A 71,850-nucleotide genomic window follows, 5' to 3' on the forward strand; every position below is an offset into this window, starting at 1 on the left:
TGGAAAAGTGTCTGTTCATATCTTCTGCCCATTTTATGATTTGTTTATTTGTTTCTCGTGTATTGAGTTTGAGAAGTTCTTTGTAGATCTTGGATACCAGTCCTTTATCTGTGGTGTCCTTTGCAAATATATTCTCCCATTCCGTGGGCTGTCTCTTAGTTTTTTTGACTGTTTCCTTGGCTGTGCAGAAGCTCTTTATCCTGATAAAGTCCCATAAGTTCATTTTATCTTTTATTTCTCTTGCCTTTGGAGATGTGTCGTGAAAAAGGTTGCTCTGGCCGATGTCATAGAAGTTGTTGCCTATGTTCTCCTCTAGAATTTTGATGGATTCCTGTCTCACATTGAGGTCTTTCATCCATTTGGAGTTTATTTTTGTGTATGGTGTGAGAGAGTGGTCAAGTTTCATTCTTTTGCATGTAGCTGTCCAATTTTCCCAGCACCATTTATTGAAGAGACTGTCTTTTTTCCACCGGATGTTTTTTCCTGCTTTATCAAAGATTAGTTGCCCAAAGAGCCGAGGGTCCATTTCTGGGTTCTCTATTCTGTTCCATTGGTCGATGTGTCTGTTTTTGTGCCAGTACCATGCTGTCTTTGTGATCACAGCTTTGTAGTACAGCTCGAAATCCGGCATTGTGATGCCCCCAGCTTTGTTTTTCCTTTTCAACAGTTCCTTGGAGATTCGGGGCCTTTTCTGGTTCCATACAAATTTAAGGACTATTTGTTCCAGTTCTTTGAAAAATGTCCTCGGTATTTTGATCGGGATAGCATTGAAAGTGTAGATTGCTCTGGGTAGTATGGACATTTTAACTATGTTAATTCTTCCAATCCATGAGCATGGAATATTTTTCCATCTTTTTATGTCTTCCTCAATATCTTTCAAAAGTGATCTATAGTTTCTAGGATATAGGTCCTTTACGTCTCTGGTTAAGTTAATTCCAAGGTAACGCATGGTTTTTGGTGTTATTGTAAATGGGATGGATTCCCTAATTTCTCTTTCTTCAGTCTCGTTATTCGTGTATAGAAATGCAACTGATTTCTGGGCATTGATTTTGTATCCTGCCACCTCTGAATTGTTCTATAACTTCTAATAGTTTGGGAGTGGATTCCTTTGGGTTTTCCATATAGAGTATCATGTCATCTGTCTCTCTTTACATTGTTAGTTTTAGAGTGCGCTGACACGGAGACGTTAGGATAAGGCACAGGGAGGCTGTTAGGACCTGGGCCGAGTGACTTCAAGGAGTGTCTTGCGAGGCAAGGAATGGGATCAGATTGGGCAGTTCTTAGACATCATAGCTTTGCATTTAGGCGGCAGGGGTCTTGAAGTCAATCTTGAGGAGTAAGCTGTTAGTTTGATAAGCAAGTTACTTTAATCGGGTCACAGTTTTATCTCCAGGAGCGAGCACTGCATTGAGCAAGTAGAAAGATCTTTTACTTGCTGCCGGCAAGTGAAACCCAGGGGCAGTTCTCACTATCAGTCCCCACATCGCCAGCTTCTTTTCCACGGGTTAATACACATCCCAAAGCCAGGAGAAGATGGGGCAGCCCCTCAGGGGGTTCCTGTTGTCTTATGGGGAGGAGCCTCTGCAGAATTTGCCACACAGTGAAAGGACTGGACCTCACTAGGGAAGGGTGGGCCACCTCTTGGGCTCCAGAAGGTCCAGAGGCCAACGTCGAATCCACATCTTCCGGCCATCATTCTAGATGTCTCTGTCCCACATTTCAAGAGGCCAGGTTTTCCCCACCAGGGCCGTGGCTTTTGCCTAATAGACCTGCATTGGCTGAGCACGGCAACCTCCCCGGAGCTCCAGGACGCTCACAGAGAGCTCTTCAGCCTGCGTGTCGGCCGTGTCTGTTATTCCTCCGCAGGAGATAAAGCCCCTTTGTAAGCTCTCACACAGACCCTATGTTAGCAGGCCTCAGTCACTCATTCTTCCTCCGGCTACCAAAACAGCCTAGTGGCATCCGGCCCCTGGTGCTGTTTCTGCAGACATATGCCACCTGTATTTTTAAATGCCTGCATCGAGGCACCTGTCACAGCATTCTCCTCCACCAGAATATTCATTCTCCAGGTCACCACTGCTGAAATCTTGAGCAACTGAGCCAATACCTCACACCGGGGGCTCTCAATGCCCCATCTGCCGACCAGAAGGGCAAGCTCTTCACCTGCTGGGAGGTGGGAGCCCAGTTCCGCATCCCATCGAACTGGCCGTTTTCTCAGACCATTCCTGCCCCCACTTGTGTTATTCCGAGTCCTCCAAGCAGCAGATGCCATGACAGGATTAATTGTGCAAGAAACTGGTTAGGGGGAAGGCCTGCGAGAGAAAATGGGGAGGGGGTGGGGGGAGAATGGAGGAACGGCCAGACATCGGGGCAAGGCTAGGCACAGTGAAGGAAGAGGGAAGGGAAGGAAATCTAGATGGAAGCTTCCAGACTGCTTTGAAGTTCTCAGGGAGGTTCCCATCAGACTCCCTGGAAGGGCCTGCCTTACTATCCTGCCGCCCTGGGTCATGCGCAGGCAGGCGATCTTCGTGCAAGATCAGTAATGCATTTCAGAGCTGGGCACCTGGGTCCCTCGTCACCCTTTAGGCAGAGGAGAGACACCTTCACAGCTGCCACACGTACACAGACGCACAATGGATAGACGTGTAAGAAAGAGCTCCTTTCGCTTTCTTGCCATCATTCAAATATCAATTTTAACTGAGTAAAAAGCAGAAGGTTTAAGTTTTGATGATAATGTACTCTACAAGTGTGAGATTGGAAGTGAAATCTGACTCAATCTCTTAGTTTTAAATTCAATTTGGAAAAAAAATAAATGTGCAGGTGATTCATTTAAAATGCGAACATTTCCTTAGCTTAACATTCAAAGGGCCCTGTGACCTAGTCCCAAACTCTTTGACACAAGTCTGGACTCAGGCCACATGCTCTTACTTGGCGTCACTGCCCACGTCATTTGCTTTTATGAGTGTTACCTTTGCTTTGCTCTCCCGTCTTATCCAGTGCACATATTCCTCTCATTCTCCACAAAGCAACATCTTGCTAATTATTCAGGATCCGGATGAAATACTATTCCCTTGCTTTCCTGATCCCTGAGTTGGAATGAGTCACCTCTTAAGGGCTGTAAGATTCCCCTGCAAGGACAGCAGGGGAAGTGTCCACTCATGCCTGGGATTATGCTGGCCGCTCTCATATAACTTGTGTTATCTTCCATCAACTCAGTAAAGCAAATGCTATTATCCTTATGTCTACACTTTGTATTAGTTCTTTATGCTGTGTAACAAATTGGCATAAATTTAGCAGCTTAAGACAACATCCTTTTATCCTCTCAGTGTCTGTGGGTCAGGAGTCCCTGCACAACTTCGTGGGGTCCCCACCCAAACCCTAGTCGGGGTCTTGACCAGGGCTGGGTTCCTATGTGGAGGCTCGAATGGAGAAGGGTCAGCTTCCAAGCTCACACAGGAAGGATCCTTTCCTGGTGGACATAGACCTATGGTAGCTTGCTTCTTCAAACCTTTCCGGGGGAGCAAGCCTCGAGAGCAAATCTAACAAGATGGAGTCTCACATAACAGAACAGTCGTGGGAGGGGCGGCCCACCACCTTTGTAGTATTCTGTGGGTTAGGAGTAATGCGCTGGGGTCATGGTGGCCGCCTTAAGGTCTTTCTGCGCGCCTTAAGGTCTTTCTGCACACACACACACACACACACACACACACACACACACACACACACGTAGAAACTCAAACTCAGCCAGATCAGGTAATGTTCTAACTAACAAGAGGCAGATGCCAGAATTCTAAGCTTGTTCTTTCTAATTGAACCTACAAACCACTTTGGTGACACTAGATCACATTCATTTACTTCATTATAATTGGATGATATGAAGGGATGTATTTATTTACTCTGATGCTAAGGCGGCTGCAACTTTGGTTTTCCTCGTTTGCATAGCCTCTTCTATGGCTTTGGGAGGGGCCCGGGGCGGGGGTCAAAGTGTTGTGAGCTCTGAAACTTACACAGAGTTGCAAACGAACAAACAGAATTGTTATGGCCCTTCCCAGGGCCTTGGGGGAGCCCTGCCCTGAAGCCCAAGTTTCATGGCTTTGTGCTAACCTGCCCCCCTCTGCCATTGACATGTCTTCACCATTAGACTTTCACTGGGATTGTTTAACTTTTAGTCAAATACAGGACCTGGGAAATGGTAGTTATTCAAAAACATTGCACATCACCAAATCAGCAGGACCACCCTCTTCTCCAGCAGTTTCCTTTCTCACTTCCCCCACCATGAAGGGGGCATCAGCTCCCCTGGGAGCTTCCTCGAGGTGGTGGTGGGGCGCTCTCTGCTTCTCCCAGCCAGACGCTCTCCTCACTTTACTTGCCCTCTGATCAGCTTGGCTTTCTCAGAACAAACTCCCCAGCTCTTTTTACTTTTTGTGGAACCCATCTGGCAAAAGCCCTAATCCTAGATAAGACAAAAACTATGTATACGCTTTCTCTCTGCTCTGCGGAGTTACGCACGGAGCCCTTGGTTCCCCCACCCACACCCCCACCATGCACTGGGAACACCATGTGCTACCCTGCTGCCTCGTGCTCCTTTCAGTCCCCCTGGCTGCTCACTCTCTCTTTCCAGATGATCGATTCAAGTATCACCTCTCCTCAGTCCTGGACACCCACGCCTCCTCCTCCCCTTAGCAGATGACTGAGCTTCCCACCGCACAGAGAAAATAGAAGCCACCAGATGGAGATGTCCTGTCCTTCTGTGATCATCTCTGCAAACCTCCTTCCACCTTTGCCATTCCAATCTTTCTCCAGAGAGAAACCAGCCTTCCTCTGAGCCAAGGTGCCGACCTGCCTGAGCTCCGGATGCTGCCTGCCCCCGACGTCTCCTGCCTTCTCAGAAAGCTCACACTCTGGGCCATTCTCCTTTTTTCTTTGCATTATCCCTCTTATCTTTTATCTTCAACTCCTCCCTTCCATAGGGCTCTTCATCATCAGTTTTTAAATCTGCAAACCAAGCCAATCCAAGTCAGAAGAAAAGAAAGGAAACCCTCCCTTTCCCCCTGCCCTGCTGCTGCCCTCTCTTCCCACCTCGTTCGTTGCGGCTCAGTCTCTCCGAATTCTGGACTACACTTGCTGGCTGCAATGCCTTCCTTTACATTCCCTCTTCCACGGCTCCACTTCTGTGAATGCACTGGCTCCGTCTTACTTAGCTAACCCACGGTCACTGTGTTGACGGAATGTATTTCCCTCGTCACTGCACTTGCCCTGTGCGTGCGGTGACAGCACTGACCTGCCACCTCCCTCCTGAAATCCTGGCCTGCTTGCCTTCTGTGGAAGGTACAGAAGGTTGGCTCATTCAGGGTTCATTCCACTCCTCTCTTGGCATACCTTCTTGGCGAAGGGTAGAACGTTAACAACAGCCTTCCTATGTGTTCCCTGCCACTGTTTCCAGATGAGAGTCAGGTTCCACCAACCAGACACCCTCTCAGAGGACTGCCATCTGAAACTGCGACAGATGTAGGGAGGCGGGGCTTGAGGGGTCTGCTGTGCAGGTGTGCCTTGGACAGGTGCACGTAGGGGCAGGATGGCTCTGCGGCCGGCAGCCGGGAGGAAGCTTCCAGACCAGCAGCTACCTGATGACGCAGACAGTAGCTCCTTTGGGTGACTGTCTCTGCAGTGTGGTTTGCTGAGTTATTCCTGGAAGCTCAGCCCAGAGTCTGTTTTCTTGCCTTTCCCAACAATTCTATAAGTTTCCTATGACTTTTAATACATCTCTTTTATTTAAATGAGCTACCATGGATTCTGTTGTCTGAGACTAAGAACATTGACCAAAACAGCGACTTTTTTTTTTTTTAACTGGTGAATCATTTATTTGGACAAAACAAAAATGTGTCCATATTGTGTCTTTTTATACAGAAACTGGGACACTTCAAATATATTAGTTTTTTTTCTCTTTTTCAACAGAATTCATTTCCATCTGGTCCCAGGAACTGCTTCTCATTTTAGGATTCATATTTTAGTAACACACATGCAGCAGTTACATCCACAAGAGCATACTTGAAACTGGGATAGTCATTCATTTATTATCGTGACCATCCCAAAATACGGTAAAAAATCCTCTGGCTCACCGTGTCCTGCTTTTTGAGTCAGTTCTGGCCTTTGTACAAGCTTCTATATTGCCAACTGTGTTATCTCCTTTAGACAGAATTTTTATGTTTATTTTCTTTATGAATTCTGATTGCTCTATGAGCTACTGGAATGTCTTGTCCTTGAACTTTAATTAATTTAATTAATTAATAATTGATTTGAGAGAGAGGGAGAGAGAGATCACAGGCGGTGGGGGGGCCAGAAGGAGACGGAGAAGCAGATTCCTCACTGAGCAGGGAGCCCACGGTGGGGCTGGATCCCAGGACCCTGAGATCATGACTAGAGCCGAAGGCAGACGCTTAACCAACTGAGCCACCCAGGCACCGCTCGTTCTTGAACTTTAAAAACAACTGTTTCACCAGCACTAACAGAGTTCTCTTGGAAATTTGGTTGGAACAGAGGGTGTACCCTGAGAAAGGCTGGCTGCGTACTGCCACGGGGTATCCCCTGCCAGGGAAGATGGCCAATCACTCTCCTCATCTTCCCTGTGTCTTGAGGCTCCTCCTCCTGTTTCTATCAGGCCCCCACAGGGTTGGGTTCTAGGTCCTACATCTTCTTGTTCCTTCTGCCTCCCTGGGCGCTCTGCTCCATGTTCGCAGCTATAGTCAGCCCCGACTTAAAATGATGCATGGGGGTATGTACAGACAAACCCTTTTCTGTATATAACCCATGTGCTGGTTTTTTTTTTTTTAATTGATGTGTGGTTGGCATGTTATATAGTAGTTTCAGGTGTACAACATAGTGATTCAACATTTACATACATTATGAGGTGATCACTGAGAGAAATCTAGCTACCATCTGTTTCCATACAAAGTTGTTACGTATTGTTAGTTTTTTTATTGCTACCATGACAAATTACCATCAACCTAGTGGCTTAAGACAATATCCACTTACTATCTCACAGTTCCGTGGCTTAAAAGTGCTGGTGCAGTGGGGCGCGGGGGAACTTCTGCTTAGGGTCCCACAAGGCCAGAATCACGGTGGCAGCGGGGTAGCCTCCCCTTTGGAAGATCTAGGGATGAACCCACTTCCAATCCCATTCAGGTTGTTGCAGGATTCAGCTCCTTGTGCCGCGTGGGCTGAGGCGCCTGTTTCCTTGCTGGCTGTCAGCTGGGAGCCTCTCTCGAGTGCAAGGCCACCTGCATTCATCACGCTGCCCCTCCTTCTTCAAACCAGCAAGGACACATTGAATCCTCATGCCTTGAATCCCCCTGGCTTCTCCTTCAGCCTCAGTTTTTCCTGGTTGCTCTTGGAGAAAATTCTTGGCTTTTAAAATTTTATTTTTTTTAAATAATTTTTTTTATTGAGATAAAATTTGTATAATATGAAAGTTACCAGTTTAAAGTATGTAATTCAGTGGTTTTTAGTATATTCCCTATCTTACGTAACCATCATCACTACCTAATTCCAGAATATTTCTATCACCCTAAAAGGGAAACAGGTGCCTGTTAGCAGTCAGCCCTCTTTCTTGCTCCCTGTTCTCTGACACCCAGTAGTATCTTCTGTCTCTAAGGATTTGCCTATTTTGGGCATTTCATACAAACAGAATCATATAATATGTGAGTTTTTTGTGTCTGGCTTCATTCACTCTGTATGTTTTCAAAATTCACCCAAATTTGTACCACATATCAACACTTTATTCCTTTTTTATGGAGAAATAATATCCCATTGCATGGGTGTACCACATTTTGTTTATCTGTTGAGCAACTGCTAGATTTTTCAGTTGTTTATACCCTTCGCTGTTGTGAATAACGCTGCTGTGAACTTTCATGTACAAGTTTTTGTATAAACATAGGTTTTCAGTTCTGTTGGGTATGTGCCAAAGAGTGGAATGCTGGGTCAGATGGTAACTCCATGTTTAGCCTTTTGAGGAACAGCCAAAATGTTTTCCACGGAAGTTGCACCATCTTTGCTCCTAGCAGCAAGGCGCCGAGATTTCAGCTTCTCCACATCCTTGCCAACATCTGCTGTTTTCCTTTTCTTCCCACCTTATTATAGTCCTCCTAGTGATATCTTATTGTACATTTAATTTGCATTTCCCTAAAGACTAATAATATTGAACATGTTTTCAGGAGCTTATTGAATTATTACGTATCTTCTTTGGAGAAATATCTATTCAAGTCCTTTGCCCCATTTTTAACTGGGATTTTGGCATTTTATTGTTGAGTTCTTTATATATTCAGGATACTAGACCCTTGTCAGACATATGATGTGCAAATGTTTTCTCCCACTCTTTTCACTTTCTTGATAGAAACTATGATACACAGAGGTTTTTGACATGGATTAAATCCATTGAATCTATTTTTTTCTTTGATTGCTTATACTTTGGGTGCCATATCCAAGAAAATTTCTTTGCTTTTGAGGGCTCATGTGATTATATTGGAATCATATAGATAATCCAAGAATATCCTTTAAGGCTCCTAAGCTTAATCACATCTACAAAGTGATCCTGGTGAAAAATATATCATCCATCCATTTCAAAAGCCAGAGTTCAAAGTCATTCTTGAAATTTTCCCCTTTCTGACTTTGTATGCCCTACTCTCTGGCATATGTCTTATGCCAAATTCTCTGATTTGTACGTTTATGCCTGTGATGCATATAACAAATTTCTGTCCTGTAAGGTATGAATCAAGGGCTAAGATTCCTTTACAATATTGTTAAGGAGATTGACGAGAGATGATAAAATAAGTTTTGCGTTGAGGGTGATAATATGGCACTTAGTCCTACTGTTATAAAACTTTGCACATCTTCCCTTGACAAGTGAGTTAGCTTCCATCCGCCCCCCCCCCCCCCCCCCCCCCGTGTGGCGGGAGAGTGCAGACTTATTCATTTAAGCGCAGTTTTCCTTAAGCATTTAAGACTTGAGCTGACTGACACACGGGGCAGGGTTGGGCATATACACCTCTGAGGAAGGTAATTGTGTCAGGCATGGGAATAGAGAACTATAATTTGTGGACCTAGGAAAGGATCATTTTTAGCTTCAGGGAATTTCTCAAGGAAGCTCTTGTCTGGAATTAGGCCGACTGAAAGATGAGTTTATCAAAAATCTCAGTCCCTGTGATTATCATCAGAACACAAGTGGCTTCTCAGCAGCCCTGTGGAGCAGGGCCCTGTGGGAACCGTGTTGCTGGAAGCACCTGCATCTGTGGTGTTGAGCTCACTGAGCAGCAGAAAGGCTGCTGCAAAGAGGCCCACCAGGACCCACGGAACTCTCTCTTAAAGAGCCTGCCAGAGACGGGGTCAGGCCACTGCTGTCTTTTTAGCCTGGTGTGGCTTGTACTCAGGCCAAATGGAGATAAAACACCTCCAAAACTTGAAATACCTTCATTTAAAAAAAATAAGTATCCTTTAAAATTTTATTTTAAATTATAATTTAATTTACTATCTACAAATGATAATATAAATAAATACATAATTATAAAGGTATAATTTAAAATTTAAAAAATAAATATTTTAAATAAAATTACTATCAAATAAGCTACTCCTATATTTAAAGGAATTGTGTTATTTAAAAGGAGTTTTCCAGTGCAAAGAAAGAACTTAATATTGCAGGAGGGTTAATCTGTGGCCATTTTGCAGGGTAACAAAGAGAACAAAGGATAAAAAGAACCAAATGCTACTTTGCATGATAATGGCTTCACAGACTCCTAGACAGGTGGGGGCCTGTTTTTAAAAACCATTTATTTTGGAAAATTTTCAAAAGAGTACATTCTTTGGAATATTTATGGAAAATCTCAGAAATCGTGTTTTCTCACTTGTAAATAATTCATCGTGCATTTTTAGCAGATGAAAACTTTGAAAACAAAAATGTACCATGAGTACGCTAAAAAAAATCAACAATTCCTTAATATCATCTAAACCTCAGTCTATGTTTAAACCTTCAATTGTCTTAAAACTGTCATTATTAGGGGTGGGTTGTTTAAATCATGAACTCGACAGGATCTAAGTATTGCCTTTACTTGAGAAGTCAGCAGCCCCTTTCGAAAGAAGGAACACATTTTCTAGTTAGCAGACACCAGGGAAGGAACCCCAAATTCCTATGAGTTAGGTGGGTCACTATAAATGAGTGAAATGGGTTTAAAATTTTTTTCTTTCATTACAGACACACTTTGCATATTAAACACCTAGGAATGTACTTCACTTCCCAAAGAAATATGAACCCTCTCCTTCTTCCTCCCCACCCTGCTTGGTTCAGGAGTTCTACTCCCAAATATGGCACCCTGGCATAGTGAATGTTAGAAGCTGAAGGAGTTTGAGTAAACAGCAGAAGCAAAGTCATTCTGACCTTCCCTTCGCCCTTCTCCCCTGAAATAGGCCAACCCTCACGTGAGAGTTGCCCTACCCATACCCAGAGGAAAGGAGCATCTTATCTCTGAAGACAGAGGGACTCAAAAAGAATCCTAAAAACAGGCCTTGCTAAGTTTCCAGCAGTTCCCTACACTCTCATCATCTATAACCCATCCTATTTCTGCACGACTGCCTGCTCTTAATCAAACCTGGTAGAAAAGTACACATGTCTAACTGTTTCTTCTGGTCCTCCTTTTTCTTTTTTTTTTAATTTTTATTATGTATTTATTTATTTTCTCATTCTTTTTATTTTTTTAGGATTTTATTTTTAAGTAATCCCTACACCCAGTGTGGGGCTCAAACTCACATCCCTGAGATCGAGAGTTGCATACTCTACGGAATGAACCAGCCAGAGGCCCTTGGTCCTCATATCCTTATGAAGTTCTCTAGTCATGTAAAACTTCTATTAAAGATACTTGTATGCTTTTTCCTCTTAATCTATCTTTGTCAGTTTGATTTTCAGACCCAGCCCAGGGACCCTAAGACGGTTGAGGAAACTTTTCTTTTTCCTCTCCTACATTGGTCTATTTTTGCTTTTGATAGAGATGTGGGTACAAGAATTAGCTCATTTTCCTGGTAGCTTTATAAATAATTAAAAATCCACTATGACCGTAAGATAATTGATAATTGGTTTTTGCCTGTCTGGGGAGACCACAGCTGTTTGGACCATCTGTGAGAAAGGGGAGAGCAACTAAGGGGGCAGCTGTATTCACGGCCATGGCCACGGCCATCAGTTATGTTGGCTCTGAGGGGCCCGGTCTTCCTGGTCTTCTAGAGAAGCTAGAAGTCCAGATATTTAGGGGAGAGCCTCTGAGTTAAAATGCTGGCAGCTGATGAAAATGGAAAACAATATAGACATGTCCACTCGTCATCTTTCGGCAGTGTTTCTGGTCAGAGTTTCCCAGTGCCTGCTCCAGGAAAGTGAGTTTTTCGAGAGTAAATCCCCAAATGGATTACTGGATTGTCTTTGAGTCACTGCCATCAGCCTAATCAGGCTAAATGATCAGGCTCAGTAGAAAATGGTGTTTTCCTGTTGAAATTCAATGTGTTTCCAGTCTTTCTCAGCCCTTGCTAGAACAGTCAGTTGCCTAACGTTGTTACATCGTGACCAGTGTATAACCAATTACTTACTGCAGCTGAAAGAATCCAGCTACTTGTACCCTTCATGAGTGTAGGCAAACAAAAATGTCTTTTTGCATATTTAAACCCAGCAAGTTATTAACTGAAATCATATAAACTCAGTTTTTTGGTACCCTCATATTCACACTGTGAACAGACATATTTCACTAATTTAGATTTAGTTCCCTTGCTGGAAATGCTCGGGTTGCAAAAGGCTGTGGCCAATCCAACATATATAGAAATGTGGTGAAAACCCTTAATTCGTATTTCTCTAGTTTGATGTCTGTGGGGATCCAGGGGGAATGAGGTAAAGTTTGTATTTGAGTTCCCTGTGAGGGAAGGGGATGATTGTGGAACAAGATGTCTCTGTAAGATAAGCTATTTTCATGCATCGCAGAAACCCTCTCTTACCCACGGGTGTGCTAACTATAGATCACTTCGTGTAGACACTTAAGCAGCATTCGGTCAGCCAAGTGCAAGTTACAGTTTGTACTTGAAAATGATAAACCTGCATTTCTTTCAAGAGAGAAAGAAAGAAAAGAGTATAGAGCAAACACAGACTGCACACTACTTCTCCAAAATAAAATACACTGTAAGCAGCATGGATTGTGTTAGAAGATAAATGGAGGCATACTAAACATTTTTAGAATTTATTTGAACAGAAATGTATTGGCGTGGGGCAGAGCCAACCCGGAAGTGGTTAGCTATCCCCGGAAAGACTTATTTATATAAAAAGAAAGCGCGCAAGCAAAGTAAGGAAATTAGCGACTGGCTAAAAGCTTAAAGCCTCGCTGGCTGTTTGTGTTTGGTTGCCTTTAGCGGTTTGACTTTGTAACCCTGAGGCATTGACAGGCTTCGATTTTGGTTTGCTTCCCATAAGGCCACCACCACGTTCCAGCCACCTCAGTCTCATGACCTCCTTGTTTAATTAATTTGTCTCCTTTGTAGCTTGGGATTTGATTTCCGGTGTATCTGATAGAGAAGACAATCCCAGCCACCCGCTCGGAGCGCTCCTCAGCCAGCCTCCGGCGTCCAGCAGGGACAGGAGCTGCAATCACAGTTGGAGGTAGCCTCTCCCCTGCGCCCCAAACTTCTGGGAGGAGGAAAGTTGCACGGAGAAAGGTTGATGCAGAATCAGCCGGCCCCTGTTTCTCCAGACGAGTACTCGCTCGTTAGTCGAGTCTCGGGCTCACCTACCGGGCTGCAAACAATGCTTCCCAATGGCTCAGAGTGAAATTCCTGCCACGGGTCTGAGCATTCCCCGCTCGCTTTCTGTGTATGCTGTTCCCCAGACAAGGTGCACACACTTGCTTCTTAAAACATCAGGTAGTTCTCCCGAAGCCATGCGTGCGCCAGGTACCTCCCTTCCCCTGATCTGATCTCCCACCCTCCTTCCTTTGCTCTGCAGAGGAGCAAGACTTCCCAGGCTGGGCGCTCCCTCTCACTCCTTTCCTTTACCAGTACTCCCACCCCTTCCCTGCGTGTGTGAGTCTTCCCACCACTCCTCAAAGTGTGTCCATAAAGGAGCGGTACTGGCTGAGCTCAGAGCTTGTTGGAAACACCCAGTATCAAACTCCACCCCAGACCTACCTAATCAGAACTGGCGTTTTCACAAGATCTCCGGTGATTCCTATATACACTGAAGTTGGAGGAACTCCACTCTAAATAACCAGAGAAGGGCGTGTGCTGATGTCAGAACTCCCAGGCCTGCAGCCTTTAAAGAAACTGCCCTTCCCCCCGTCGCTGAATTGGACCAGCCCTTCAGCAAGTGAAATCTCAGGGCAGACTTCAGAGTCTTAGGAATCCAGGTCCAGTTTTGGGGCGTGGGTTTGTTAGATGGACGAGAACACACTTCAGGGCTCTCCTGCTGAACCTTTCTTTTGGATTAGTTCATAATCCCCAAATGACTCTCAAACTGACCTTGACCTAGCAAACATTTAATTCTGACAAGCACCCGTGTTTGGCCCTCACTTTGTCTATTGCACACCCTTCAAGTGATCCTGGTTCCCAGAGAGCTATTCTGTGCAATGAAGGTGACTGATAGGGACCCAAACTGTGTCCTGTCTGGAAGAGGTTCAATGTACCCCCCACCCGCACTGTGGGAAAACCAGTTGCCTCAATTTGCATATATATTTTTAAAGATTTTATTTACTTATTTGTCAGAGAGAGAAAGAGAGTGCGCACAAGCAGGGGGAGTGGCAGGCAGAAGGAAAAGCAGGCTAAGCAAGGAGACTGTCGCGAGACTTGATCCCTGGACCCTGGGATCATGACCTGAGCTGAAAGCAGCCGCCTGAGTGACTGAACCACCCGGGCATCCTTCAATTTGCATATAATATCAATATACCTGATCTATACATTTGTTCTTCAGATTCTCTTTTGAACCAGCTATCAGATTTGCCTCCCTCATGAGTTCAATAAAATCTTTTTTTTTAAATCTGAATGAGAATCACGATTTTTTCCTTTTTGAAAATGATCTTTTAACAGCAACTACCTTTCTTCTCTTTTTCTAGTTTATGGTCGGGTTTCTCAGCCTCGGCACTGTTGACATTTTGAGCTGGATCATTCCCCGCTGAGGGGGCTGTCCTGCGCCCATCCTAGGATGGTTAGCGGCCCCCTTGGCCTGTACCCCCCAGACGTTCATGGCCCCCCCCCCCCCAGTCAGGGCAGCTAAAACATTGTTAAATGTTCCCTAGGGGGCAAAACCACCTCCCAACGCCCCCTACCCCAAATTGTGATCCACTGGTTTACTGTGAATAAACAAGACTACGCGTCTTATCACTATTAAACTGAGAGATACTCTTGATATTTTCCTAAACTGTAGGAGAGATGAGGAAATCTGCGGGAATATCACGTTTCAGAAATTATGAAAGGTCATGAGAGCTTTGGGAAAAACAAATAACACTGAAATCCAAAACGGAAGCCAAGAGATTTTTTTTTTTTTTACAGAAGACCTTTGGTTTAAGGGAGGTTTCAGTGCCCCGAGATCCTGAGGAAGCGGCTGGGGGAGCCCACCAGCTGCCAAGAGAAGGTGAGTGTTTGCATAGGGCTTCTGTGGAGTTAGAGACCCAATGCCCAAGGTTGGTGATGGGTTACGGAGCTGTTCTTACCCAAGGAGGGCCCCCTGGACAATAGGTCACTTTAATTGTCCTGCATTCACTCACTTGCTCATTCACTCATTCATGGACCTCCAGCACCAGCCTCAGCTGTGCATCCTGCCTGAGGGGAGAGAGGCAGAGATGTTCAGATACTTCTCTCTGTCTCGAGAGCGTTCAGTCCACAGGCAGAACAGTGATGTGGCCTCTCAGCCCTGAGAGTAGCTTCTGTGTAGAGAAGGCTCTGTGCTCATTGTAGGCATCCTTCTATACAATGTTCAGAATTACCCTAAGAGGTAGCCATGAGTTATTATAGCACCCTGGTCAAAATCATTTGGCCATAAACACGAAGGTTTATTTCTGGCTCTCTGTTCCATTCCTTCGGTTTGTACGGCGGTCCTCACGCCCCCGGCCACACTAGTTTAGACCACGAGAGCTTTGCCGTGCGCTGTCAGAGCAGGAGTCTGAGTCCTCCAACTTTGTCTTTCTCAAGACTGTTTCGGCTACTCGAGCTTCCTCGCGATTCGTGCTGCTCCTGGATTCCACGGCCCACTCGCAAGAGCGCTTTCTAGCATTGAAAAGTGTAGCTTCTGTTCGATGCACTATACATTCTCTACTCAATTATCTGATCAACAGTCTGTCTCCTTGCTTTTGATTTCCCACCCTTGTGATCAACAGAGAACTTTCACATATCCTGAAGATGCTATCATTCCCCTGATTGAGAATGACCGTCTTCTGGGTATTTCCAGAGCCTAAGAAGGTTGTTGTTGATTCATTTATTTGTATCTTAACAATATTTTTTTGCTCACTTTAACTAGAACATTACGTGATAATAACGAATATGCTTTTAAAACAGCACTCGCCTAGTCCCGACTCCGTGGTGCAGTGATTCTCCTCCCCTGCCCGGTTCAGAACTGCTGACCCGTAGGGACACGACAGTCCCCACTGTGGACGGTGGTGCCTGTCAGAAGGTTCTTCCTGGTGCTCAGCCGTCTGAGGGCTGTGCGCTTGAATTGGAGAGTTTGGCTGCCTCACATAAGAGCTAGCTAGCTGCGAGGAACTTTCTGAGAAGCACATAGCCTGCAGAGAGACCCCTCCCAGTGGAGGGCGGTCATGAGCCCTGACAGAGACTCCCTCTTTGACAACTCAAATCAGACTCCTCTGAGCTCTTTCTCGGCCAGGCCTCCACTTCTGGGCTTCTGTGTTTGTCTCCATAGTATCCGGTTTTAGCAAGAATCTTGGTACTCTGACAAATACAGCTGAGTCCTGATAAGTTTAGAAAGACTCCCCTCCCCTCGATATCCAATCACCCTCCATATCTGACAGGCTTCCACCCCCGCGTCTCCCAGGTGAGAGCTCGTCAGCCTGGCCTGTTCAGCCAGAACCCTCCCTTGACCCTGGTGTTTCCTCTTCGTGATTTCCACCCACTGACCCTGCCCTCCTCACCCCACCCTGCCCCTTGGGTATAAATCCCCCCTTATCCTTGCACTTGGGGTTGAGCGCAACCTCTCCCCAGACTACAGCCCCCCACTGCAGTGTCCTTACACCTGTCACCAGAGTTGTCTGAACAAAGTCTGCCTGGCTGTGAATAATTGCTTCTTCAACAGCGCCTCTTCATGGGTGGGGAGGGGGGCATCTCCCTCCAGTCTCCGTATCAGGCGAGCTGTGCTTCTTGTGAATGTCTGGTTTGCTTTAGCTTCTGGAAAAAAGTGCTATCTTGCGATAGCATTTTAAAAAATATTTTATTTATTTATTCATGAGAGACAGAGAGAGAGGGAGGCAGAGGGCGAAGCACGCTCCCCGTGGAGCAGGGAGCCTGATGTGGGACTCAATCCCAAAACCCTGGGATCAAGACCCAAGCCAAAGACAGATGCTTAACCGACTGACCACCTGTGTGCCCCTTGCAACAGCCTTCTTCTCCTGCACCAGGTGTGCAGAGCTCGATGGCACGCATTTCTCTGTGCTACTCCCATCCTGGTTTTATTATCTTCATGCCCACTGCTTTTCTGACATCTCTTCCCTTAAATATTTACTAATCTTTAAATGTCATATTTTTTTTTATAGGCTGCCTCAAACCTTTATGGAACATAGTTCATGTCAATAGATCTTTAAAAATAGTTTGAGGTGTCACCCTCGATGAAACTTGGCCTCACTCTTGCCCCAGAGCTGGACCAAACCCGCCCAATCCTGCACGGGTTTGAAGGGGAGCCCCATGTCAACCCTAAGGTTTTCTGGCATGAATCTTAGTAAAACTCTTAAGTTGTTTAAGTGGAAGTAGGGAAAGTCTAACTTTCAAAAATAATCTCATAATTGGTCTACTTGTCAGAGGGGTCAATAGAGAGACTTATTAAGTATATTAAGTATTTCTAACTGTTTAGGTGCCTAAATGGACTCCCCTTCTCTCCTCAAACAAGTTCAAACACTAAATTAGTTAATGCTCCTGGCCCTGCCTTTCATTTCCACAGATTGCTGTTTGTTTGGAGAGAATCTTGAAGCATCTGAGCCCTTAGAATACAATGTAAAAACAAAGCGTTCTTAAGCCCATCAGTGTTTTAAAAAAGAATAAAACAACCAAATATAATTGTGGTCTTTGGCTAACTTTCTAGAGAGAAGCAAACAAGCCATCTGCCGTAACAGGCTGCTTTGGGGACGGCTGATCACAGGGCCGAATGAAACATTCATAGTAATTAGTGGCAGCCCCAGAATAGAAACTTCAGCAGTGCTTTTCCTGTTGTTATGGTGACAGCCCCCCAAACAGCCCACCCCTCCCCTTCCAAGGCGCTGAGCACTTTCTGTGGCCTTCCATCTGGTGCGCGTCCTTGTTGAGTGCAGTGAAATTAAATTGATTGCTCATTTGTCACCCCACAGTAGTGTGTGTGTGTGTGTATGTGTGTGTGTGTGTGTGTGGCTGTGGGAAGGAGGAGGACGTGGATTGGAACGAATGGGGGCGGGGAAGCCTGTCCTGTTTGCTCAGCAAGAGGGACAAGAGAGCAGCTGGCACATCAGCCCAGCTCACCAGACAGGTGCGGTCAGGGGCTCAGAACTCGCCGACAGCCCACAGCGCCTGGGTGATGATGCAGGAGAGCTGGCCTTTGTTCAAGCAGGTTGTTAACCTGCCAGGAGGAGAGGGGGAGGTCTGGTGCCCAGACCCTTGAGTTACCAGGACGTCCTTCATGTTCGCCCTCTACTTCTAGGTTGCCGCGTCATTTCTATGGGTTCTTTAGAAAGTGCGAAATCTCAGAAATTCTTGTTGCTCTGCTAAAAATCTAAGGATTTGGCCAGGGAAGTCTGGTTTGCTCCAGAGTGTAAAGTAGATTGTAAAGTGGAAATTGGGCTGCTTATTTTCCTTAGGATCTTGTTCATTTTGGAGCTAGGTGTCAAAGACATTGATTTGAGGACCAGTATTGTGTGCTGATGTCGACAGAGGCCCCGGGGCTGCAAACTGAGCAAAGTGCGCAGGAGGTAGCTTCCCTAAGGGGCCAGAATCTCCGACACTACTGACACGCTCGTGAGAAATGTGTGCCGAACTCGGCAGAGGGTATGGTTTCCTTGTCATAAGATCTGTAAGGTTTCAGATGTTTTACTGCCTTATAAATCTCCCCCATGTTATGTTGCCCCATGGACTAGAGTGTGCATGTAATGGATAGAGTTGATGCCATTTGTCTGGGCTGCTTAGTGAAGAGATTTCCCAAGAATTCTGCATGGAGGCTGAGCCATCAGAGGGAGAGACCGCTAACAGGGAACAGGCTTTCAAGGTGCACCTGTCCTTCTCCGTGTGAATCGCAACCTCAGGCTCTGCGAGTTAGACTGCTGGTACCTTCCTTGCTGAGTTTTTGTGATGTTCACAGCCAGCTTTGAGATGACGGCACTTGATGCTCCATGTTTATTCTCATATTTCTTTGCCAGAGCCAGCCTCTGCCATTCATCACGCATACTTAGTTCTAAGGACACATTTCTAGTGTGACCTTTTTAAACAGAACCTTGTTGGGGTTGATAAGCTCTACATAGGCAGGGTGCCATCCTGTGAAGGGAATCTTTTGGGGTAGCAATTCTGAACCACAGACTGTTGGAAACTCTTAAGGGTCAACTAAATGCATGTGGCAGAAAGGCAAACTCAGGTCAGAGAGCTGCGGAGCTGGGCCTGGGGTCCAGACGGCACACCCCGTCCCTCTGTAGTCTAATTGCACCAGAGACGTTTGCACGGGTGCAGTGGAGGGGAAGTTGTACAGAGGGATGTAGCCATCTCTGGTCTAGTTAGAAAGAGGAGATGCAGGATTATGCCCCAACTGGGGATGTCCCAGGGCCATGTGGGTGAGATCGTTTGGTGCCCCCCGGGGCTCAGATTGCCCACCTCTTGCTAGCTGTGTCACTGGGAAAATTATTAGAACTCTGTGACTTTCGTTTTCCCCATTGTAAATTAGGATTAAGAATACCTTCTTTGGAGAGTTGTTGTCAAGATTTGAAGAGACACCACAGAGAAGGTCTGGGCACACTGCCCGGCCCAGAGTAAATGCGTAGTTTCATTAGTTATTCTCATCAGTCAAGCTAATCCCCATCGCTCCTTCCTGCCCGGCTCTTCACTCACTACTTTCTTAGACCTTAAGCTTCCCCTTCAGGCTCTCGGTAAATAGACGGTCCATCTCTCCCTGCCAGGCAGCTGTTCAGGCTCCAATGGCAGATGGCCAGCATCCTCATGCCATTAACATCTGATAGCCTTTGTGAACAGAAGTGGCCTAGGTCTGTGTTGCCTGGCATGACCCTCAGCACCAGACTCCTGGTTTCTGTCTTCACTTCCCGGCACCGTAGGGGCCCTCTGGCCTCACTCCCCAGGGACGGAGGCAGGCTCAGAAGGTAGGGAGCCAACACGAGTCCCTGGAGCCTTGTTCTCTCAGCTGCCTGCCAGTCCTTCTGGAGGCCCCAGCCTTAAGCCTGCTTATCTTCATCTTTCAGGATAACTTCATTCAACAAACATGCCCAGCACCGTGCTCAGTGCCAGGGACACGAAAGTGAGTAAGACGGAGTTCTTGTCTTTGGGTTGCCCAGGGACTGGAGAGCTGCATGCCTAGACGGCATGACAGGGAGACAGTCTGCCATGGGAGTTTAGTGGGGTTATCCCAGAGGGCAAGCACTGTTCCTAGAAGGTCTTAGTTCCTTTCGTCCTCACCGCAGGGCTCTGGCGTGGGTGCGTTATCCTGCACTTCAGCCTCACCAGTGAGGAAGCCAAGCCTGGAGGGGTTAACCACCTGGTCAAGGTCACCCAGCCTGGCTGTGTGTAGCTGGAGTCAAAACTGACACGCTGCCTCAGATGTACGAAACCAGTGCTGCTCTGTCACCGGTGCCCGAGCTCTGCCAGCCCTGGGCGAGATTCCCGCGGATGGTAGTGCGCACTCAGCCTGGTCCTCCACCTCTGCCAGCACGTCTCAGTTTAAAACAGTAATTTGAAGTTCAACTCCTCGGGGCTCTTTTCTTCATCCTTCTCCCCCTCCCACAGGTGCATCTGTATTCAAGGAAGAGCTCACGTTACCCCCTGACATGCTGTTCTCCACCGGCTCCTGCTGGCCAAGAAGTGAGTTGGCCTGATACTTCGGCAGTGGTCTGGGGTCTCTGCTGGTTAGAGTGGTCCTGATTCTTTGATAGCCGCACAGGCGCTGATGCTGTCGTGTCTGTAGCTGATCTGATTTAAGCTCCCGTTTCTTGGCACACTCAGAGTCTTGGGTCCATACGACTCTCTCCACTCCCTACCCCAAATCCTGCATCTTGTCTCCTCCCCTTGTCCCCAACTAACTTTTCCCACCTCAGCCTGGGCTGGGGCTTCAGGTCTTGTGCGTCTCAGCCCTGACCTGCTCCAACCCTGGGAGTCGTGAGATCATCTTGCTCCCCTGCTCCCTGGTCGGCCCATTCTCACTAGGCAGCCAATGGCTCCCAACCAGTAGCTCCTGAAGAGGCTCCCCCAACAGTCACCCGGACTATCTGGACCCCAAACCATCTCGTTCGGTCAGCCAAGCCCGGCTACTGATCTGTAAGCAGACTTTTTGGAATTTAGAAAACCTTTTCTCTTTCCACAAGTCTGAATTGTTTGATTCCAGGCTCCAGAAAGTCAGCCTTGAGGCTCAGAGTAGACCAAGAATCTCTTTGGTCCAGGCAGCTCCTACCTGCTCATCTTCGTTGCGTGGAAACCCTCATGGCTGAACTTCAAGGGCAGAAAGGCTGCAGGGGAACAAACCAGCATGGTGAGGACTGAGACAAACATTAGAAGACACGTCAAAGAGATTATTAGCCCCTACATACAGCAGAGGCAGGATTTCTATCCTGTCTTTGTGTGCCCTGGTGCCAGTCTTTATGCGTGACTGCCATGGGCACATAGAGGAAAGGCCTTAAATACTGGGCTGGGGATGGGGTAGTTGGGCATGCTTTAGAAAAGGTGACTCCTAGCTTGGTCTTGAAGATCAAGGGTTATGCTAATCAGTTATGAGTGGCGTAGTGTTAGGGACAAAAAAGGTAGCCTGGGGGATGGAATGTGGGCGCACGCAGCAGTCTGGGGAACTGCATATATTCTTTTATTCATTCAGTAAGTGGTTTCTGAGCGGGCACTACTGCCGGGCCTGGGCTCAGACTGGGGATGGAATGGCAGTGGGATCACAGCTGAAAATCTAATGAGTTTTCCTCTCCCCGTCAATGGGGCTGATGGGCTGGGCACCCCTATGGATGGTGGTGCAGTGTCTGCTAGGAAGAGCACAGGAGATTAGAGGTGGCAGGGAGACGGTTACTTCTGAGTAGATAAGCAGAATTTAACAAATTAGTGGACATAGGTGGATATGCCATTTCCGGTGGAATTGGTCTGGGTCAGTGTCTCAGTTATCTCTTGCTAGCTCACCAACCCCCCGCCCCCCGCCACCCCAGCTCAGTGATTTAAAACAACTATTTTATTACCTTTCTTGATCCTGATTGACTTAGTCTGGTGGTCCTTCTTCTCCTTATCATGTCAGCAGTGAACCAAGGTCATGATTGAGCTGGCTAGTCCATAGGCAACTCAAGTGAATTCCTGCTGTTACAATTGCAATCAGATCTTTAAACTGCTAACCAAAAGCTAAGGAATGAATATTCTCGAATGCAAATCAGCCCATTATGCCATGCTGTGACTGTGGGCTGCGACCCTCCTCAGGACCTTGGAGAGAGGCTACGCCTGACTTGCAAGGCTTTATAGTGTTGATTACTGAATATTTAATTCTTTGGGAGGAGAAAAACTTCTCATGATCGGTTATTGCTCTGCCATTAGAGTTCTATCACAGACTTAGATTTTGTGGTTCGTAGGGTTTTAGAGTCATCTGTGGTTTCGTATTGGAGCATTCAGTAGCATAGGCAGAAAATAAGACAGGTTTCATATTATTAAAGACCTTTTAATATTAATATAATGTTTCTTTGAGGGTTTGTGTTAAGAATTGTCCTACACATTTCCCATGGTAAGAATAAAATGAGACAAGGTATGTGAAAATACTTTGCATACTATAATTATAACTAATAATCACTTGATAAATAAGTGACCACATACTGTATAGATTTTGTTTTCACTTGTGTGCTTTTTACATCATGTTTTGGTCCCCAAATGACATTTTCTTGGCACTTGGGGAGATCCATTGGCCAATTTGAGGTTGTACCAGTTTCTGTAAAAAACTGATGATATTTCTAGATACAAATACAAAACAGCCTTTGAATTGCTCTTAAACTCAGGATTGATGCTGGCCATTTTCTTGCTACACCGTCTCCCATTTTTCATCTATAAGATCAGAGTCAAAATCTAGGCTTCAAAGAGTAGTTGGAAAACATTAAGTAAACAATGTGCAAAGGCACTTTGCAAATACAGAACACTGAACAATTGCACCACTTTACTACTTGCTGTGATTATCCCTCAAAATATCGTGGGGTATAATATTACCAGTCCGATTGTCTATAATCTAAATCTTTTCAACTTCTCAAGAGATATCAGGAAATTTATTCTTAACACTGATATTTATTAAGGCATAGCTTTATTTCCCCATCTTATAACAATAGGGGACTTATTATTTCAGCTATTTCTAACATAAAACATAAACAACATAACAATTATTGTTCAATTACACGTATCTGAGCCTAAGTGAACATACAGCATCATGTTGTATACATACAATTGGTAAAAGAGTTGTCAGCTACCAATGCATTAGCCTATACATTGAAGTTAGCCATGGGAAAATGCTGTTGTCACAGAAAATTGGACTCTGAAAATAGATAAATGTTCAGATGCTTAGTTTTGAAATAGGAAGCATTCATCTTGTGACAACATTGGCTTACAGTAGCTCTGTTTCTATTATAAAGCCCCAGGCAGGCAATTATTGTACTTGAAGAATGTAAGGACTAGTTACTTCATCAGCACAGAAACAGTCTTCCCGTTAAATGCCAGATATAGTCTGAAGCGCTAGATGCCAATTCAACTTCTTGCTTTAAATTTTTAAAAATTTGTATATTCTTTTGATACATTTCAGAAGGTTCTAAAGGGAATAACATGAAACATCCCCCTGCTTCCATATCCTGTGGCCATCACAGCCCCTTCCTTGGAGACAAATAATATTAATTTCCTTTCTTGTGTGTACTCCATACATATTTTATGCATATATGAGCATGTATCCATATCTATATCTTTCTCTTCAGCCTTGAATTGTGTCTCCCCACCTTCACCCCCATTTCATATGCATCTCAGGATGAGACTCTATTTGGAGATAAGGCCTATAAAGAAGGTGATTAGGGTGAAATGAGGTCTTATGGGTGGGCCCTAATCCCTAACAAAGGTTGTCCTTATAAGAAGAGGAAATTAGGACCCAGACACACACAGAGGGAAGACCATGTGAAGACCAAGGGAGATCTACAAATCAATCCTGCCAATACTTTGATCTCAAATTTCTAGGCTCTAGAACCCTGAGAAAAGTTTCTGTTGTTTTAGTCAACCCGGTGTGGTATTCCTTACGGTGGTCCTAGCGAAGCAACACACACCCTCTTTTTGCAAACTGCTAGCACACAACGCCCACTCTGCTTGCCGTGCTTCCCTTTTCACTTACTGTACTGTAAAGAAGTACATAAAAGCTTCCTGCTTCATTTTACGGTGTAAATATAGGGTTCTTTTTATTATATGGATTTAGCATAATTTGACCACTCTCCCATTGATGAACACTTAGATTATTTCCAATATTTTGTTATTAAAAACAACACTGTAGATAAATAAATAAATAATCTTGTACATCAATAATTTCACACGTGGACAAGTATATCCATACAATCAATTTCTAGAAGTGGTATTGAGACAGGGAAACTGAAAGGACCACATGAAAAACTGCTTCTCTGCTGCCTCTATTCTTGCTAAGACCTATACCGCACCCCCCCACACACCTTGCAGAACAGATAATGAATGGTCTCCTCGTAAAGGTCAAGGAGTTCATTATTTTTTTGGAGTGTTCCAGCCCAATAGGTAATGTCTGAGGAGTGACTGGGTGGCGTCACCCCGAGTATTTTCCAAGACCACTGACTTACCAAGATCCCTGGCTGCAGGGCATGAGTGACTTATGTAGGACACCTAAACACTGGTCTTTGTTCCGGATGCCTGAGAGGACACACACACTGGACCACAATCCTCCATGAAAATCCCAGACCGCAAGCAAAGATGAGACTTACTCTTCTTTCCTGAGTCTTCTGGACACTGTCTGTAGCCATACTCTCTGTCTTCAATAAACTCTTCGTTTCCTCTTGAGTTGTGTTTGGTTTCTATCCTCATGAAGCCAAGGTCCCTCTTGGGTGGTCTTGCAGGCCTCCCTCTGGGTCCTTGGACCCAGCCAGCCTACATCAGTATCCAGAGGCCATGTGCAGTAACATTCTTACAGTCACTGACAGATTGTCCTTCCTAGAGGTACAGAGATTTACATGTCTGTTAGAAGGACTGAGAGTAGTTTGTTCTCCACTCCCTTCACAGTCCGTTTCCAACCTTCGGATCTTTACCAGTCTGGTCGCAAAAAAGTCCTGCCTTGGGAAGTATCATCTTGCATTTCTCTCACTATGAGTAATGTTGAACATCTTTTCATAAATTTAAAGGGCATTTGTATTTCATTTTTTGGTTAAGCTTCTTTTCCTACAAGGTTTTTTTGTATGGTAGATATTCTTTATTTGTTAGAAAAATTAGTCATTTTCAGTGACATGGGTGGCAAGCATTTCCCATTTGTATTGGCCTTTTTATATTGCTTATGAAGAGGTCATGTCAAAAAATTTTTAAATGCGATTAGATTTATTATTTCCTTTTTTAATGGTACAGTGACTTCTGATCCAACTACACAGAGTTAGGTCAAACTTTGTAGGTAAAGGTGCCACCCTCCACAAGACTGCCCTCACTTCAGACACCAGCCTTAAGTTCAGGCTCCCCAGGACCACTGGCCTGCAGTTCTGACAAGGGGCTGCAAGTTTGGGGGTTCCCACTACCCTTGTCTGTTCAATAATTCACCAGAACACCTCACGGAAGTCAGGAAAGTGCTGTTTGGTTTTATAATTTCAATTCTATTATAGCCAAAAGGATACAAATTAGAACCAGCTAAAAAAGAGATATCTAGGGTGAAGTCTGGGAGGGTCCCAAATGCAAAGCTTCTGATGTCGTCACCCTGTGGAGTCAGGATGTGTCCACCTCCTGGCACATCAGTGTGTAGCAGTATGCTGGGTATTGGCAACTAGGGATGCTCACCTGAGGGTTGATGTCCAGTGTGCCTTTTTTCTTTAAAGATTTATTTATTTATTTGAGAGAGAGAGAGAGAGAGAGAGTCTCCAGCAGACTCTGCGCTGAGCATAGAGCCTGATGTGGGGATCGATCTCACAACCCTGAGACCATGACCTGAGACAAAACCAAGAGTCAGATGCTTAACCGACTAAGCCACTCAGGTAACGCTGTCCAGTGTTCTTAATTGGAGTTTCACTATTAATTGAATCTTTGGCCCCTTGATTGAACTTAATCTCCAGCTCACCTGTCCCTTCCCTGGAGGTTGGGTTGATATCACATGGCTCAAAGCCCCAGCCCTCTCATCACTGACTGGCCTTCCTATATAACCAGCCCCCTTCTGGGTCATGTCTTACTATAAATCCTCAGGGTCCACCGTGAATGACAGACATTCTTATCACCCAGGAATCTCCAAGGATTTAGAGCTTGCTTCCCAAGAACCAGGGGCAGAGACCAGCCAAATTCCTTATTACCCAGGATACAGATTCTGGATTTCGTATCCGATGTAGAAAGTTCTTCCCTTTTTTAAGAATATTACAAAAACAAATTGCCCCAGGATTTCCACTACAACCTGAATGATTCCATTTTTTTCCCCAAAATATATTTTTGATCCATCTGGAACTTATCCTAGTCTACAGGATAAAGATTTAACTTATTTTTTTTAGACAGTTGTCTCAAAATATTTATTGAATAAACTATTTTTCCTCTGCTGGTTGAAATGCCAACCTTATGATATACCAAATTCCTATAGGGATCTAGACCTATTTCTTAATTTCTTAGTGTGTTCCATTGATCTGTTTTTTATGTGTTCATACTACACAGGCAGAATTATTGTATTTATAATTTGTTATTTGTTAACAGTAAATTTTGTAAGCTTCTATAGAGCATTGTTTTGGAACTAGATTTAAAATGAAATACCAATTAGAGGTAAAATATTCAATTTAGCTGTCAGGTAAGTAGCCAGCATCCAACTGATCTGGCTTCTGATCCATTTAGCAGCTTAGAGTAGGAATTGTTTCCAATGAATTCAGTTACTTTTTAGGCCAAAATTACTCACAAAATTGTGTGCCATGCTTTTGTCTTTTATGAGAAGTTATTCAGAATTGCACAATTTTCACTGCGTTGGAAATAACCCAGTGAACTATGTAGCTTCCGATCTCCTCCAGTGTGTCAGGAACATTCTGGCTTTCTCGACAGCCAGTTGTTGAATGAGCGGAGCACACGCTTTCCTCAATGCTTTCTGCCTCTTGTCCATCTTGACCCCTGGGTGAGGTCACTCACTTGCTCCTAGCAGAACCCATGGGCTTCCTTCTGCTCCTGACCGAGGTGGGTCTAAGTCAGCCAGTCCAACCCGGGCCCAGTGTTGGCAGACCCTAGTTCTTTGGTGGTCAACCCTGGTATTTTCATCTTCACACTGGACTTTTCCTTCAGACTAGGCAAAGAAAATTGGTGGAATAGACCACGTTTGTGGCTCCCGTAGGTAAAAATGCAGGTTTGTGAATTTGTCTATGAGCAATGCATGAATTTCAGAGTCTGCTTCTGTAGCATGAGCTAACAGGAGGAGCTTTCAGAGTTCACAATAAAGGTGCCCAAATGCCTGCCCTATCCCATCTTTCCATCTTATTTTATTTTTGTATCCATCATAATTTAAAGGCATGGGATGTGCTCCTTGCTGCATCTCCTGCAAGAATGAAGACCATTCTCAGCAATCGGACTGTCGACATTCCAGAAAATGTCGACATCACTCTGAAGGGACGTACAGTTATTGTGAAGGGCCCCAGAGGAACCCTGCGAAGGGACTTCAATCACATCAATGTAGAACTCAGTCTTCTTGGAAAGAAAAAAAAGAGGCTCCGAGGTGACAAATGGTGGGGAAATAGAAAGGAACTGGCTACTGTTTGCACTATCTGTAGTCATGTACAGAACATGATCAAGGGCGTTACACTGGGCTTCCGTTACAAGATGAGGTCTGTGTATGCTCATTTCCCCATCAACGTTGTTATTCAGGAGAATGGTTCTCTTGTTGAAATCCGAAATTTCTTGGGTGAAAAATACATCCGCAGGGTTCGGATGAGGCCAGGTGTTGCTTGTTCTGTATCTCAAGCCCAAAAAGATGAGTTAATTCTTGAAGGAAATGACATTGAACTTGTATCAAGCTCAGCTGCTTTGATTCCGCAAGCCACAACTGTTAAAAACAAGGATATCAGAAAATTTTGGATGGTATCTATGTTTCTGAAAAAAGAACACTTCAGCAGGCTGATGAACAAGATCTGAGTTGTCTGTCTACAGAAACAGCAAGATGCCGGATGATTTTTCCGAATTACTTGTGATGTTTTAAAGATGCGATAGGGGCGCCTGGGTGGCACAGCGGTTAAGCGTCTGCCTTCAGCTCAGGGCGTGATCCCGGCGTTCTGGGATCGAGCCCCACATCAGGCTCTTCTGCTATGAGCCTGCTTCTTCCTCTCCCACTCCCTCTGCTTGTGTTCCCTCTCTCGCTGGCTGTCTCTGTCAAGTAAATAAATAAAATATTTAAAAAAAAAAAAATAAAGATGCGATAAAAGCTACACTGATTTGAGAAAAAAAAATAAAGGCATGAGATGTGTTCTTCAATAGAAAACTATGGAAGTCTTATTTATGTATATATATATTCATTTATATCAGACGAGGGTCAGGTCATCCACTGCTGAGCGCTATGTACTGGATATAGAGGGAGTAACAGATGACAGAGGACCCCAGGCTTCAAAAAGCCTGTGACTGATGAGGGGAGACACATGGGGGTGAGGCATTTAGCCTATAGTTTTCATGGGAAAAACTGCGTTAGCAAAACTCAGGCTGTAAAGTGAACCCATGAGAACCCATAAACATTTGATGTTTTATTTCTCACTCTGTTCAGAAAGAATTGGAGGTAGTTTAAGATCTTATTGACATAAAAAAACACCAGTAAAGTAGTGTATTCACAAATCTGAAAATCAATAAAATGTTACTATATATTAAATTAGCAATAACAAATATTATACATTTGAACACAGGTTTCACCCTGCAGTCTTAAAGTAAAGCATTCCTATGAAAGTTTTCCTAAGCCAAAATGGTGTAAAGCAAAGAGGCAATTACCATTAATTTATACAGAAAAAAATTTGAACATTTCTAGACCTTTCTTAGGCTTTTCTGATTCCTAGGACGTATCTTGCTAAGGAGTGCACCAGATAAATCTAGGTAAACACAGTTGCTCACGGACAGTTCAAAGCTATGATGGCTGGACGCTGAGATGCTGAGTGTACCTCCTGGGGAAGGAGCTGTGTGGGGCCAGCCTTGCCACTTGGGGTTTGCGCTGCCTCTGTAATGGCTCGTTGCAAAACAAATGCTGAATGCTATTTTTGCTTTTAGCCTTTTTTGGTAAAAGCAAAATGTTTCTTTGGGTTTCTTTCAGTCAGCAAAAACAGGTGCTAATGTAGGTCTTTTGTGGCATACTGTGAATTTTTGCAAAGCAGGAGACACCTGTTTGTCTGTTTCCCTGTGGCAGAATGATTGATAAAATATGAAGCCTTTTTATTAGGTCAGGCACAGCAAAGACAGATACCAAACGTGCTACAGTTTTTGACATAAATTCAAAAGGACTGATGTAAAGCAAGTGGAAAGGAGACAAGTTGGGTGGAGTGGGTGTTATTGGAGGGTCGCAGGCGACCCCTCTTCTGCGCCCAGGGCCAGTCTTCTAGCACCTGGAAACAGCAGCTGCCTCACCGATGGGTCCCTCCCTAGAGACTGCCCTCCACCACAGAAGACTGTCTCCCCTGAGATTACGCCTTGTCCCCTCCCCCAGGAGGTGGCTCGTGGCCAGTGACCAGCTGACGTGGGGATACACAAGTCCTGCCTTCTTGTCTTGCTTTGGGCTCTGAAGGGCTGTCCCAGCTCCCCTGGGACAGGCTGAAGCTTCAGTTTCCAATGCACTGGGGGGTCAGCTTCTCTTCCAGCCCCTACTCCTGCCTTCCTTACTTCCATAAATTAGCTAGGACAGGGAGAAAGCTCCTGTCCCAAGGAACTGCCCAGGGCTCATGGCAGGACGGAAGCTATGAGATGGATAGTTGTTGACCCAGCTTTGGTTCTTGGAAATTTACCTTGGAAGGTATGGTAGGCAGAGTTCTAAGATTGCTACCCTCCATTCCCAGCCCCTGGTGGACACACATCTTCTCCCAGTTATTCAAACACCCGTCTTGGAACTGTTGTGTTGGAATTTTGCGGATATAATTAAGTTTCCAGATCAGTTGGAGTCAAGATAGGAGATTATCTGAAGGTGAACATGCTATCTAATCACACGAGCCCTTTAAAAGCAGAGCGTTTGTTCCATCTGGTTACAGAAGAGGAAGTCAGAAATTTGAAGCCTATGAAGGAGTTGATGTGCTCTTGCTGGCTTGAAGATGGAGGAGCGTCTCTGGCAAGGACATGGATGACATCTAGAAGCTGAATGCCCCTCCCAGCTAAGAGTCAGCACGGAAGCCAGGACCTTGGTCCCACAACCAGAAGGACTTGAATTCTGCCAACAAGAATGAACTTAGAAGTGACTTTTCCCTAGAGCCTCCAGACAAGGACTTTGCCAATACCTTGATTTCAGCCTTACCCTGAGCAGGGAACCAGCAGTGCCGCGCGGGACTTCTGATGTATAGAACTGTAAGCTAATAAGTGAGCGTTGCTTTAAGCCGCTAAGCCACTAAGTTTGTGGCAGCTTGTCATATATGAAGCAGGAGAAAGCTAATACAGGGGGACAATGCAATGGGAGGGTCTTGAGATAAGCTCCTCCGTGCTGCACAAAACTACATTTAAGTGGGTCCATTTGATAGCATCAACTCCTGGGAGAAAGGGGGGAGGTCCTCTGAATGTGATTAGTCCTGCAGGCAAGAAAAAGGGGAACAGGAAGCCTTAATGGACTTTGGGGAAAAAAAACAAAACAAAACTCACTGAGTCTGATTAAATTTATCTGAGATTAGCTCAAGTTTTTGCAAAAGGAGACAGAATAAGGACTCAAGTTAAAAATTGGTATGAGATTTAAAACCATAAAACTCCTAAAAGAAAACATAGGCAGGAGTCTCTTGGACATCAGCCTTAGCAACGTATTTATGGATCTGTCTTCTCAGGCAAGTGGAACAAAAGTAAAATTAAACTAGTGGGACTACATCAAAATAAAAAGATTTAGCACAGCAAAAGAAATCATCAACAAAACAAAAAGGCAACCTAAAGAATGGGTTAATATTTGCAAATGATATAGCTGATAAGTGGTTAATATCCAAAATATATAAAGAACTTATACAACTCAAGACCAAAAGAACAAACAATCTGATTTAAAAAATGGACAGAAGACCTGAATAGACATTTCCCGAAGACATCCAGATGGCCAACAGACACATGAAAAGATGCTCAGCATCACTAATCATCAGGGAAATGCAAATCAGAACCACAATATTGCCTTACCCCTGTCAGAAAAGCTAGTATTAAAGAGACAACAAATAATAAGTGTTGGTGAGGATGTGGGGAAACGGAACACTTGTGCTCTATTCATGGAAATATAAGTTGGTGCAGCCACTGTGGAAAACAGTAAGGAGGTTACTCAAAAAATTAGAAATACGATATGATTTAATAATGTCACTACTGGGTATTTATCCAAAGAAAAGGAGAATACTAATTTGAAAAGTTATAGGCACCCCTGTGTTTAGTGCAGCATTGTTTACCATAAGCAAGATAGGAAGCCACGCAAGTGTCTACTGATAGAAAAATGGATAAAGAAGGTGCGGTATATCCATAATGAAATATTATTCATCCACAAAAAAGAATAATATCTTGACATTTGCAACAACATGGATGGACCTAGGGGGTATTAGGCCAAGTGAAATAAGTCAGACAGAGAAAGACAAATACCATATGATTTCACTTACATGTAAAAAACAAAACAAATGAAGAAACGAACAAACAAAAAACCAAACAGACTCTTAAATACAGAGAATAAACTGGTGGTTGCTGTGGTGGGGGAGTGGGGAGTGGGTGAAATAGATTAAGGGGAGTAAGAGGTACAAACTTCCAGTTATGAAATAAGTAAGTCACGGAGATGAAAAGTACAGCCTAGGGAATACAGTCAATAAAATTGTAATAACACTGTGTGGTGACAGATGGTGACTGCACTCACAGTGAGCACTAAGCAACGTACAGAATTATCAAATCACTGTGTTGCACACCTCAAACTAATATAACATTGTATGTCAGTTGTACTTCAGTAATAAATAAAATAATAATAATTAATAAAATGAAGTTATATTTTTACACTTCTGATTCTATGATATGTGAATTTTATATGTGATTAGCATTTGGTTGTTAAAAGTGTCCAAGACTTTCCTTACCCTACAGTTTCCACAGGATGATGATACATTTATCTTGTCCTGTTGCAGGCTAGTCACATGCTAAGAAGTGTGTGCCCGAAACTTCACTGAAATATGAATTAAAAGACTTTAAGAGAAACATTTACCAACTGCAACATATGGACTTTATATGATCCTGATTCAGATAAAATTCAAAGAAAAACTTTTGAGATAATGGGGAGATTGGAACCCTGGTTGAATAGTTTATAATGTTAAGAAATATTACTACTTTTCAAAGGTGTGATAATGGATATATACATGCAGAGATAGGATCACTCATAATGAAGATTTATGGATGAAATAATATAACGTCTGGGATTTGCTTCCACATAATCGGGTGTGGGGCTGCGGGATTAGGTTATAGCAGACACAAGCTTGGTCATGAGTTGATGGCTGTCGAATTTGGGGTGACAGGCACAGGGAGGTTTATTATATTTGCTCATTATGACAAAATACTTACTCTGTTTTATTTTGTGTATTTGAAAAAAGAAGCCCACTTTGGTCCCACTCTGGTTTTGATGACTGACGTCGCAGGCAGTCCACACCCCTGGGTGCAGGTCTCCTGAGAGGGGGCTACCCCTTTGCTGAGCAGGAGCCGTTCCAGGTACAGCCTTCCCTTGCTCCCTTCGTTCCTCTCAAGCTTCTGGGCAGAGTTCCTACCGCTCTTCTCCTATATCATCTCTCTTTTCTATTTCTGAGCTCCAGTTCATGCTTTTTCTAATTATTCCCAACAAAAGGAAACTTGAAATTCACATATGCTGCCGCCGAACATCTTGCTGCTGAAAGGGCAGACAGAAATAGCCCAAAGAGCAGACACTGAGGCGAGGAGAGCATCTGGGGAAAGATTTCTGCCTTATTTTTCTTTAAAATAAGGTTATTTAGCACAGGTCTCAGAAAACACATAATGAACCACATTTCATATTCCTGCTAATTACATTTGAGCTAACATACAGAAGTAAAAAAGCATTCTCTTTTTTTTTTTTAACAAGAAGTTTATTCAAACAACAAGATGCATGACTTGAAGGCAAGCTATCCAGGAAACTATCATTTCTTTTAGAGTAATTTATCCCTACTTAAAATCAGCTTGCCCTACATATAACAACTACATACAAAAAAAGTTGTAAAATTATCCTTGGTTTTACAACGATAAATGAAAAACATTAAAATTCTCCGATTAAACAGAGTGTGGAAGAATTTTTATATTGTTCTTTTTTTTGTTGTTGTTAAAGACTAAAAGCAAAATAACTTACTGGAATACAAAGAGAAGAGCTGAGTGAGCATGCCATGAATGGAGAAAGGAGCTATTTCCACAGAAGCAGTATTTTTCTCCATTCCATCTCCATTTGATGTCGATCAAAACATACAATTGGCCATTTATTAAACAACAACAACAACAACAACGACAAAAGCCAGTATGCTTATGGGGTGCCTGGGTGGCACAGCGGTTAGGCGTCTGCCTTCGGCTCAGGGCGTGATCCCGGCGTTATGGGATTGGGCCCCACATCGGGCTCCTCCGCTATGAGCCTGCTTCTTCCTCTCCCACTCCCACTGCTTGTGTTCCCTCTCTCACTGGCTGTCTCTATCTCTTTCAAATAAATAAATAAAATCTTAAAAAAAAAAGCCAGTATGCTTATGCACATACAGCAATCTTTATGTATAACAAAAGAATGGGGGGGGGAATGAAAGAATAGAGAAAACTATACTATACGGTATGATACTAGGCAGGATACGGTGGAACCAAATTGCAGTTTTCTAACTGAGAATGTCTTTCTTCTTAGTCTGGAGGAATGGAGTTCTGGAATGAAGCAGCAGATTCCCTTTTTAGTAGACACCTCCCATCTGCTGCTGGAACACATCTGTTGTATCTTCCTCATCCATTTCCAACTGTGTAGGTGAGTCTGTTTCATGGATTGGCTGCCTGTCAAATCAGAATCTGATCTGCCTCGTCGACAAACCCTGTCATTCACAATAGGCTTTCATCAGTTTACTAAGTAGCATATGCCTCTTAACCCTAAACTGCACTACAGAACCATCCTGGCCTGCTAGCTTCAAATTAATACGATCGTAGTTCTCGGTCTTGACTCATTCCTTGGCTCTTCATTGGCTATGGTGAGCCCCGGGATCTTCTCAGCTGCAGCTTCACAAAAAAGGGACCAGGTTAGCACTGAACAAGCACAAAGCAGCCCCAGGAGCAGCAGAAAGAGGGTGGCAGTGGTCAAAAAGCATTTTCTGAAATAAAAAAAAAATAAGTCTCTTGAAAGTGTTTAGAACCTACTAGAATTTGTTTAGAACCTACTAGATCAGGGCAGGAGAAGATCTTTATCATGGGGTTTATTTCCAGTCGATTAATTGTGAAAGAGCTGAGACGTAGCCAGAGAAGTCTGAAACTCCCAACTAACTGACATACCTGTGTAAAATACAGCTCTTGGCCGGGAAGGGCTTCCCAACACAGCTCAAAGAGCAAGAACTGCTCTTTTTACATCAAAAAAGAATAAAAGACTTGAGAATTAATTTAACAAAACAAAATGTCTACTCAGAAAACTACAAAACATTGTTGAAAGAAATTAAGGAAGATCTGAATAAATGAGAAAATATTTCAGGTTAGAGGATAAGAAGACTTAATATATTGTCAAGATGTCAGCACTGTGGGGGGATTCACTGCAGAGTCATTCACTGCCATCCCCATCAGAATTCTAGCTGGGTTCTTTGCAGATATTCACAAGAGGATCCTAAAATTCATACGGAAACACAAAGGGACTCAGAAGAGCCAAAACATTCTTGAAAAAGAAGAACGAAATTAGAAGACTCATTTCTTGAACCAAAAACTGATTTTAAAGCTATAGTAATCAAGACAGTGTGTTACTAGCATAAAGACAGACATATAGGTCGTTGGAATAGACACATTTGCAGTTAATTGTCTTTCAGTGGGTTCCAAGGCCATTCCATAGGGAAAAGATTAGTCTTTTCAATGAATTGTTCTTGGATAACTGGATATCCACTTGTGAAAGAATGAAATTAGATGATCTACCAAACACCAAATACAGAAATTAACCCCAAATCGATAAAAAAAAACTAATCTAAAACTATAACACTCTTAAGAAAAAAACAACATAGGTGTAAATCTTTGTGATTTTGGATTAGGTAATGATTTCTTAGATATGACCCCTAAAGCATAAGCAACCAAAGAAAACACTGACAAATTGAACTTTATCAGAATTCAAAACCTTTGTGGTTCAAAAGACATCATCAAGAGAAGTAAAAAAAGGACAACTTACAGAATGGGAGAAAATAGTTGTAAATCATATATCTGGTAAAGGATTGATACCTAGAATATATAAAGAATTGTTACAACTCAAAAATAAAAAGACATATAACCTAATTTAAAAACAGGTGGAGGATCAGAGTAGACATTCTCCAAACAAGATAAGCAAATGACCAAGAAGCCCATGGAAAGATGTTCAACACCATTAGCCATGAGGGAAGTGCAGCTCAAAACCACACGAGATACACTTCACACACACTAAGATAGCTCTAATCACAAAGACAGATCATAAAAAGGTTTGGCAAAGATATCGAGTATTAGAACCCTCCAGCATTGCTAGTGGGAATGTAAAATAATGCAACTGATACAGAAAATCGGTTGTCAGTTCCTCGAATGGTCATACATAGAGTTACCGTATGACCTCCCCATTCAGGTCCTAGGTACATACCCAAGAGAAATGAAAACAATGATCCACACGAAAGCTTGTGCCTGGATGTTTGGAGTAGCCTGGGAGCTAGGTGACCACTTTTGAGATGGCTTTGTCGCAGGGCGGGCTATCGGCTGACAGCTCAGCTGGGTCCGGGGTCCTGAAAACGTGGGTCCTCTCTTCATGAGCTCCTCTACGGGCTGTTCCGCTTCTTCATGTCATGTGACTGGGTTCGAAGAAAGAGAAAGGGGCGTCCCAAGAGACAGGAAGCAGAAGCTGCTGGTTTCTTAGGGCCTGGGTCTAGAAACTGTTACCAATACCCCTGTTGCATTTTATTGGTTGAGCAGTCACAGAGCCTAGATTCAAGAGTCAGGGACATTGACCTCAACTCTTGATGGGAAGTGTGTTAAAATTTTGATGATGTGTTTTATAACTGCCACACCCCATAGTAATTTCCAGGGCTGCGATGTGACTCCAGGTATGTCTGAATCATGGAGTTCAAAGTCTTAAAAATTCTGCTTTACATCTCAGATAGGAGGGGTGACAGACCCTAGGATGAGTGGGAAAGCTGTTTAAAATTTTTTTAGTTGGTTTTAGGAGGGGTTTTGTTGTATTACCCTGCTCATAATCATGACCATTTTGAAAGAAAAAAACACAACTATTTGCAATATTTACGGCAAATTTCAATCATGTCATTTTAATGCTGAATATCTGAAGATGGGAAGATCAGAGACGAGGCTATTAAAAGAACAAACAGAAGAAGGGCTTGTTTCCCTTTTAGCAACAGATCTGAAGACAGGGCTCAACCATGAACAGAAAGAGCTCTGTCTGATTTGGTTGTGAAGGAGAAGAACAGTCTCTTTATAGTGGGCATGTCTTAACACCACATTACTCAGCTGGGCTTTAATCCTGGGGCTACAATCAGACCATTCAAAACGCCATCATTATTACCTGACAGATGGGGCATGTGCCAGCATGATTCAGACCCGGTAACACATCAAAATGGGAAGTCAGGGCTTTGTTCAACTGTTGGCTTTACGATGCAAATAGAATCCAGGCCCTCTCCTATTTTATTCTGTCATTGTTCCCCAAAGGTTTTCCCCAGAGGATAGAGAAATTCCAGCCATTGCCCTCATTTGCTTTGGGGATCTTGGCTTTCGATACCACTACAGATGAAGATTTGCATAAATCCCAACTGCTAAAAGACTGGCTTAAGTGACTATGACTCGGTAAATAGGATCTTGGCGCCTGGATAACACGAGGTGCTCAGGAGTGAAACTGACATAACTGTGTGGTATTGGAGCATCATAACTGAAACAATGAGGGGATCCAGAGGTACGCTGTTTTCTCGTGGTGCTCATTAACAAGGAGAAAATAGTCATTTTTGCTTACCATTGAGCTTATTTTCCAGAGTAAGCCATCCTTCTTGGGATTCCTAAGAGCTGTTCTCCTGGACCACAATGGGACGACTTCACATGCAGCTTGGCATAGGCTGGATCTGCCACCGTGCTGCCTCCGGGGGTCCGGCCCTCCGATTGGTCCACTAAAAGGGCTCTGTGACGATAATTCACCGGAGTGGCCTGCATTCTTGGTAGAAGGACAACAGTTTAAACAGACAGTTCTACTAAAGGAACAAGCAAGAAAGATGCTTCATGGGCTGATTTTTAAGGAGCAGTTGTCTCCTTAGGACTAGGAAGGGCAAGGAATCTGGCAAAGGACAGAGTGGTCAGAGGGCCGAGAGAGGTTTTTTACTTTCTGCTGTGTCTTGCCCTGAGCACTCAGGAAACTAACAACATTCCCAGCATCTTTGCCTGGCGGTGCTGATAAGCAATTTGCTGCTGCCTTGCCCAGGCTGGAACCCTTCCGTCCCTAATGGACCAGAAGCCATTAGCACCATCGATCGCTGGCCAGGATGTGGCCCCAGCCCCTCCCTGGGTGATTTATGATCTCAGTGCTGAGACAGGAGCACCGATGGACTGTCTTCCCAAGATGTGGTCCAGGCGGCGCTAGCATTCTTTCAGTGAGAGCCTTTTAATCAGGAGCAGAGACCCCAGAGGAAGAAGTATAAAAACCTGGGCTGAATTTGAGGCTGACAATTTGTCATCAGTGCTGGTCTGAGGCTGCAGACTTGGAAAAGCGGCTGGGGAGTTCAAGAGAACAAGGCTGGTGGAATGGGAAGCATTGGAAGAACAGAGTTTTGGTTGAGTGGCTCATCTCTAGGGAAGTCAGGGTCAGGAGTAAAGGTTTAAAGTTCCCACAAATCTCACCTTCTCTCTGTGGCCTCTGCGGTCCCATTTCTTCCAGATGATGGTTTGCCTGACACCTCCAGACAGCCCTGTAGACTTTCTGCCCCAGTCCTCCTCACCCTGCCTGCAGGGGATTGAGAGACCAGGGATTCCCCTGGGGTGCTGGCAGCAGGGGGCTACTACTGGTTACATAGTAACAATTCTTTGCTTTTTTAATATCCTTGTGGTAGACCTTAATACCTTGTGTTAGGTATGATACCTAACATAAAATTTACCATTTTAGCCATTTTTAAGTGTGCAGTTCAATGGTATTAAGTAGATATACATTATTGTACCTCCATCTCGACAAATTTTTCATCTTCCCAACAGAAACTTTATACCCATGGAGCAATAACAATAATTCCACTAAAAGTGGAATTACTGAATCATATGGTAATCCTCTGTTTAATATTTTCAGGATTTGTTATACTGTTTTCCACAGTGGCAACGCACCAGGGTGCTAATTTCTCTACATCCTTGCCAACATTTGTTGTTTTCTTTTTCTTGTTTTTTCCTTTAATGATAGCCATCCTAATGGGTGTGCAGTGGTATCTCATTGTGGGTTTGATTTGCATTTCCCTAATGACTTATCCTGGTGAGCATCTTTTCACGTGCTTATTGGCCATCTCTTCTTTGGAGAAATGTCTACTTAAGTCCTTTGCCCATTTTTAAATTGGGTTTTGTTGTTTGTTTTTGTTTTTATCCTTGAGCTGTAAGAGTTCTTTATATATTCTGGATATTAATCCTTTAACAGATAGATGATTTGCAAATATCTTCTCCCATTCTGTGAGCTGCCTTTCACTCTGTTGATAATGTCTTTTGATGCACAAAGTTTTAAAATTTTGATGAAGTCTAATTTATCTATTATTTCTTTTGTTGCTTGTGCTTTTGGTGTCATATCCAAGAAATCATTGCCAAATCTAATGTCATGAAGATTTCCTCCTATGTTTTCCTCTAAAATTTAATACTTTTAGCTCTTCTATTTAGGCCTTTGATCCATTTTGATTTATTTTTTTAATATATGATATAAAGGAAGGGTCCAATATCATTCTTTTGCATATAAATATCCAATATTCCCAACACCATTTGTTGAAAAGACTGTTCTTCCCCCATTGAACGGTAGTGCCCATTCTTTTTTGACTTTGGTAGATTCTACTCCCCTACACCTTTCAGGTCTACGCAGATTTAAGTGTCCCTGTCGCAAGCCTGACTATGCTTTTCACCTTTGGGATCTGCCATCCACTCCATGCATTCACAGGAATCAAACGTAGATTGGATTTAAATAGGATTTAGTTGTCTGGTTAGTACATATGGTAAAATTTGCACACAGTCAAAATTAGCCTTGAAAATTTTTGTATCACCCTAAAATTACATTGAGTGACACATCTCAGTAAGTTAATCACAGCTGGTTTCCTCTTTTGTGTTAGACCTGATTGCTTTTTGACAGTGGGGAGTAGAGAGGGAGTTGGGTTTGAGCACCAGATGCAGTGATTGGTCTGCATTTAGGGACAATTTTTTTTTATGAAAAATATGAATCTATACCAATAACATCACTTCCAGGATATCTAGATGCTCACGAGGTATGCTGTCCTGGGCACAGAGACTGTCCATGGGAACAGCACTGCTCATTCCAAGGAACTTGTCCACTGGGTGAGGTGTGCTGCTGGCACTAGTATGTTGTGTTTTCTTTCACTCTCTGCCCACTGCAAAAGGTTTAACTTGCATAAGTTGAAAGGTATATTGTATGGCTCCACTATGGGCCATAGGCAGCTAGGCATCTGGCTTGTTTGCGGGTTCCAAAATCATTCCTTGTCTACCTTCATCTTGCTCTTCTTTGGGCTCCATTGGTTAGAAGTACCTTGGCCTTATGACTTCAGTATGGTTTTGGCCTTGGATCCACTCATGGATTAACTGCCTCCTGTAGTTTGGCCTTCAGATGGCCAGAACTCCTTGGTTCTTGGATTGTTTGTTGAGGCTTGGTTTGCTTTTGAATTAACTTCTCAACTAGGACTGCTAGACTGTGGGGTTAAGGTTCACAATTGAAAGACCTGCCCTTTCCCTGTCCTGCTGTGTGCCAGGCTGCTGCCCAACGAGAGCTTTTCCTACTCATCCCCACCCTCTCCTGTGGGAGAGCGGGGAGAGAGAGAGAGAGAGAGAGAGAGAGAGATCAGACTCTGAGGGCTTCTGGGATCTGCTTCCCAGGCTGGCCCTAGGTGCAGCTTGGAATCTCTAGGCTGCTGCTGGGCTCCTCTTTCCCTGGGACGTCGTAGACCTTCCTGAGGGAGGAAGGAAACTTTTTATATCACTCCTGAAATATCTTCTGAGATCTAGGTGGTTACTGTGGACCCTGAAGGCACAGGGTGTCACTCTTCTCTGGACGCTCCATCGCTCAGAGTTTCTGAAAAATGTCTTGTCAATTCTAATTTCCCTTTACTCTTGATTTACTTCAATGTGTTTACTTCAATGTGTACTAGTTAAAGGTCACTGCTGGCTTTTTAGGGAAGACTCTTTAGTCCTGCACTGAGAGTGTGATTAGGCTTTCCCAGGCTAGCCACTGTCTTGAGGTTCTCTGGGTTGACTGGCTCATTCCTCAGCTAACTTTGGAGGGGGAAGATCTTCCATGGTGCTCTCATCACTGGTTTATAGTAGGAAACCAAACCAAACAAACCAAATCATAACAATATTTTCCACACTGAGAAGTCATGGCTATTTCCACCAATACTAAGAAGCTGGACCGTCCCACATAGGTCCACCTTCAGAGCTGGTGGGGAAGCCAAAGACACCGCTGATTGAGACAGAGGCTCCCACTCACCGTGGTGCGAGCAGAATTGGGACACCTGTGGTCTTTGTCCATCTCCAGCATCCACAGACTATCTGATAGAGTTTTTGAGCAGCATGAGAGGTGCCATTTCTTGAACACGTCCAGGCACCATCTCTATGCCAGATACCTCCTCTGCATGAAATACTATGCCTGTCCAGACAATGGGTCTTCTTCACAACCCTTGGAGGGAGGGCATTAAAATCTCTGATTTGTGGTCAATGGAAATGGAGAGCTGGATGGTTCCAGCAGCTTGCCCAGCGGCACACGGCTGGTGACTGGCAAACTCTGTACTGCTTGATTCCAAACATCTTCACCACACAAGTGCCCATCACAATTCTGAAGTAGCTAAATCTCCTCTTTGCTGCTTTCAGCCTTCTCCGCTCCCTGCATGCAAGTAGTAATTCACTGCAGCACCTCAAACGGCCCTGAGCCCTCAGGCGGAATCTGGAGCTGCAGTTTGCTTCTTAATTTCTGTCCTCTCTGAAATAATTGGCCCCAGGTCCACCCCAGTAGGCTCAGCTCTGGGCTGGGTCATTTATTATGCAAAATGGCCACAATATTAATAGAAGATAGTGGCTTCATCTGTCTTCCTTTTTGTTATATGTTTGCACTTTAATGGAACTCTAGCTCAGGGGACTGTTGGTAAGAATTTGAGGTACATAACAACCCTGGAATGGAAAACATTTTTGGATAGGCCTTGTCGGTATCCTGCAAATCTCAAGTCACACCACACAGGCCAAAGCAGATGGTGGTGGAGGGGTGCACACAAGGCTGAATGCCCCTTGGCAGGGAGGGGAAAGACACCATCTCCTTCCTGCCTCCCTTTCCGTAAGTGCTGAGACGGAAGGACTGTGATGAGACGGAAGGACTTTGTGGTCAGCACTGTAAGCACTTTGACGGGATATATGAGATCAGAGACATTGAAATTACCTTCAAGGAGCCAGACAGAAAGGCAGGCAATAAAGTGGTAGGGGACCAGCCTGCAGCAGACAGAGAGGGTTTAAACCCAAGATCCACCATTTGCCTGATGTAACTGTCACCCGCTCTGGGCCTTAGTTTCCTAAGACACAGGGATAACAGTACTTACTTCACAGGTCTGCAAGGATTAAGGGAGTGCGTGTCTTGGAAGAGCACTCAGCAAATGACATCTCAAGAAGTGCAAAACACCACTGAACTCTACACTTAAAAATGATTACGATGGAAAATTTTCTGTAATGTATATACTATGGACTGAATAGTTGAGACCCCCAAATTTTTATGTTGAAACTCTATCCCCAGTGTGAAGGTATTTGGAGGTAGGGCCTTTGGGAGGCAATTAGGTCATGAGGGTGTTGCCCTCTTGATGGGATTATTGCCCCCGTAAGAAGAGACAGGAGACAGCCTGCCCCCTCTCTGCTCTTCACCACCTGAGCACACAGCAAGGAGACAGCCATCCACAAATCAGGAAGAGAGCCTCCCTAGACAATGGATTTGCCAGATCTTGGCCTTAGACTTCCCAGCCTCCAAAACTGTGAGAAATAAATGTTTGTTTTTTAAGCCCCCCGGTCTGTGGTGTATTTGTTATAGCAGCCCGAGCTGACTAAGACAGTATATTTTAACCACAATTTTTGCAGAGCACAAAATGACACAGCCCTGATCCACTGGTTCCCTTTCCTTGTTCTTCCTAGATTCAGATATTCACTGGGGGTGACACCTGACTTCTTCCTTCACATTTTAGCCAAACATCACAGTGTTGGGGGGTGCAGTCCTGGGTCCCCTATTTTGGAGAAGTGATCTGGAACTTGCTTAGTCTGGACCTCATTCTTACCCTATCACGTGAAGGCACAAAGTGGTGGTTCTGATGTAGACCTCAGCGGAGTTGATGCAAAGAATGAGAATAAGCCCATTGTGGTCACTGTGATGGGCCTGTTGGCCCAAATGTACTCCAAGACCCAGACTGAGATAATCTATCAGTCCATCACTGCCATGGCTGGGTCATGTGGTGGCAGCTGGACTGAGAGCACTCTAGGTCCATCTGCCTCTTCCTTACTGGTCACACTTGCTTCCTGGCAAAGAATGGACATAAGCTGTAGCAGGACTTGGGCTCAGGGGCCTGACTGACCTTCAACAGATGAGCTACCCCCAGCCCCAAAGAAGGAAAACAGATTTGCAGAGAACAAATGGAGATGACATCTTCTCCTGACAGAGGGAGACCCTCCCTTCTGGGGGCACAGAACCTTGGAGCTGGACAGCAGGGTCTCAGGAGATGGTGGGAAAGCAGGCAGGGGTTCTCTCTTTGTTGAAGGCAGCTGGAAGGCACAGGGTAAATGGCAGGAGGCAGAAGGGCCAGTAAGAAAGAGTGGCAGGGCTTCAAGGGCACTCAGTGACTTTGTGAACAACCTGACAGCAGGTAGGCGACAAGCACCAAACGTCCAAAACACCACGTCACAGGGAAGCCCCCAGGTGGTTCTGACTGCAGCAAAGTGGGCTCCCATTCCCACCAGTGGTGACATCTTTGAGATGCTGTTTCCAACATGCAGCGACATGGAGGAGGCTCCAAAATATGGCGTTGAACTGAAGACGCTAGACAAGAGTACATACAGTATGATTCCATCTGCATGAAGTTCAGAGAGACAAATCAAGAGTGATGGAAATGTGAGCACTTATATTCTGGCTAGGGACAGGGCTGTGGGTGGGGAGTGGTTAGAAAGGGAAGCAGGGAACATTCTGGGGTGATGGCTCTCGATTGGCTAGTGGTTACCAGGTGTAAAACTCAATGAACAGTGCACTTAACACCTATGCAGTTTACTGACTTATATTACACCCCAATAAAATTAACTAATAAACACACACAATTATGTCCAAGTGTACAGAGCCTTGTGCTAGGTGTCTATAGGTTACAGGCATAAATCCAACGAGAATTTGCTCTAAGGGAGTATAGAGCACATAGTGGTATAGATCAGACAACAGACATGGTCAGAAGTCATAGAAAAAGAAACCTAGTGATAACGTCCTTAGAGAGGTAGGTACAAAGGGAAACCAGAGGCTGGAGGGAAAAGGATGACTTCTAGCAGCAAGAACTGCATTGGGCTTCATAGAGGAGGTGGTATTTGAGCTGCACTTTCAAGGAGTTGGACAAGAACCTTCCAAGTAGAAGAAACAGCCGAATGAAGGCAGAGTGAGAGTAAGTCTAGGAAGCAACACATTGTTCCATTGGGTTGAGGAGTAGCTCATGAGAAGGGAGCATGGAAGAAAAGGTTAGAAAGTAGGTGGGATCCATCTGCACAAAGGTCTTGAATGTCAGGCGGAAGAGCCTGTGTTGACTCAGGTGGTCGAGGGACTTCAGGCAGGGATGTGATACTGGTGTAATGCACAGGTGAGACTCGGGAAGAGGGAGGCTTCGGGGTGAGACTTGGTTTATAGCCATCTCATGTCTGCGATCCATGACCAGCAGCACTGGCCTCACCTGGGAGCTGGTTAGAAAGGCTGACTGCGCAGTCGATTCCATCGAGGGAACCAGAACCTGCATTTTGACAAGATCACCAGGGAGCACTTGTGCACATCAAAGTTTAAAAAGCGCTGATCTGCAGATCGGATAATGGCACAGTGGTCTTGTGTGGGGATGGGGGGCGGGGGGAGGGTCTTAAATCCATCCTTTGTTGCCTGAAATCCCGAGCACACTGGGGGCACGTATGTAGAGGGTGGATCTTTACGCGGTTGTTTGACGGGGCTGGAAGAACGGTTCAAATCTGGAGCCTGCAGAAGAGCAAAAGAAACTCAGGGAAAGGCAGGGGTAAAATATCCCAAGCAGAAGTGTTGTTGCTCTTCCATTTCCCATTGGCATCCTATGGCAAAGACCTCTGTGGGTGAATAATGGCAGAATCAATATTCTCGTCTACAGACAGTGGAAGGCAGGAGTGTACTTCATTTGAATAATTTAACATCCCCCAGCATTAGGAATTGAAGAGTTGCCAACCACCGAGTTCTTGAAAAGGTCATGATCCCTTTTTATCCTTTTCTGCCTGTCCTTTCAGGCCAGCTCCCCATATACCCTGCCAGACTTTGTCAAGATAATGCTAGGTTATTTGTTATTTGTTATTTGTTTTTATTAAGCTACTTTGTCTACAGTGAATTTTCCTGTTTAAAAGAGCTGACTTTGGAGGAGTGCTCCCAAGGACAACGAGAAGCTGGCCAACAAAGGCTGTGGTTGCTGGGGACTCCTGTGTTTATCTCACTCGTCCTGTCCTATAACCCGGGTGCTTCAGTCCCTGCCCTCCTCCCTGGGCCTATGCGAGGCTAGCATCTTGCCTGGCTAATTGAACAAAAATTTCCCCATCAATTTATATCATGAAATGTTCAGAAAGAAAGAAAAGTTGAAGGAATTTTATAGTAACCATCTAGTAACCCATCCACCCAACCCCCTTGACTTTGCTATTCATATCTGCTATCCTTGTTTTATCCCATACTTATCTATTCATCTACCCCTCTCCCCATCCATCAATACACTGACATTTTTGGATGAGTTTCTGTTTTTGTTTTTTTCTTTTGAGGTAAAATTTACAATCAAAGCAAGGATCAAATCTAGAAGGTTTTCACTTCTTGAGTTTTGGTAAGTGCCTAAATCTGTGTAACATAAGCTCCTACCTCCCAAGCGGCAGAACATTCACCGACCCTCATGCCCTTTTTCTGCTGGTTTCCTGTTCCTCCCTTGCCAGACACACTGCCAATCTGAGCTTTTTCTTTCGTAAGATACCCCCACCTTTTTTTTTGACAGTGACTTTTCTTTTTCTCAAACGTTCACTTTGCCTATTTCAGAATGTCAAAGAAATGGAGTCCTACAGTACAGTACTGTACAGGCAGTGTGAGAGTAAGTCTGGGAAGCAGCACATGGCTCCACTGGGTTGAGGAGCAGCTCATGAGAAGGAGCATGGAAGAAAAGGTTAGAAAGCCGGTGGGATCCAACTGCACAAGGGTCTTGAATGTCAGGCGGAAGAGCCTGGGTTGACTAGGGATGTGGTCGAGGGGCTTCAGGAAGGGATGTGATACTGGTGTAACGCACAGGTGAGACTCAGAAAGAGGGAGGCTTCGGGGTGAGACTTGGTTTATAGCCATCTCGTGTCTGTGATCCATGTACAGTAGCACATGCTCTTTTTGGTCTGGCTTCTCTCACCCAGCGCAATTTTGAGATTCATCCGTGTTGTGCTGTGTGCTGGTCATTTGTTCCTTTTTCTTGCTGACAAGTATCACACTGTGTGAATCTACGGCAATTTGTATGCCCATCTCTGCATGGAAGGACACCTGGGAGCCCCCAGTTCAAGATATTACCAATCTCCATTCTTTTGTAAGTCTTGTGAATGTATGTTTCATTTCACTTGCAGAAACGCCTAGAATGGAACTGCCGAGCCAAAGTGCAAGTGTATGTTTTAGTCATACACAAAACTGCCACAATACAGCCTCCCTACAATATACGAGTTCCAGTTGCTTCACAGTGGGAGCTGATGTTTTTAATTTTAGCCATGCCAGTGGCTGAGTACTGCTGTCTTGTGGTTTCAATCATCTGTATCTCCCTGATGACTAACGTGATCCAGCAATTTTTTGCGTGTTTATTGGCCATTGGTGAAACTTCTTTGCAAAGTATCTAATCATATCCTTTGACCTCTTTAAAGTCAGGTTGTCTTGTTATTATTGAGTTATAAGAGTTCCTTATTTGTCCTAGATAGTAGTCTTTAGTTTTGTAACTATTTTATCTAAGCCTATGGTTGGCCTATTTATTTTCTTAACGGTTCCTTGACGAGCAAAAGTTTTTAATATTGGTGAAGTCTAATTTCTGCATTTTTTTTTTCTTTTATGGTCACTATTTTCTGTTTCCTGCCTACGGAATGTTTCCCTACTCTCAGAGTCATAAAGATGTATGTTTTCCCTTAAAAGCTTTATTACATTGACATTAACTTTTACATTTAGGTTTATGGTGCATCTCAGGTAACATTTTCTGCATAATGGTGGGGCGGCAAGTACTGAGGTTTATTTTTTCCATGTGGACATCCACTTATTTCTACACCATTTATTGAAATGGTTCTCCTTTCTCTATTGTATTTCTTTGGAACCTTTGCAGAAAATCAAACGTACTTTTGCTTCTGGCCAAGACGGTGTAATGGGGACCAGATTTACATTGAGCCATAAAATACTAGAAACCTGGACAAAGTCTAAGAGATAATGGTTTTGACACTGGACAGCAGACAGTGCGGGAAGGTCACTCCTGAGAGAAGGGAGTCAAACGAGGTCGTCCTACCATGGCTGCAGCTGACTGCCTAGAGAGTCTCCAAGACGCAGTGCAGGGAGGGGGACCCAAACCGGGCCTGGTGGTCTCCTTCAGTGGAGGAGTCAGAGGAGGGGATTCAGGGAGATGAAGGCAGCTAGAATTTCCAAGGCAGAATGCCAGTGAGGGGAAGGGGGCACCCCACTTCTGTCAGGCTGTGAGAGGTGGGGGCCAGTGGGTGTAATCAGGTTGGGTTGGGGGCTGTTGTTGCTCTGGTTACCTTCAGGGCACCACTGTGCATTTTCATTCTCTGCCTCAGTGGGCAGCTGTCACCTGGTGCTTCATGCAGGGCCTGTGGGGTTGGAGGCTTTCCTCCACCTACTTCATTGGTTCCTACATGTCCACCACAGAGGGGGTCTCTCTCCATGCTTGTGCCCCCCACCAGAAGATGGCTGTGGCTTGTTCCTCTGTGTTAGGCTTGTGTGGGGAGATGGGGGCTCTCAGTTCTTTGGGTTCTTCCTCAGTGATAGGCACAGTCTCCTGCCTGGCCCCAAACTTTCTCATGATGTCTGACAGAGGCCATGGCTTTCCTGGGCTGTCTGTTGTCCAATGTCAAAACCATTCTGTCACAGATTTTTGTCCAGGTTTGTAGTGTTTTATGGCTCAGTGGTTAATCTGGTCCCTGTTACACCATCTTGGCCAGTAGCAAAATTCATCTGATGTTCGACAAAGGTTCCAGGGCAACACAATAGAAAGAGCTGTGCAGACCACCGCCTCTTATGTCCAGAGCTCCTCATCCTTCTAAACTGTGACACTTGGGCCACACTTAAGAATTTGTTAACTTTCAAGCTATTTCCTTCCTACTCGCTTCTCATAGCGGCCATGAGTTCCTCCATCTCTACCAAAGGCGAATCAGCTGTGTGTCCTGCTTTTTCTCAGCTCGTCACCCTTCTAAGTTATGTTCACTTCATTGTCTGGTGGCATCGCCTCTTTGATGGGCTCAAGAAAGGTAATGATATTTTTAGAGTGTCTGGCTTTTTCTTGTTCTTATGGTGGAAGCCACGAGCTCCTGCTAAGCAAAGTGGAGCTCGGACTCATTCATTTTAACACACATTTGTTGAGTGCCTCGCTTGCCTGGCCCCATGTGTGCAGAGGAGGTAAGACATGGTCTTTGCTGGCTGCTGCTGAACAGCTCGTGCACCAGGCTAGTGGCCTCACAGCAGGATGTGTTCACTGCTGGTATACACAGAAAGTGCTGGAAATGGAGGTAGCCATCACTCAGGCCTGTTGGGGCCACCATGGAGGGTTCAGCGGGTGCCCATGTCTCATCACACAGAAAAGCAGTGATTTTCAGGTGGACAGAGGAGGACACTGTGGGCAGAGAATCAGCACACCTATAGTCATGGTAGGATGTCAGAGTGTGGCTGTCCTCACGGGTCCTGACCCTGATTTCCAAATTTGCTGCTGGTTGTTGGGGCTCCCTGACAGTCATACCCCAGAGCCCAGGCACCTCTTAGATAACCATCTGTCATCTTGGTTTTCTATCAGACATCAACCCAACATAATCACAAGCCTGGGCAAGTGGCCTCCCACTGTCCTGTCACTGCTCTGTTACACACTCCTGTGCCATGTGTTCCCTGTGCCTTTCTCGTGGGCCTCACCAGACCTCAAGGGCAGCGGGGGTCTTTGCATCTCTGCATGCCCAGCAGCCAGTCATGCCTGGCTTGGTACGAGCTCAGAAAGTGCTGGATGAGCTGAAATCAAATACTATTCCTGTCCACCCCGTCAGGGGTCTTGGCCACTCTCTGCTCTCGGGTCGGGACGGTACTCCCGCCAAAACACCGTGGGAAATTAACATACAGATTCTGGAGTCAGTTTATTTATTTCTAATGGAAGAGAGGGGACCATCTTATTTCAGGCTGTCCCTTCTTCCTGGAATGTGCAAGTCTGGTCTTTTCTAAATGTTAACTTTTCGGGAGCTAAATTATTCATTCCTTCCTCTAACCCAGTGACATTTTGATTGCTGCATTCACTGTTTAAATTTTGAATGATCTCAGATTCTCCTTGTGCCGTTCTCAGCATAGAGATAACAGCAAGAGGAGGATGGAACGGCTTGCTCTGGAAACACTGGCTTCAACTGTAATTCTACAGAGTAAGTGGCGCTTGGGCCGGGGAGACAAGGAAGGCATCTGTTTTCAGCTGTGACATTCTTTCCCATGGGAAATGCTTGCCCATGTGTTTCATTCCTGCCTTTTGCTTTGCCTCTTTGCCTCTTCACAGCAGAACAATGTCATATTTTTTTCCAGAACACAGCTCAGTCTTGGGTATGTGGGACAAAAGGATGCCTTGAAATATAAAACACAAAAAATCTTCTAACTAGTGGCAAATTTTGGAAGAGTTAGGGTCATCGGATGCAAGTGTAAAGGGTAGTTTCTCTACATGCACGGTTCAGTAATTATGCAGATGTTTAAAATAAGGAAAACAGCTCGTCACTGTAGTTGTCCTTACATTCACAGTTTTGGGGGCAGAGCTGAGGCAAGAATGAAATCCAGGCCGTAGGAAGGGAATGTGGAGCAGTGGCTTTGGGAAATCAGGGTGAAGCTGGTTCTCGAAGGCTGGGTCAGAGCTGCTTGGGGAAGGCCTCCCTGATGAGACAGCAGGTGCCAGACATTGTGTTAGATGCGGTCTCAGATTCAATCCACGCAATAGTAACTAAATACCCATTTTCTTCATCTCCCCCATTTTATGTACCTTGTATTTTTCCCTTTTTCTTGAAACCACCCCACCACCTAAAACATGAGTTCTTTCCAGATGATAGGTTCACGTTGTTGTCCCTACCCTATTTAATCTCATTTCTGTTTGACTCTCATTCCTTTTGTGATTTGGTTTCACATCTCTTCCCACAGCACTCTTGAGGTCCTCTTTCCCCTCTTGGGTCCTGCGGCCACCTCTGTCCCCTCCTGTCTGCCGGTATGCAACGAGCTAGCAGTCGGCAGTCTCCTGAAGATGAACATGGCCAAGGCTGGAGCAATTGGCTAATAATTGCACAAAGCTCTGTTTATATTTTCCTCACTAATATCCACTTAACAAATGTTTGGTGAATACTTACTATTGGGACAGACACACAAACAGAAATCCTCGTACATCTTGTCAGATCATAGGCGAAAGTGCTGTGTGACCCCAGAGAGCTAGCCTTTTGGGAGCTCAGGGAAAGCTTAACAAGAGCGGTGATCTGGGGCAGATGGGGAGGGTTCTTGGGCTTGGAGGGGTCTGAAGCTCATTCAGTTTGGATAGCCCTTTAACCAAAAATATCTTCTATCTTTTTACAAAAACAAGAAATGTCCATGTGAACACATTGCTAGAACCCCTCCCACGGTCTTAGTAGAGGTCCGTGTGAATGGAAGTCCTGAAACTTAAATCTCCTTGGCTTCTCAGTAAATCTACCACTGGAGATGATGTTTGAGTTGGGTTTTGAAGGCTGTCCTATCTTGCCAGATAAGGAAAGAAGGCAATAACCCACTTGGCAAAGCTATTAGTATTTGCAAGGGCCAAAGAAGTGAAAATGATGTGTATGACAGCATTGATTGTATGGGGTGAGTGGTGGGGGATGACATCGGAGAAACCGTCCTGGGGTCAGACTGAAGATGACTTTCATGTCTCAGGAGTTTGATTACACCCTATACCATGTGCTCAAGAGAGTTTTACACAAAAGTGTAGTATGACCAGATTTGTTTTTTCAGACAACTCTTCCGGAGCAAGATGAATAATAGCTTGTTATCGGAAGTACCTAAAACCCTTGATGACTGATATCATCTACTTACTGAGTCCAGAGTTACTATGCTGCAGTTTCAAGGAGTGAATTCAAGCTATATATTTCCATATAAAAAGAACCTAGAAACATACAATGAAGTGGATAAAGCAAGTTGAAGAACATTGGAACAGTATGATATCATTTATGTAAAAAATGCATAAATCTTACAGAACCACACTGTGTTCTGTTTATGGATGCACACCCCAGAGGCTCTCGGGAACCTCACTACATTTCCCTTAAGAGCAATGATTCGGTGTTGGCTAATTAAGGCTGCAAGGCAACTTTGTAGAACGAAACTACCATTGGTAATGAGAATCAATGTAAATTATGTAATATATAAATGTTAGCAAATGTTAACCATTCATTTTGAATAGTGGATACATGAGCATTAGTCCAGTAGTCTTTGTTATTATTTGTATTTTGTTCAAAAAGAAAAGAAACAATCTGGGGTATAAACATGGGATAATTAAAAAATTTTTCTTTCCTGTTAACTGATTTAGCTTGGGAGATATATATATATATAAATTCTTACATTAAAAAAATAAAACGGAGGGGTCAGGAGCTTCTTAATCAAGGATTTCAGGGGAGAAGCCCATCTTTAGCACCACATAAACATCAAGAGACTGGTTCTCAACATTTGCATTAATCTCAAATTGGACCCACACTTCACCTGCTTTAGAATCTGTGTCCAGATTTGCATGAGGCCTCCAATGCATTCCGGTCCACCTCGGTTGGCCACACTTCACCTGTTGGTCTTTCTAATCCAACATTGAGCTGACAAAAGCCGCATGGTGAGTGGGGGCGAAGGTGCCCAGCTGGCCGAACACAGGAGCCAGCCAGAACGAGGCTTCTGCCTGGAGCACCAGCCAAGGTGCGGCCTTTGGAGTCAGTGGGGCCTCCAGACACAGAGCCCGGCCCCTGCGTACCTCTGAGCTGCTCGGATGGCGGCCTTTTAAGTACCTGGTTCCTATGAAAGCCAGGAGGTTTGCTTTGCATCTTCATAGGGAGGAGACAGTTGCCCTCTTTCCAAATCAGCAACTCTTGCTATCATTTAGTGAAGAACACAGGAAGCGAGGCTCTTTCGGCAACAGACGAGGCACCGTAACTCTTGGTCCTGTTCTCAGTCTGTCACAGCAACACAGCAGACATAAAACTTCCTTATTCTTTTCTTGTTTTATGTATTTTTCCCTCGACTATTTTCAATCTTCAAAGAACAAATGAGTTGTCCGTTAAGCTGGGCAGTTTACCAGAATGCTGTTCCAAAACAGAATCAATGTTTGTCGTTTTCCTAATGCTGAGTCAGAGAGGGCCTTGTGGGGAAGAGGACGTATTTGGGTATCTGCTGGGATCCAGTGAGTGTTTGGGGTTTGTTCACTCAACTTCTGTTATCGCCCAGAAGTGTTCCATCTCTCAGACCCTTAAGCTTCAATATTTTGCTCAGGCCATTTGCAGAGACAGCGACAAAGACTTCAGTTGTCACTGTTCAGAATGAAGCCTGCATTTTCTAGTCCCCCTTCCAACTAGGTGTGGTGATGTGACTCAGTAGTACTAGTTTGCTGGGGTGTAAGCAGAAGCTATATATGCAGTTCTTGAAAAGTGTCCTCATAGGAAGGGGGCAATTTGTTCTTTACTCCTTCTTCCTTCACACTGGGTGGAGTAAAGCTGTGATAACTGGGGCATGAGCAGCCATTTTGGACCCTGAGTTAGAAGCTGTCATTGAGGGTGAGGGTGACAGAGCTACATGATAGAAGCAACTTACCTCCTTATGATTGTGGACACCAGCCCTGCATTGCCTGTGTTTCCATGGGAGGGAAACAAGCCTCTCTTGTTCACAGCACTGCTCTTCTCGGTTTTCTGTCCCTCACAGCCAATCTCAATCTTCATATTTATAGCTCTCTTTTCGCCATTGTTTGCATCTCAACCTCATCAAGACCTCAGTCCTCTTTATTCCAGTTTCTCTCTTGATATATTTTCTTCACTATCCACACTCAACTTCCAGCCTGTGCAAGATGCTTCATGCTATGCCTCAGAGTCCTACGGTGACCTATTAGTCCTCAGGACATAAAGAAATTGATTCACTGTCCTCGTGGCCATGCAATGAAGGATCTGGTTGTAGAACAGTGTCCGAAGGAAAGCCTGCTTCTCTCACAGCTGCAGCTACAGCGCAGGGGATGACAATTTTACCAAGATCACTGATCCCTCAGAGAAAGCAATGGCACTGTGCACAGCCCCAGGCTGTGAGCTCCTTTATGGACGGCATTGGGCAGAGCCCAAGAAAGGACGTGTGCCCATTCAAGGAGACCAGTGGATACAAACAGTTCTTTTAGCTGTTGCCTCGGCAGAAGACTCAGGAGTCTGAGAGCTGCAGCCCAGACGGAAGCACTGCAGAGAATGAGGTGGGGCTGGACCCCGCCCCGTTACACGGGTGAGGAGGCACCACCACCTCTTTAATGAGAAGGAGGCTGCAGTCCTCAGCCAGTGTTTATGACTCCGATGTGGATACTATGTTGGAATACTTTCTGATGTTGCTGTGAGCTCAGTTGCAGCAAATCTTCTTGCTATCCTCATGGAGCTCTGAATTCAAGAACTGAGCTAGATATATTTTATATGGAAAACATGAATTAGAAGGGCCCGATCTGAGTCAAGAGTCTCATCCCCAAAGTGGATAAACTGAGACAAGGATGTCTTTGCGGGGTTCACCTTTGTTTGCATATGCTACTCCCAGAGTAGACCGAGGCCCAGCCTCCTGTGTGGGCAGCACTGTGTAGCTCCCTACATGGCAGTGAAGAGGAATTAAGCCTTTCTCTTCTGCTGGACTCAGGGGTCCCTTGACACAGGTCTCTACTGACTCATCTCCCTATCCCTGCAACCAAGACTGGAATGTAGTAGATGGTGAATGAGTATCCGTTGGTTGACCGAGTGAAAGAATCTTGACTACTGTATGGATATGTAATTAGACTTTATTCTGAAAACATAATCACCTAATAATAACTCAAGCGACTGGCCCATAAAATGAACACAATCCCTGGGGTGATTTAGTAACAGCATGTGATCAGAAGTCAGAAGGAAAGTTGGATTACGGTTGGCCTTGTGGTCCCTGTAGAATTGTGTTACGACTAATAGAATGGCACACTAGGCCCACATTATCTGTACTCACAGCTCTCTCTCTTGTACTTGATGCATATGAGAAAGAACCAGTGGTACAAAATAGCGTGGCTCCTTACTCCAGGAGATCGTGGCATAGAGCCAATAACAGCAGATGCTCCGGAAGGAGGAGAAAGGTGTGCCCTAGCTGCTTAGTGTAGGGTAGCCACTTGGCCTGGAGCTATGGTTCCCTGAGGGATGGGATAGTCCACTCAGGGGGAATTGTGGCTTTGGGGTGACATGATCCTTGAGGGGCATCTTAGGTAGGGGATAGCTGTTAATGCCCAGGTGCAGATTACCCAGTGGCTCTTCCTTGTGGGAGCCATGGATCTATTACCAGACAGGGCTTCCCAGAAAACATCTTCTCACGAACTCCACCAATGGTCTCTTATTACTCCCACAGTTTCCTCGCTACCACTTTCCCCTTTCTTTTCCTACAAAACTATCCCTTCTTCTGAGCTGGGAGGATGTCCTGGGGATCTCTGAATAACCACTGTCTCAGCATGAACAGGAGCATGAAGCAAATGGAGGATGGACAGATGGGTGGCTGGATGGGCAGGTGGACAGGGAGACAACTGAACAAACTGGAAGAAAGTGATGATAATAATAAAGGAGTTAAACCAGGAATTAAGGCAGAAGCATAGCACATCTCTGTGTCACCTGGTTTGGCTGGTGGATAGGCACCTCGTTATCAAAGACCAACAGTAGCTTAAAACACAATCAGGGTTTGAAGCACACCCTAGTCTAAGCCCTGCTCATTTGTTACCTGATGTTTGTAAATGCTTCATGGTGGCATAACCCGCACAATTAAGACAACAATGGACATCGGAGAGCAGTGAACAGGGGATGAAGGAAATACGTATATATTTCCTGGAAGATTTTGAGAAATGGCTTATTCCTGGGGATCACCTATTTTTGACAAAGTATCATCTTACAGAAGCACACTCCTGGACAAATGTCAGCAGATGAATGCTCCTGGCCTCAGGCCACCTCAGACACCGGTGTGCCTCTGTCCTCAATCACCCTCGCTGCCTGGTGCAATGGCTCGGGTGGAAACCAGCTTTGTTTGCAACCGTGTGTTTGCCAACATTTTCCAATGGCACCACAATAAATCTCACTATGTGTTGCTACTGTAGCAAATGTATGGCCGGGTGGTTTTTCTCCATGATAGGTCTGGTGGCAAAGCTGTCAGCAACTTGCGGGCAGGAACCCAGTCTGTTTGGCTCCCACCATGTGCCCAGCCCCAGCAGAGAGCCAAGCAATTGGCAAAGGTCAGATGTTTGCTGAAGGACTGAACAAAAGGCACCATGTGAGGAGACTGGAGTGGGACTTGTCTTTTCAGGACTAAGGGAGGGTCTGTTTACAAGGTTTCTGGGTCCTGACTCTTCATATGCCACCTGTGGGGCTTAATCAGTCTTATTTGAAGGTGACCATGGAGGGTTGAGCTTCTCATGACCCCAAATGGTGCGTGGGTAGGAAGCAGATTACTAATGATGTGTTTCTGCAGATATTTAGAAATGCTGCTGGAAGGTTTCTGCACTGAGCTGGGACAGGATAAATGGTGCAGAAGGAGCACCTGCCAGCTGCTGGCTGTGAGCACAGGCTCTGGGTCAGCTGATCCAGGATCTGAGCTGCTGCGTCCACATTTATTGCCTATAAATGACCTAACCTCTTTGAGACTCAGTTTCCTCATCTATAAGATACTTAGGATTGTTGTATTAAATATGATAATACCTAGTACATAGTTGAGTGCTTGATAAATGTTTGTTACCACATTAGTGATTAATTATAATTCTTGGATGTATTAGGCCCAGCCAATAATTGTGGGGCTTAGGCGGAGAAGGAACACAAACTGGCCAATTAACTGGAGGCAAAGGGAGAGGTGAGGTTTCTGACACCTCACTGTTCCAGTCACCCCTTGTCTTCTTCCTCTGAAATAGCTCTGGATCTACTTGGCCCATGGTGGGCAGGGGCCTCTGAGTGGTGGTGCCCCGGGAGAACGTAACAGCTAAGTACCCAGAAGACTTGAATGAGGGAAAGTTCTAGAAAAGATAGAGAAAGAACGACTAATGGGAAACAGGCACTATATTCAGGTCCCCAAATCATAAATGTATTAAAGGAATGATGTGTATCAAATACTTTGTGAAACCACGGATCTGTCTGCAAACCGCAGCTATCAGTATTACAATGTGCTTATTATTGTGCCGCAAGCGCGCATGTGTGTGTTTATGCTAGGCAGTGGGCCTTTCAGGGTATGCGGGTTAGCCTATATTCCTTAAATGTTAATGCTTTTATTTATATTTATTATTTATTTATTATTTCTTAAATGTCCCCACCCCTGCCCCCCCCCAAATTGGAAATGAGTGTGTTGGATCCAACAGGCATTTCTTGAGGGTCTGCAAATTTGTGCAGAGCACTGTGAAGTTACAAGGAAGAGAACCCCTGCCTGCATGGGGCTCACAACCCAGTGCGCCTGAAAAGCCACGCTGCCTTAATTCAGGGTTCCAAGGAGGCCAGGAAGAGGTCCCTTTGGCTTTCACCTCACTGCAAGTGGCAGAGCAAAATTAGGTTGCAGGAAGCTGGAAGTATAAACCAGCCTTCCTTGGCGAGCGCACAGCCACCTGCTGGGCTGCGCCACCTGCCTGGGCACACATGGGGTGTGCTCCTGCCCAGGGGGAAAGCAGATCAGGTCATTCTAAACGCAGAAGAAGAGGTAAGTTTCTGGCCTCCAAAGCACACGCCCCATCCGCTCTATCCCCCGCCTGGAGCAGTGACTTAGAACCCATTTTACCATTTCAACCCATTTTGTCAAAATGCCAGACTCCTGTGCTCACCAGATGCCGCTACTGATGCTCATGAGTGAGGCCTGCAAGGTGTTGCTAGGCAACCAGGCGGCGCCCTGCACATCCCCAGCCGCTCGCCCACGTCACCATCCTGCCTGCAGCTCCACTGGCGCTACTGTGCACAGGTGCGGACCAGCCCTCGCCTTGACCGCCACGGAAGCAGTTTGCGGCCCATCTGGTCTCCCAGGCGGCGAGTTAATGTTGGATCCAATCTCCAAAGCAGCCACTGGATGCTTTATGGGGCCTCAGTACCTTGAGTATAGTGTCCCAAATTTCATTTAAAAAAAAAGCAGCTTGGTCCTGGCTCCTCCCCTAAGTGGGTCAGGGTAAATTTAGACAAGATCTTTAGTGGCTCTGAGAATTCAATTCAATTTGAACTTGACCTTTGAGGACACAGTGTTCTCAGGGGGAAGATGTTCCTGCCTTGTTATTTTGGGGTTTTGCTTTAACCAGTATGGCCTGGAAATAACCTCCTTCAGGATTGAGGTGTAGCGAACAAGGCAACAAGTGACTGGAGAGATCCCCTTTTGTGGACGAGAGAAGAGTGGCTTTTCATACCCAGAAATCCCCTGCTTTCTTGAGGCATCAAAATTGCCAGCACAAGTGACCCCACAACCCTGTAGCCCCAGAGCCCATAGGAGTAAATTCTGCCTTAGAAAGCTGTGGCTGCTCCAGAATCCTGCAGAGGAGCGACTTTGGGGTTTCATTCTAGTTGAATGGGGACTAGGAAAATTCTTGAAACTCTCTTCGTGCCCCATGGCAGTGAAAAGTCAAGTGTTCCTATTGAAATGAAGGGGTGAGAAGATAAGAGAGATGAGAGGAGATGGGCTAAGCAGCCTTGTCTCCTCCCCCCACCCCAGCCAGCCCTTGTACTGCCCCTCTCCCACCAAAGTCATGGTTTTGCTCACACGGCAGGTGTGGGGTGGGAGGGCACCTGGGGCAGGGCACTGGCCCCTCCCTAGGGATGAACACATATTTTAAGCAAACAAAGTAAACCTGTGGTCATATTCGAGGGTGCTGAGAGCCCCATCTAGTTCTGTGGTTCTATACTTCCCCTTCAAAGGATTACGTTCTTCGACGTAGAAGTGCCTGGGACAATTTCCCTGCCTTCTCCAGAATCTGTGAAGCAAATATAAATAATGTGTCCCCAGTGCCCAAGTTCATCCTTCTGTGTAAGGAGTTATGTGAGGGTTTAATAGACCATGATCCCTTTAGAAAGGGTACCATATTGGGGCGCCTGGGTGGCACAGCGGTTAAGCATCTGCCTTCAGCTCAGGGCGTGATCCTGGCGTTCTGGTATCGAGCCCCACATCAGGCTCCTCCGCTAGGAGCCTGCTTCTTCCTCTCCCACTCCCCCTGCTTGTGTTCCCTCTCTGCTGGCTGTCTCTATCTCTGTCAAATAAATAAATAAAATCTTTAAAAAAAAAAAAAGAAAGAAAGGGTACCATATTAATACAATAAACAGTTGTGAGTAACCATTACTATTTGTGATCACATTGAGAAAAGGATTCTGGTCAAATAGGTCAACTGACGCTATGTTACAATCTTGAAAATGGATGAAGTCAATGAAATTTAAGACATGACTTAGTCTCAAGCTCCAGGGCAGAAGCAGATAAGCTGAGTTGGGCCCAGGTCCACTGGACCACCTAAATGTGTTCCATAGCAGGGTCACTTCAACATGGTAGCCTGGCCCCATGTGCGAACCCAGGCAGGGTGAGGAATGGGGTAGGTCTGAGGCAGCTGCAAGCTTCTGTACAGTCAAGGCTTCGGATGAGTCATGCTTTGTCAATTATTACCATGTAACCTTGAGGCAACCAATGACTTTTCCGATCCTCAGTTCCATTAGCTATGAGGTTAGGACATGATTTACTGGATAATCGAGAGAATGAAATGAGATGATACTCGCTTGTGTTTCTTGAGCAGTTATCACAGGACAGACACAGTGCTGACCCACTGCTTCAGTCCTCACAGCCACCTTATGAGGCAGCTGTGGTTATTCCCATATTACGGAACGGAAAAGCCGAACTCCAGAGAGGGTAAGGACCATGCCCGCAGCCACATATCGTGGTGGAGTCAGGATTTGTGTCCATGCCTGGCTGACTAGACCTGAAACTCTTAAATTTTGTTAAGACTGTGGCTCCGCAACTGTGCTGTAAAACAGAATTAATTCTGATGGGGATTAATTCTTTAAAAATTTGTGACCCCCAGGTCTCACCCCAGAGCAAGTATATCAGTAAGTCTGGGAGAGACAAGGCTTTATTTTATTTATTTAATTTTATTTTTTTATTTTCTAAGCCCCCGGTGATTCCAGTGTGCAATGACATTTGGGAACCACTAGGTTAAGAAATTCTCTACTGGTGGTTCTTGATTCTGGCTGCACAGAACCACCAGGAAAACATCTAAAATATATAGCTGGCCACACCCACAGGAGTCTGATTTATGTGGTTGGGGGGAAAGGCCTTAAGTTACTCCGGGTGATTCTCAAACGCAGCCCAGTAGAGACTGCTGGGCTAAGTTACAGGGAAAGCACCCACAGAAAATGGTTGCATTCTTTAGTTACTTAACACATAAGGGCTTGGTCAGGATGCTCTTAAGTTCTCTTCCAACCTGTACTTGTAATTCCCTGGGACAATCACTATTCACCTTTGTCTCAGCTGGCTGGCTAAAGGGAGGAGCTCCAACAGCAAGTGAAGCTAGGAAGAAGAAAAGGAGCAGGAAGCAGCATGGCGGGAATATTTGGCCCTTCCAGTTCTGCTTCCTACATGTAGTCAATTAGTTCTGTTATAAGCACAGTTTTGCCTTCATCTACCTTCTTGGCTAAAGGAACTGGAAATTTCTCTTATTCTGAATCTGAAGAATTCAATAAGAAAATTAATAACTTTGCACAACTTTAACTTCTCTAACGTCTTGTTAACATGAAGTAGCACTTCTCTATGCTGTGAAAATTTGATCCCGTTTGGATTTCTTCACATTATTCATACATATATTTACAATTTTCTAGACGGTTTTTTGAGTCAGGTTGGGCTAAGGCATGCTACATTAATGAACAATTCCCAAATTTCACTGGCTTAACACAACAAGATCTTCTTTGTCCCTCATGCTACATTTTTAAAGTGGGCCCGTGTATGACAGTCACTCGGAGGCCCAGCTGGATGGACACAGATTTCCACAGCTGCCAAGGTACAAGGTAAGTGGTGTACTTACTGGCTCTTAAAACGTCCAGCAGGAAGTGACACCTATTGCTTTTTATCCACAATTCATTGGCAGAGAGCCAAACCCAACTTCCAAGGGGGTGGGAGGAGCTATTTTATTATGCGCTCAGGAGTACATGGAATATTCATGAAGAACTCTCATGATGAACACAACCACATCTAGCTCCTTTTTTTATTAGCACTACCTTGAGAACACTGGTACAGTCCAAAGTCTAACTCACAGGTCCACAGGCATGAACTCATGATAAGACAGAGTAGATGAGGCTGCTGGCATCACGAGGAATGCCATGACTGAGAGTCTTCTAGTGGACAAGAGTAAAAGTGACTCCTACAAAATGCCATAGAAGATGGTGTGCCCAAGAAGGAGTAACTGGCATTCCTGCAAGGGCAGTCCTTACTCTGGGAGGACTATATTGGGATGGATGGCAGTGTCCTGAGGGTCAGGAGAGATGAACAGCTTTTCTCATCTTGGTTTTCTTTCCAATAGAGTTTAGCATGGCATCACATTAGGTACAAAAGTCACTGAAAATAATTTTGAATCTATCTTGGAAAATCCAAAAGGAGTATTACATGCATAACTTTGATAGTACTTCTTAAAGTTCTTCTCACTCTCTCTCTTCCTTCACTATTTCCACCTGGAGAAACCTTATGCATCCTTGAAGACTCTTACCAAACAGATAAGCCTGCCGTCCTCCTAGACCATTGCCCCAGGCAGAACTAATCCCTTTCATGGGCTCATTCTCCACTTACATATACTATTATGACACTTATTATATTGTACGATAATGTGACATTTATATATATATATATATATATATAATTTATATATATTTTTTATTTAACAAAACCTAGTGCCAGGCACTATTCTAGGTGCTTAATAAGCATTACCCTCCTAACTTACCTATTAGGTGATTACTATTATTCTTTTTATTTTTCATATGAGGAAACAGGCTCAGAGGGCATCGGTAACTTTCCCCACGGTGTCTGGATAGAAAGTAATGGAGCAGGATTTGAACCAAGGAAATTGGACACCCCTGACCTGGTCATGAGCCTCTTGGGAGCAGACCGATCACATTTATGTTTGTATATCCCCAGGCCTAGCCCAGTCCTTGGTCATTAAGACTGTTTTCTACATGAATGAGCACAGTATTCAAACCTGTTGATAGACCATATCTTATGAGCCTGTTTCCAAATTTCACTGTATAATTTGTGCTGCCATGAAATCTGTTTTACAAATTATATTGATTTCATTGGGGTTATTTGGGGGTAAATTCCCCTAGGTGAAATGATTCAAAAAGTATAAACAGTTTTATAGATAATTGCTCAATCACGCTCCAGAAATTTGGGATTTAGAATTTAGAATTCCACGAGCTATTTTTAGGTGTGCCTATTCCATCAGAATATCTTCAGGGCTTTGTTTTTATTTCAATCGGCTAAAAGTGAATTTAAAGGGGCTCACTGCTGGCCATGGGTTGATGAATGATGAATTGCTCCAAGATTACCATAGGGATGATGAGGTTTGGAGTCCTGGAACCCTGCTGAAGTTTATTAGCTCACTGGGAAGTTACAGAAGCTTCTGTCATTGGCATGCTGTGGGTTCGTTCAATCTAATGGATGGAATCTGGCCTAAGAGAAACAACGGTGGGCTCTCTTTGTGTTCCTGTCCTGTTCTTTTAGATTAGGTTGCTCAGGCCCTATCACTGCCTCCCCAGCCCTCCCCAACCATCCCCATGCCTGGAGTCCTCAGTCGTCCCCCTACAGAGATAAGGCATTTCTATTAAATTACACATGATGGAAAATAGCTCAGAAATGCCAACTTCCTTATGAAGGATCAGAGCTTAAAAACAAAATAAAATGCAACAACACGGGAATACGAACCTTGCTGTGTGATTTTCCGCCCCTGAAGGGATTGGAGCTAAGAGGGAAGACCGGTTCTTCTGGGCCCGAGGCCATGGGCAGGCCTGCTGATCGAGCCAGAGAGGCCGCAGAATAAATAAGGGCTTCCTTCAGTTTTTATCTGAACCACGGGGTCAATTCTGGAGTTCGGCGATGGGGCCTGCAGAATCCTCAGCAGCGGATTCTACAGCCCGGTTCCTGACGAGCAGCACGTGACGGTCCTGGGGGTGACATGGCTAATAATAACAGGAGCGGAAAGCTGTCCGAGTCACCAACATGGCTTCTCTCGGCAACCTAACTGTCTTTGACCAGGATGCCTTCCAGCCTTGCCCCATTCTTATACTTGTATCACAGTAACCTTCTAAAAAGTAACTCCCCTGCTTTTTACCATCTTCCAGTGGATTTTTTCCCCACCTAACCGAAAGTCCGAACCCTTTCCTGTGGGCCACGGAGCTTCTCCCAAGGTTCCTGGTCTCTCCCTCTTGTCAAGGCCACAACGGACTTCTTCCGCTTCCTGAAACACCCCTGGCGCATGCGCACCCCTCTTCCCAGCTTTGCACCAGCTAGTCCCTCCGCCGGCCCGCGGCCAACAGCTGCTCCTTCCTCTGCTCAAAGGATATCTCCCCAGGGGAGCCTTTCGGTTGCTCTCCACCACTCTCCCACCTCTGTGCTCCCAGTTCTCGTCACGAGAACAGAAGCTCTGCAAAAGCAGGAGCTTGTCTTTTCTGTTCATGTCTGGTGTTCGCAACTCCTAGCACAATAAACCTTGATCCTTACAAGCCTAGGAAGTAGGTATTATTGTTGCTGTTTTTCAAATGAGTCAAGAGATGGCCCAAGGTTACACTACTTTAAGTGTTCAAATCAGAGTTCAAATCCAGATTTTTCCATCTGCAGTGCCACACTGACTCTAGTGACCCAGGGTGTATTAAAGACCCAGTGTCATCAGATCCATTCAAACAGCCAGCTCGCTTATGACTCAGCCTGATTTCTTGCTATACTGGTTTCTTGTGCACACTGCATTCAAAGAAAGGTGTGGAAAGGACTAAATGCAAACCAAAGACAAGCAAGGTGAGCAGAAGACGTACTGGGGGCCTTATGAAAACAACTATGTACAAGTTAAAGACACCAAAGTGCCTCAGTGCTGTTAGGTGATTAACGAGAGTCTTAATTATTCATGAATTGCCTCCTTTTGGCAACTGGGGAATGCTGAAGGTTGCTTAAAATAACCAAAGCATGTCCTTTTGTTTTAATAATAGACACGTTACCATCAACTGGTGAATGAGTAAAGAACACGTAAGTGCATCCATACAATGCAACAGTGTCCAACTATAAAAGGAACAAAGCTGACACATGCGTGCTACAGTGTGGCTGAGCCTCGAAAACGCCACGCTAAGTGAAAGAAGCCAGACAGAAAGGGTTACATATGTGACTCCATTTATATGAAATATCCTGTATAGGCAAATCCATAGCAACTGAAAACAGATTCACGGGTGCCAATGGCTGGGGGAAGTGACTGCCTATTTCCTTTCTGGGGGCTGAAAAATGTCCTAGGTGTAGACAATGCTGATGGCTGCACAACATTGGTGTGCAGGCCACTGAATGGTACACTTTAAAATGGTTAAAATGGTAAATTTTATCTTATGGGTATTTTACAATTTAAAAAAATCAGTGAGTTAGAAAATGGAAAATAATAGTTGTCCTTCTCAGCAACTTTTTGAACAAAATAAATAGGCTCAACCTTGTCAAGTTTAATTTTAAAAGAGGCTGAGGGGTGCCTTGGTGGCTCAGTTGGTTAAGCGTCTGCCTTCGGCTCAGGTCATAACCCCGAGGTCCTGGGGTTGAGCCCCACACTGGGCTTCCTGCTCAGTGGGGAGTCTGCTTCTCCTCTCCCCTTCCCTCTGCTTGTGCTCGCTCTTTCTCTGTCAAATAAATAAATAAAATCTTTTTTTTTTAAAAAAGAGACTGAAACACAAATGTACTAAATAAAAATTAAAATCATCGCAACTAATGAAGCATCGAACTTTGCATCGGAATCCGGGGATGTACTGTATGGTGACTAACATAATATAATTAAAAAAAAATTAAAATCATGGAATGCACAGATATTTAAAAAAAAAAAAGCCCAAGTTGAGTACAGTTAGATGAGATCTGTCTCTGGGCTGCTGGTGATGGTCCTGACCCAGTGGGCAGGCCCCGTGTGTGAGGGCTGCTAGCTGGGCTCCAGGAATCTGCTTCTGCCTCTTTCTTTAGGACATAAAAGCAAGTGGCACATTGGGGACAGCTCCTGAAGACATTAACAGATACTCCCTGCAGGCCGGTCCCTGGGGCACCTGCCCCCCTTTCAGAGCCCAGCATTACCCACTTAGGGTATGCCCCTAGGCATTCATTTGGACAGGAGTCTAGAACATGATTTCATCTGACATATTGTCTTGCTTTTGCAGGAGTTGGAATAATTCCACGACAAATGGACTCAAGAATACATATGCCTGACTATTAGAAAATTGGATGGTCGGAGAATTTCCAAACTGGCTTTCAAGGCACTGGCACTGTGTGGTGTGGTTCTGCTCATTCCAGGCTCTGCTTCCAGCCCCGTGAGCCTGTCACTGCTCCCGTCTGATATACTTACTGCCACCACCTCACACCCTGCTCCTCCTGGTCTCCCAACCCAACAACCTCTCCCTGTCTTCACACTAAAATCCTGTTCTTCCTTGAGGTCCAATTCAAGCCCTACTGTACTTAAGATTTATACCACAGCAGTTTTGCATTTTGCTTTAGTGCTTGGGAATCTTACCTCCTCCAACCAGACAGTACATTCTCTCTGACGACCAGACCTCTCCTTGTAACTCTGGGGTGCCCCACCGTCGTACACAGCCTTCCCTGCCCTCCAGGCACCTTCACCTCTATTCTGCCAGTCCCCCAGTTCTCTCTGCTGGGCAAATCTGTCAGCGATTGGCTCAGGGAGTGACGTTTAAGTTACAGGAGACCCATGAGATTTAGGATTCCTGGGGCTTTTGCTGGAGCCACTGGTAAGAGATCTTCTTTCTCCAGGAGTTGAGCAATGAATAGGAGCCGCTGGGAGCCACTGGAGCTGACTCTTGGGAGCAGAGTCCTGATGGCACTGTTGGCGGGTTTGGATTGTGATTGCACTTCTGGCACTTTTCCAGTTATGAGTGCCAACGACTTTCCTTCTTCCTGCTAGTTGGTTGCTTCCAACTGGAGAAATACTAATGCACCTTCCAGCATTTACTGTGGGCACAGGATAGGCCCAAAAGTAAGGTTTGTTGATTTGTTAGTTTGTTTGCGCCTATGTCTAGAGTAGTTAGGCAGAGTATTTTTTGCATTAAACATTGTTTTTGTGATTAAATATACACCGACATTCACCATTTTAATAATTTTAAGTGTAGAGTTCAGTGGCATTAAATACAGTCACCATCACCACCATCCATTTCCAGAACTTCATCATCCCGAACAGAAACTGTACCCATTCAACACGAACTCCCTGTTCTTTCCTCTCCCCTTGTAACCTGGTAACCAGTATTTTACTTTTTGTATCTATGAATTTGATTACTCTAGGTCCTTCACAGAATTGGAACCAGACACTATTTGTTATATTTGTGATTGGCTCATTTCACGTAACACGACGTCCTCAAGGCTGGTGCGTGTAGTAGGCAGCATGTATGTGCCAGAACCTCCTGGCTTTCTAAGGCTGAACGGTGTTCCAGTGTGTGGACAGACCACATCTTGTTTATTTGCTCGCTGACTGACAGATTGTTTCCACTGATTGGCTTTGTGGATCAGGCTGCTGTGACATCGGTGTGCACACCACTGTTCAAGTCCCAGCTTTCAATTCTTCCAGGCCTACGACCACAGCTGCTGGAGCGCTGATCTGCTTCTCTTCAGGACCCCTCATGCTGTTCTCCACAGCGGCTGCCCCAGCAGTGCCCCAGGGTTCCAATGTCTCCACATCCTCAACAATAGTTGGCATTTTCCATTTTGGGAGAAAATATTTAGTTTAAAGGCAGAACTGTGGTAACACTGGGAACAGAGCTTATTCTGCTGGGGAGTCTAGAGAAGGATAATCGCCGGAAGTAGTTCTTACGCTCTTTGGCAGCATCACCTCTTTATAAATCCCTACTCTGTCACCCACTAACAGGCCAGGTGACATCTGCCGAGGAGGGAAGCACCCTCTTGGTGATTGGCCACTACCGCTTTCCCAAGGAGGGGAGAGGGAGAGAGGCCGGCACAGTTGGACTTGTGGGTAACAGTTTCCTCACACCTCCATGCCCGCCATGTTTTCAACCACAACGAAGTCGCCTTTTCATCAGCCCCAGGACGCTCTTACAGAGAACAGGGAAGCGGTGGCCCACCACGCGCTCACAGTGTGCCCCCAGTGAGGTGTGTTAGCAGCAGGACCTCCCCTTTCCCTCGTTCCCCTGGCTACGGAAAACTGTCCCTTGAACCCTTAGGAGAGGATGCAGGGCATGGTGAAACATGAGGTCCCGGCACAGGCCATCTTGTAAAGGCTTTATTTCTACTTCATCATGGTCTCATACAGACTCCGAGGCACCATCCTTTGATTCAGTGTGGTACCCTCCTGGCTTTTTGTAGTGCTTTTCTTTAAACAAGAAAAATTTTGAGTAAACACTGTATATTGCCAGTTCATCGTTAACAATAATTTAAAAATGCCATCGCTGTTGTATCTCAATGCAAGAGGACAACGATAAAAGTACAGTACGAGGGATTCACAACGTATTACGGTGGGACAGATGACTCACACTTACACGATGGTGAGACCACAGTAGCAGTATGTACATGCACCCCAGCGCTTCAAACCCAAAGACGTGCAAGTCGAGTAGAGTACGTGGATTATACAGCGAATTTGGTAAGCCCAGATGAGGACTCTGTACCTTTGCAAGAATGTGGATGGGTATCCCCTCCCATAGAGAGGATATCTGTCTTGTCGACTGGCTTCATGGCTTTCTCACTACAAAAAGTTCACTGAATCAGACAGTCTGAAGCATTTCAAAAATTCTTAAAAAACGAAAACACTGACGAAATAAAATTAACTTAAAACACTCTAATTCAGCGTGGAAATAAACCAAACCAAAGTGTAACAGTGCAAATTTAACAGAGAGGCAGTCAGTATTGAGAGCAAGGGTGTTCAGAATCTCTTAAAATGTACATCTTTAAAACTTTTTATTTTTTAAATTTATTTATATCTTATCTAGCTTTTTTGTTTAATATACTGTGTGTAAAAAAGATGGAGACAAAAATAGTTTTCTGAGCTATGAAAAAAATTATTACAGGCACGTTTACGGTTTCTTTCTAGAAACATCTCAGGTTCACAGGTTGGACATTCAGCAGCTGTGTGTTTTTTAAAAAACATTCTTTGACCTTGGAAAGCTAGATCTCTCCTTGTGGGTGGAGCTTGGTAGATGACGACGGTGTGGTTATGCAAATTACAGGGAATTATTCCCCGATAATCCATGCAAACTTGCAGTCGTCACAGGTGTGTCTTCTCCCCTGGTGGCTCCTCGTCGCCAAGCTCCTCCAATGAGGCTGGGTCTCCGGGTGATTGAGCCGGTGAGGCAGTGGGGGAATGTGAGGCCCAACGGGACGGAGGGCGACGGTTTGCTGGTCTCTCGGGCCTGGAGAAGCAGGGTTCTAGGGATGGAGCTAGTGCGGAACAAGGTAGTTCCTTCAAAGCCGAGAAAGAGAAAGACAGGGTTACTCAGACCGACATTTCCTCTTGGGGGGGAGGGGTGACTCTCCCCAAACACACTTCTCAACAGACTTGAGTTCAGTGCAGTGAATTAGGGTCAACTTCAGAATGTTAATTTATATTTTGTTCAGGGAGAATAACTTAAGATGGTAAGTGAAAAATTCAACGCGGATGGTCAGTGACACAGGAATGAGAAGATAGCAAATCATGATCAAAATATGGCAATGCTGTGAGATGGAGATGTTTATGCAGCATCTTCAGAATTGGGCTGGAGCCTATGGGAGGTGGGGAGAGCCACAGGCCACCTGGTCATATCCCGACCCAGCTGACCCCATCCTTTTGGCCATCCTGAATGATCTGCTAACCACAGTGACCCGGCCCTAAGAGGCCAGCCTCCCTCTGCTTTGGTCTGTTGGAGGCCCATGAAGAGACCGATGATTTATCCAGCTGCAATAGCAACAAGACTCACCTTAAAACGAACTCTGCTACTGCTTATTCCGAGCTGAGTGGCAGTGGGTTAAACAAACTCCCACGACACGGAAAAAATGCTGCAGGCAGAAATTTTAACTTCGGTCTAGTTTTCTTTAATGACTCTTCCTCACTGCAGCATTTTAAAAAGTGGAATCAGAGTGTGCTTGTGCTTCTGTTAAGGCATCCTACGCCTTCTGAGAACAGATTGTGCACGACACACTCAACCAGGGGGCCAACCGCCTACCATACTTCTTCCCAAGGGCCCGTGCTCCTTTTCCGGTGGTAAGGAGTGTCGAGCTCCCTAGTCTGCAGCACAGGAAACAAGGATGCCCACACTTGGAGCATGCCGGTGCACAGAGGAGCGGTGGGGGCGTGAGGGAACGGTGAGTTCCACGGGGCGGAACCCGGCCGCCCAAGTGACACTCAAACAAGAAAAAGCTGAGATGGTAAGCCACTGCAATGAAGAACGACAGAGGACACAGGCGCTCAGACCCCGTCAGGAAGGGCGGCGGACGACCGACAGAGATGTGACCAGCAAGCGCAGAGGCCCGGATGAGGACGGTTTGGTCTGCGGAGCGGGGAGCGACGGCAGAGAAAAGACGGTGGGCTGTGTCGATGGGCAATGGGGGGAGGAGGGAGAAGAGGGAAGGCGGAGCCCCGGCTTGGGCTCGGTGCTTCTGGAAGAGTGATGGAGTGAGGTGGGCCCCGCGGAAAATGGCATGAACACTGGAGACTACTCCTAACCGTCCCCTTTGTGACTGCGCGTCACAGCAGAGGATGGGGAAGCCTTGATGAGCAAAGCACTCCGCTGATGGGAACCATGGCAACCAGGAAGCCCTCGCCCACGAGGCCGGCCTGAAATAGCTGAAAGGCAAACTAGGCGGGGTGGGCTGTCCCCTCCTCACCTCAGCCCGCGGGTGCGCATGCGCTGGAGATGCGGGGCTCCGGAAATCCGCCACCGCTTTGTCTTTTTCTGTCTCTGCTCCTGGTATTGTAAGATTTATGTGTTGTGTCGTGTAGGGTGTAAGTGCGCTGTGTATGTGTGACAGCATGTGCAGAAGTGTTGTGTTGTATGTGCCGCGTATGAGGATATGTTGTGCGCGTGTGCGTTGTGGGTCATCTTGTGCATGAGTGTAGTGTGCTGCACGCGCTGTGTATGAGTGTGTGGTGTGTGTTACATGTGGGGCAGGTGTGTTGCATGTTGGGATGGCTGCTACCATGGGTCTTTTCCCCACACCACTGCAGCCCTTTTCCACCTGGCTGCTGCGGAACCAGAACAGGCTTCTGATCAGACAGCGTGGCGCCACCTCTTCCCTATGTGAACCCCGATAGGAAGAAATGTGCGACCATGGGTTTAAGAACCAACTTTTCCCTCAGTAACACACCAGCACAGACAAGCAAACGATCTTGTCCTTCCCGGAGAGGCTACTGCAAAAGACTGTGTGGTCATTTTATCTTGTGAGCACCTTTTTCGTCTTTGAGAGCCAACCGTATTTCTGTATTTAGCACTCCTAGTTAAGACCAGTGGGTGAGGTGGGTGGGTGACTAACTCTTGATCAAACAGTAAGCTGGTCTTTTTTCACACGCCTCAGTCCGGGCTCAGACTGCAATTCTGAGGCTGTTCTTTGGAACAAGGGATGGCTTTGTTGATTCATCCAACAAATATTTATTGAGCAGTCACTATGTCACCTATGGTGGTCACTTGGAAGGACAAGATACATTTGGATTTATTCCTTCTGGTGCAGCTGTTGAAAAAGAGAGAAAAGCCTCATCGTGTTAAGCTCACACCTCATAGTACCTGGTGGTGTGCATGTGTTTCCAGAATACCAGTGAGCAGGTGCAGGTGGACTGGGAAAACACTCAGCTCTCAGACCCCCACAGGCCAGGCCTCTGTGCCCGAGACAGTCCCCTCTCTGGCCAATATCCCTTTAACCCTCTGAAAGCAGAGAGTGGGAATCTCAGCAGGATTTCTTCACAGTGAGCACTCGCTACTCCCTGGAGCAACTGGGAAAGTCTAGGCCGGCCAATCTGACCCTGAAGACGGACTCCAGGCCAGTGCAGGCAGGCGGCAGGCTCCACGGACAAGGCAGATGTAGCTGGCATGATCGGCCTTGTTTCTGAGTGCCAGACACCACCCCCAAATTACACAGAGGACCTTTCCAGACGGTGTGCAAAGAAGGTAGAGAGCACTTACGGCGTGAGGCAGGCAGGGCTAGAGTCCCCAGGGGGCAGTTAGTAAGACAGTTTGGTTCTGGACAGAACAGACAGAGAGAGAAAAGAAAAGCAAGTAGGTTGGAAAGTATTTTTTAAAAAAGAACAGTAAAGGTTTAAAGTCAACAAGCCTGGTGGCAGTTCCAGGGACAGCTACCAGGAGAAACGTGAGGCCCGCAGAAGACGGCAGGTGCACTCGCAGGTACACGGGCCTCTCTCTGCGTGGGTCCAGGTGGTTTGGAGCACGGAAGGACCCTCACGACAGAACAGTAACAGACCTCTCCTTTCTGCTTTCTGTTCTTCCCTGATTTGCCCTTTAGCATTTCACATTTCAGAAAGCCTTTGGGGTGCATAGAGATGGAAGTCACATGACTGTTGTACTTGAAACAGAGGATTAAATGGTCTGTTTTAGTCACAAGGATCACGTGGCCACTGCTTACGCTAAAAATTTCCCCTTGTATTTTCCACTAGACACGGGAGGGAAGAATAGCACTGCATTTCCAGAATATTCTTTTCCTTCACACCACAACTCCCCTCTTAGCTTCTCCGCAGGGTAGAGCTGTAGCACCAGCTTTACAAGAGAAAAAGAGGATAAATATAGCCATGGGGCAGGATGGAGAAAAGACAAGGGAGATTTCCTGTTGCGCCCCCACCAGGGAGGCCCATGTCCAGGCATCCGAGGGAACATTCAGGGAAGGATCCACAGCCAGGTGCTCACGCAGGCTGGATAATCAGCATTAGTCCTGGTGATTTTGGAATGGAAACCCAGAATTACTTACTACATAATTTATGGAGTGATGGGGAGGGGTTTCCAATGGGCCTAATACAGGAAGTCAGTTTAGACAAGGAAGAATTCCACTGGAATCTAGAACAAGCAAATTCCAACAGAAAAGGAAAAAAGAGCCCATAACGTTCAGTCTCTGCCAGTGAGTGCTCCACGCAGGTCCTGAATCCCTGGACTTGACCAATCATGTCTTTGGTAGCGAACACACTCAGTGAGAAGACAATCTACACAGACACTTTATAGAGGACCCAAGTGGCAGGGGGACAGGCATAGCTCGGTTCTGATAAAACCGTCTTCACGTCTTAGAGCTGTGATTTAGCCATTAAGCGGTTGTCTTTCTACTATCATAGATTGCCTGGAGCAGTCACTGTAACTCAAAGCCCTTTTTGGTTCCTAAATATTAATTTCTCCTTAGTTTCTAATATTAATGGACATTGCAGACACAGCCAGTTAATGCTTTGGGACAGAGCCCTCATTTCAACTGATCCCTCCCGAGCCCTAAGAAGGTAGGGCATTCACACAAATAAGCCCTCTGCAGTACTGAGTCACTTACCTCAGGCCCCTGGAAGGAGGGGGGTAACAGAAGCCCGCAGAAGACACCATTTGTCACCCGAGAACACTCAGCCATGGTATTTGGTCTTCTCAGAGCACGTAAACAACGTTATCACAGAGATGCATATGTTTGGAACGTGGCCAATATACTATCAATATTAGGTTGAATGAAATGGCAATTGCCATTTTCTGCAGGTCACTGGCAATTTCACCATGGTTTGACCTACTTCAGCTTTAAACTCTGTATTTTGAGTTGACTACTCCTTGGTGGGTTAAACTGGGAGCCACTGGTTCCCCCCACCA

General features: G+C 45.2%; 2 protein-coding genes and 1 pseudogene across 13 annotated transcripts in view; 1 reads left to right on the forward strand and 2 right to left on the reverse strand.

Annotated features, from left to right (window-relative positions):
* The first annotated feature begins 27,140 nt into the window (after positions 1-27,140).
* On the forward strand, positions 27,141-27,762 carry LOC109489364 (60S ribosomal protein L9-like). The gene has a single exon (XM_034643137.1). The coding sequence runs from the start codon at positions 27,163-27,165 to the stop codon at positions 27,745-27,747; it is 585 nt and encodes a 194-aa protein (XP_034499028.1). The 5' UTR covers positions 27,141-27,162; the 3' UTR covers positions 27,748-27,762.
* Positions 27,763-33,435: 5,673 nt separating this feature from the next.
* Positions 33,436-37,146, reverse strand: LOC105236899 (annotated as a pseudogene).
* A 28,875-nt stretch (positions 37,147-66,021) lies between these two features.
* MTCL1 (microtubule crosslinking factor 1) overlaps positions 66,022-71,850 on the reverse strand; it is a 121,314-nt gene continuing 115,485 nt past the window's right edge. For 5 of the 12 annotated variants that reach the window (XM_019797903.2, XM_019797914.2, XM_019797910.2 and 2 more), the window contains one exon: positions 66,023-67,505. In XM_019797903.2, coding sequence (XP_019653462.2) covers positions 67,311-67,505 — 195 coding nt within the window. In that variant the 3' untranslated portion in view covers positions 66,023-67,310. Of the gene's footprint in view, positions 67,506-70,194; positions 70,252-71,850 lie in introns of all 12 variants that reach the window. The other 7 variants (XM_019797915.2, XM_019797913.2, XM_019797909.2 and 4 more) reach the window with 4 other exon arrangements.

This window comes from Ailuropoda melanoleuca, chromosome 14 (genome assembly GCF_002007445.2).
Source record: "Ailuropoda melanoleuca isolate Jingjing chromosome 14, ASM200744v2, whole genome shotgun sequence".
Taxonomy (NCBI): Eukaryota; Metazoa; Chordata; class Mammalia; order Carnivora; family Ursidae; genus Ailuropoda; species Ailuropoda melanoleuca.

Bases quoted from the DNA above. Each gene is read 5' to 3' on its own strand.
- LOC109489364 (XM_034643137.1), top strand. From the start codon at position 27,163: ATGAAGACCATTCTCAGCAATCGGACTGTCGACATTCCAGAAAATGTC.